Source organism: Hydra vulgaris, chromosome 01 (assembly GCF_038396675.1).
Source record: "Hydra vulgaris chromosome 01, alternate assembly HydraT2T_AEP".
Classification (NCBI taxonomy): domain Eukaryota; kingdom Metazoa; phylum Cnidaria; class Hydrozoa; order Anthoathecata; family Hydridae; genus Hydra; species Hydra vulgaris.
In genome coordinates this window covers 6,619,105-6,691,193 of record NC_088920.1, presented here as the reverse complement: position 1 = coordinate 6,691,193, position 72,089 = coordinate 6,619,105, and the positions used below count along the sequence as shown (strand labels likewise).

At 26.6% G+C, this 72,089-nt stretch overlaps 4 protein-coding genes across 4 annotated transcripts in view; 2 read left to right on the top strand and 2 right to left on the bottom strand.

Annotated features, from left to right (window-relative positions):
• The first annotated feature begins 32,988 nt into the window (after positions 1–32,988).
• On the top strand, positions 32,989–33,492 carry LOC136074023 (histone-lysine N-methyltransferase SETMAR-like). The gene has a single exon (XM_065786320.1). It carries the CDS (start codon positions 32,989–32,991, stop codon positions 33,490–33,492), a length of 504 nt encoding a protein of 167 aa, XP_065642392.1.
• Positions 33,493–35,046: 1,554 nt separating this feature from the next.
• LOC136074022 (uncharacterized) lies at positions 35,047–48,724 on the bottom strand. The gene is made up of 3 exons (XM_065786319.1): positions 47,650–48,724; positions 35,384–35,575; positions 35,047–35,267 (listed from the first exon to the last, which is right to left on the bottom strand). The coding sequence occupies exons 1-3, from the start codon at positions 48,722–48,724 to the stop codon at positions 35,047–35,049; spliced, it is 1,488 nt and encodes a 495-aa protein (XP_065642391.1).
• A 30-nt stretch (positions 48,725–48,754) lies between these two features.
• Positions 48,755–57,078, bottom strand: LOC136074021 (uncharacterized). The gene is made up of 2 exons (XM_065786318.1): positions 56,874–57,078; positions 48,755–53,424 (listed from the first exon to the last, which is right to left on the bottom strand). The coding sequence occupies exons 1-2, from the start codon at positions 57,076–57,078 to the stop codon at positions 48,755–48,757; spliced, it is 4,875 nt and encodes a 1,624-aa protein (XP_065642390.1).
• Positions 57,079–69,117: 12,039 nt separating this feature from the next.
• Positions 69,118–72,089, top strand: part of LOC136074020 (uncharacterized) — a 4,446-nt gene continuing 1,474 nt past the window's right edge. The window contains exons 1-3 of the mRNA XM_065786317.1: positions 69,118–69,439; positions 69,555–69,754; positions 70,071–70,166. Coding sequence (XP_065642389.1) covers positions 69,118–69,439; positions 69,555–69,754; positions 70,071–70,166 — 618 coding nt within the window. The remainder of the gene's footprint in view (positions 69,440–69,554; positions 69,755–70,070; positions 70,167–72,089) is intronic.

Below are 72,089 nucleotides of genomic sequence, written 5' to 3'. Positions count from 1 at the left end.
ATGTATGTTTTATATTTAATACATGCATATTGTATTAAATTGTTAATGTGTTTTAAATTGTCATTGTTTTATTGCAATATTTTTTTTGTTATTATTAATGACCTAAATCTTTACTTAAATTTAATTACTTAAATATTTAATATTTATTTAAAATAGGCGGTTGAAAATCTGATAAAAACTTTTTCAAAAATCCATTTAACTGAGTGTAACTAAGGAAAGTATCTGGTTGTTATGCAATATAGGTCCATAGCAACTAATAATCCATAGCAACAAAAAAAAATATAACTTTCATATAAAGTATGACCTCGTATTGGTATTAATGCCAAATTAAGTAAATATAGTACTCATAAAAAATCTGCAGCTATCAAAATAGGTTGTTGCTATGTAAATAAGGTATCCATAAAACTAGGAAACCATAGCAACAAAATAATAAATATCCCCTCTTAAGAATATCATATTAATGGAAACCTCATATTAATGCACAAAACAATTTTAAAGTACATAACACACATAAAGCATATGCAACTACCAAAAATTGGTTGATGCTAGCAAAATTAGGTATCTATAGCAACCAAATGTAAACATATCACTTTCATAAGAAGCGCAGCCCTCATATTAGTATTATTGCCCAATTTAGTAAATAAAGACCTAATATTTAATAAGTTATCCATTTTATCCATTAAAAGTGAATCCTGGCCAACTGTGCGTAAGACGACCAACACCCTCCTAGTTTTTTACCATCACTTAATAAGCTATTATTAGTTGCTTTTAATTTTCTTAGTCTTGCTCCAACTCTTTTTTGAATATGACCTACACATTCAAGCTTGGTTCTTTCTTTTTCATCATATGGATTTTGTTTTTGAATGTCTGAAAATGCTTTAAAGTCACCATTTCCAAGATAATTCATGTACCTTAGTTTTCTCTCTAAAACAGAGGCATTAAAACACTCAACAAGTCCTGCTGCTTCCATAGATCCAGCAAATCCAATATGATTAAGGTGATAGTCATTTTTATATTTTTGAATAAATTCATTATTTACATCAAAGTTAAACTTATCCTCCTAGAGTTCACAAGCTTTACATTTTTTTATGGGAACACTTTAGTCAAGGCATTTTCCTGTATCAACTGCAATAACAGTTACTAAACCATTTAAGGAGTTATGTTCTCGTTTCTGCCATGTACCGTCATAAAAAACAGTAATATATTAAACTCCGGTATCACCTCTCATTTTAAACTCAAGAGCAGCATTAATCATTGATTGCGTTGCAATATATTTATATGACAGCAATATTTTATTTTGAACATCAATAAATGTGGCTTTATGAACTGGAGGTGGTAAGATTAAAAAACCACATAGTTTTTATTATTTTATAAAAGAAAGAACGTTTAATTTATTTAAAGCATACAGAAATAAAATTAGTAATTTATTAACAATAAGTAAAAAAACTTTTATTCAAATTTCTTTCAAAACAATATGAAAAATACATTATTAAATTAGTATTAGGAGTTAGTAAATAATTAGTATTAACAACAGTTTTACACAAAAGCAGTCTATTTAAACTATTTAAAATATCAAACTAATGTAATTAAACCTGTAACAAAAGAAGAAATTGAAACAATTATTTCCGCAATGAATGATGGGAAAAGCATCGGCCCTAATAGTCTTCCGACTTCAAATCTGAAGCTATATTCAAAAACTACATCTGAATCAATCTCTAAAATGGTTTATAACTAAAATGGTTAAAATAACATTTTTATGAATTGGAATGGTTGCTAACATCAATCCAATTCATAAAAATGGGTCAAAGCTTAAACCATCTAATTACCGATCTATTTCTTTGTTATCCAATATCGGAAAAATATTTGAAAAAACTATGCACAAAGACTGTACAACTTTTTTGATACCTTTAATTGCTTTCATAAATTACAATACGGATTTAGATGAAACCATTCTATTACACATGCACTAATTGATTTTACAGAAACTTTAAGAACAGCCCTTGACAAAAATAAGTCTGTTAGTGGTGTTTCATTGACCTGCAAAAAGCATTCGACACAGTAAATCACAATGTTCTTTTTGCCAAATTACAATACTATGGTATACGTGAAACTCCACTTAAATGGTTAAATCCTACTTAAATAACAGACTTCAATACGTGACAGTTAACGAAACATCTTCATTAATCAAAACAATAATTTCTTGAGTCCCTCAAGGATCAATATTAGGGTCTCTGCTTTTCCTTGTATACTCCAACAAACTTAAACACCTGCATTAATAATGTTTTAACATATCATTTCGCCGATGACACTAACCTGTTAATTGTTGAAGATTCGCTTGAAAAAATACAGTTAAAAACTAACGAGACCATATTTTTTGTTATTAATTGGCTTAAAGCAAATAAAATTTCACTAAACGCTACAAAAACTAAAATAGTTGTCTTTAAAACCAAAACCCAAAAAAACAAGGAACAATGCACTTTAACATTAATGAAAAAATATTAACTTCGTCAAAAACTGTAAAGTACCTTTGAGTTTGGCTGGATGAGTCTTTCTTTTAAGAGCTATTGTATCTTAGCAAAGTCTGGAAGTGATATCTTCAAATTGCCCTCATTTTTAGATATTTTGTAAAAGACAATGAAAATTGGCCACTGGTAAATTTTTTTCGAAAATTCCTATTTATGTTGAAGATATTGGGTCCCAAATATTGGCCCATTTTGAGAATATTTTGCGCATGGAGTACAATTGCAACTTTGAGGAGCAGTTTTAGCAACATGAAAATGACAGAAGCATTTCTTTTTAATTAATACTAATCTAGGTAGATTTCTACAGGAAAAATAAAAATTTAACATGGTTACATTTTGGGTTCTCTAGAAATCATGGTCCGAAACCACAAAATTTGAAATTTTACCCTAACTTTGAGCTTTTATATCTCTTAAGGCCAATACTTGCACGTAGTTTTCTTAGGTGTTTTTAAAATACACTAAGACATACACTGATTTTATGAAATAAAAATTATGTGAATACAAGAACTTGGGAAGTAGTAACCTGCTAAAAATTACTTTTTGCGTTTAACGCGCTTTGATAGATTACCCATAACAATCGTGGCCTTAGGTCTGCCATGAATAGTATAAGTTATTTAGTTTCCTTAAACATGCTTCTTCCAATATCTGAAAAAAATCCATGTGCTCGGGTAATAAAAAGCCTACAGAAGTCCAAGAAGTAACCTTATTTTGCCAATTTTTTAATTAAAAAATACCCTAGCAACGGTATATATATGCTTAGCAACGGCTACTTTACAGCTTTAATAATTAGTACTGTAATTAAAAAATTTAATATATATTTTTTAAAAACGGAACTGTACAAGAGTACTTGATGAAAACTAGTTTTTTAACTTTATCAATGAAAAAACCATTAAACTTCAAGATCAACGTTTTCTCTTTCCGTTTAAAATTGATGGGAAATACAGTTTTCTAAGAATTACAAAAAAAAAAAAAAAAGAAGTTTATTAATTGCTAATCTGAATATCCACGTTGTCAATAATGTATTTTGAGAGAGAATAATCTTCTCTATGATTAGTTAGTGTTGGTGCATCAATCTTACAAAAAACATCAAGAGACGAATATTGGAGAACATTTTCTTTGGTTGGCCACATGAAGCAGTTCTCTCCGGGTGCAACAGAATATTCCATACAAGAAACATAAATATCATCATCATTGACCTAATGGTTGATGTAAATATAAAGTAACTTCTAATCAATGCTGGTTTCAAATATTCTTTGAAATTAGTTAATATGGTTAACAAACCAATAATTTTGTAAAAGATCTCAATAAACAAAGTACAATATTATAGTGTTATAACTTCTTACATCTTGAATTATTGCAAGATACCATTGCATAAAGTATGAAACAACAATCCAATCACCGATTTGAAAATCAGTTCTTTTGCAATCAACTAAATATCGTTGTTTAAATCATCTTCTTCGTTTTCAGGTGCATCTTTCAAATCAACAGTTTCATCAATCACATCATCAGTTAAGTTAAACTCTTCACAAAAAGTGGTTACAAACCTTCCTGTTTTTTTTTGTTTACTCCATCTAAAAAATTACACTTGAAGGATAAAGGAAATTGCTTAATATTTATCTCAAGTCCCAAGGAAAAAAAAAGTCACGTTTTTTATCATACATACTTTGGGAATTCGTAAATATACAAGTTAATTTACTTGCCTACAGAATAATGATCAAATTTGTTGAGTTGTCACATATTTACTTAGCTTTAACATTGCCCTCAGCTTCTGGTGAACTTGCTCTGGATTCATTTTCTTCCTTTTCATGGAACTTAATAATATTTTTATACTTTCACTTTTTAGAATTAGCAATCAAAGTTTGGAACCCATCCATGCCAACTGCTATGACATCATCAAGACCGGCCAAAGCTTTCCTTTGAGAAGGTTTTATTCTACGAAGAATTCTCCATAAATAGGTCTCTGACATAAGGAGATAATTAGTTTCTTGGCAAATTTCTTTATAAAATGTAATTGTATGGCTAAACTTCATCATTAAAATGGAATTAGCCACTTTTTGTTCCTCTCCATTGTCAAACTTTATTTTATTTACACAATAAGCTACATCTTGCAGCAAACCTAGACAAAACATATATTCTAAAAAATGTTCTATTATTTCCTGTGGCATTCGGCATACGTTTACCTTTTCCTTTTTTGGTATAGTAATTTTTAATTCATAATATACTGATTAATTGATTGATTGAGGTTGTAGAATAGGTTCATTATTGGAAAAAACATTGCTTGTTGATGTTGTAAAGTTAGGTAAAATGCTTACGTTATTTCTGTCAATTAACGACAATTCTTTGCTCGCAGAAGTATTTTCATTTTGAGGAAAAATTGCCAAACTAAATATTTTTAAAGTGCTTTTTATTTTTTAAAAACTCTTGAGACACCAATTTTTCTTCTTCTTAAAGCTTCAGTTTTCATATTAATTGATTAGAAATAATAAATTTATTATCTACACTGATTAATTTAAAAACAATAATAAACAATTATACTCTAGCTATATTAAAAATCAGTAACTGAAATAGATAACATGTGCTTTAATTATGCAAGTCACCTAACAATCAAAACAAGAAATTAGGTAATAACGGCTTAAATAAGTGCTGGTTTTATTGTTTTCACGGCTAAAAAAAGGCAAATATCACTAAGTAATTTCTCAAAACTTAGTATAGAAAATACTTGCTTCAGGAAGTTCAATAAGATGATATACATGATGTTTACCTTTGTTGCTATGCCGTTGCTAAGGAGAATTATTTTTTAGTAATATTTTTTATATGAAAAATAGAGGGTTTTATATGGAAAATATTAAAAAATAAATATCCTTAATGTTTTCAGCATGAATGAAAATGCCAAGAATATGCCAAGTTATATTCAAAAAACTAAAAAATTTGAAGTTTTTTGATCATAGTACCACCTTAATTTATTTTACAAATTATAAAAAATGTAAGCTTATGTAATTCAAATTTTATTATATATAACTTATTTTTAATAAAGATATTGTTATTACTTTTAAAATAAAAAACTCCTACGTAAAAAATATTATTTTATTTGTAAATTTAATTTATATTTGGTACACACTAAAAAAAAAAGGTAGAAATTTCTACCTTACGGTAGGATATGTGATATACCTTTAGTAAGGTATAATTTTCTACCTTTTAGAGTAGAAAATTATATTTAAAACAATTATTTGTCATACAATTTTCTAACTTAAAGGTATAATTTTCAACCTTATAAGGTAGAAAATTATACCTTACTAAGGGTATATCACATATCCTACCTTAACTAAAAATTTCTACCTTTAATTTTTAGTGTGTAGCATATTACTTGTATGTAATTTACTTTTTAATATAACTTTTTTTTAATTAGTTACTTTTAAAGGTAAATGTAAATTACAGTTTGAGGAACTTTTATATTATGTAATGTAATTTTCAAAAGTCCTTAACTTTTAAATGTAAAAATAAACAGATTTTTCATGTAAAAGTAAATAACTTTTTGATGTAATCTTCTTTTACATAACTTGCTTTTGAGAGTAAAAAAACTTAAATTATTAAGTAAAAGTCGTTTCAAAAAAATTATTTTCTTATACGGAAATATAAATTTACATAAAACGTTTAAAATTACTTATGTAATTTACTTTTTGATAAAAATAAACTCGTGTAAGTAACAAAAAAAAGTAAGTAAAAGAACCATCCCTATTAGAACCATTGAAAAACGAGAAAGCGAGGAAGCCGTCGCCGTAGCTAGTTCCTTGAATCCACTCTTTTTCTTCTTTTTTAATGGTTCTTTACAAGAACTCTTTATTTGAAGTAGCTTTTGAATCTTCATTCAAGCTCATCACACTCTCCACAATATCTTAAATATATTTTATTGTACGCACAGCAAAATTGAATTTTTTATTACAAAATATTTTTCTTAAAACAAGAAATATATTTCTTGTTTTAAGAAATAAATTTCTTAAATTATGGTCAATAGATTTACAATTTTGCTGTGATGACGAGTTCTGATGATGAAATTGTATCCAAAAAGTCTGAGGGAGTCTCATCCAATTTGATATTTTGATATTTTAAGTAAAAAATACAATTTTTTACTTAAAATATCACAAATTAACAAGTAGCCTGGTGAAATATACAACTGAAGACCTAGTGGTTGGTCTTTATCAACAAAAATTGCTTACAGAAGGATTTCAGCTTTAACTCAATCCGTTTTTACATCTTTTCGGAACTCCGTTAGTTATTAATAGAGAACTTATATCATTTTTATATTGTGATCTCTGTCAAAAGAAGTTAACGCTCGCACAAAACACCTCCTATGGTTACTATGATTTGAAATTCACATCTGCCCCAAGCTTAATATACATATGCCAATAGTCTCATTGATCTTGAAAGTTTAAATTAAAAATAATCCAATATAGATAAAATAAGGTTTAAAATGACACTACTAAAAACTTGTTACATATAATTTTGACAAGATAAAATTAAAGTGCTGCTTCTACTATTTACATTTTAATATATTTCTACTGATTTTAAGAAAATTATGTCAGAGGGAAAAAAAATTAGTTTAGAGTTATTTTCTTTGTAATTTACATCTGACTTTAAATCGTTTTGCAAAATAATGTTTCTAAACAATTTGTTATTTTTATTCTTAAATAATAAGACTAAAATATCAAAACTTATGAAATTCAGTTTGCTTTAAAAAATGCAGGTCAACCACGATGCCCAAGAGAGAGAAATATAGTCAGCTATTTTATTGATCTCTTTGAGTATTTAATACTCAGAATAACAACCATCCTGGTTTTAGAGAAATGCAACTTGAATTTAACGAAATTTAAGACTATATTTGTTAATTTTTACCTAATGGTATAATTTTTTCTCATAAACTTCTCAAAAGTCTAAATGAAAATAATTTTTTAAATTAGAAACTTATACATTTTGCTTTTGCAAAAAGATATTTTAAAGTGAAGTAGTTTTATCTTTACCTTACTATTTAATCTCTTATGGTTTTGTGATATAAATAGTTTATTCGCCGGCTTAACAGTTTTATTCAATGCTTCGGATTTTTAAAACTCTCCGACTTGGCAATGAGGATACGATGCCAAGAGGTTATTAAGAATAATTTTTGGCCCGGAAACTTAGCTAATCTTGTACAAACCCTTTTTAGATAGCCAGGTATTGAGGTGGGTGAACTGTATGTGATCAAAAGCATCTAACAAATTTCTTATTGCTGTGTATTTGGCCTAAACGCTATTGTGTTTATAAACCAAACTTGTGCGTTTTTAAAATACCACCAGTTAACAAAAATAATGTAATAAAATTGTGCACGATCGGTATAGAAAAATAATCTTCGATAGTTTGTAATGTCGTTATAATATAGTTAATGATTTTTTAATTTCAATTATTAATTTCTATTTCGTAATTCCCACTGACACACTTGTCTAACTTACTTAAAGAAGTGCACCAACAAGAAGGTAAACCATAGGACTTCGCGCTCCACCAGTAGGCAGTTATGATGTCTAAGGATAGCCCTCCATTTCTGGATTATTTTCTTTACTTGATAGGCAGTTCATGTAAAAGTAAATGTAGTTTTGCCTAAGGTTAGCCCTCCATTTCTGGATTAATTCCTTTAGTTGAAAGGCAGTTTATGTAAAAGTAAATGTAAGTTTGTTTGCACTAACCGTAAACAATTTGATTATAACAAGGAATTTCCGTCGCAATTATTAATAAATGCGATTGTTGCAGATGATCCAAAAGAAATTTCAAAGTTGTATTTTATGTCTCTACATATAAGATACTAGTTCAACAATTATGTGTATGCAGAGAGAGTGCACAACCAACATACTGTTTGATTGTATTAAAGACGCTCTATTGAGTTGCTAGCTGGATGCAAGCAGTAGAATACACGTTTGATAGTGCATCATTAATGACGCGCAAAAAAAATCGTTATATCCTTTTGCCAAGAGTTGACATTCGAGGTAGTATCAAAAAATTCTAAGTGCTTGAAAATGGTAATTTCAGGTCATTGTTGGGATAAATCTAAAACACGATTCCTTGTTTTCTCAGAAAAAAAAGGACTTAAAAACACGTTATATAAGCATCATGAGTTTTTGCAAAAAAAGGTAGGCAAGTAGATAGTTACCTAAAAATATTGTAACCTCCAAACATAAATAACTAAATGACATTTTTAAGAAAATTTCTGAAAGACAAATGATTTGGAGAGCAATAGTCTTCGGAGAGCTAGACAAGCTGGTTAGTGCCAATACTTTTTTATATATTTGAAATGAATTCAAAGGGCTAAAAGTATAGTGTAAAAGAATTATAAGATACGATGGTAGGGAGTTTGAAATAGAAAATTGCTTATATAAAATGTTGTAAAAATTAAACTATTTGGTTTCTAAATTGTTATTTTATAGTTAATCAAGAAAATTTAAATCACTTGCTGAACGCATAAATACTTATAAACATTAAAAACAAAAAAAAACATTTATTTTATTTGACATTTCTATGTATTCTTAATTAAAACTTATTATAGTGCCAATATTTTTTTATATATTAGAAATGAATTCAAAGCGCTAAGTATAATGTAGAAGAATTATAAGATGTGCAGGGTTAGGGTTAGGTTTAGGGTTAGAAATATTATTATACGATTCTACGGAGTTTGATATAGTAAATTACTTAGATAAAGTTTTGTAAAAAACTATTTGGTTTCTAATTTGTTATTTTATAGCCAATCAAGAAAATTTAATAACTGGGGATGCATACGAATCTCACAAAAAAATCTAAAAAGACTATGCACTGACTTGCGGACTTTGTTGCGCATAATCACAATGTGGCATCCAACACAAATTGTGATGATGATTTAATACAGAACTACATTATGAATACAAGGAGTTTTTTAACAACATTTTCAGTTCAATAAACGTTTCAATTAAAATAAAATGAAACTAGCTAAGGAATCAATAGTATAGGGCATGCTCAAACAACGATACAGGTGTTACCATTAAAAATGTAAACATATATCTAGGAATCATAGAAAAGTTTGTTAAAAAATATTTTAATCTGAGAAACTAAAAACTATATATATATATATATATATATATATATATATATATGTATATATATATATATATATATATATATATATATATATATATATATATATATATATATATATATATATAAAGCCGACTGTTTCGACTATAAATAAGAAGACTGTATCAAAAAGTGCCTAAAATATTCTTTTTTTTACGTTTTTGTATCAAAAAGCGCCTACAATATTGTTTTTATTACATTATTATTTTTACATTGATTACAATATTGTCTACTTATGTCTACATATTTTTTTTTTTTTAGTTTGTGTTTAAAGGTTGTTTTTTATGTTACTGCATAATTTTGTGCACCAACTAAAAAAAGTTCTGCACTTGGATCATTTAAAATCAAAGCGCAGAAAGTGCACTACACAGACTGAAGTTGATTTTACAATAACCATGTAGATACATTAACCGAGGGTTTTGGTATGGTCAGATACCAAAACCCTCGGTTTTTGTATCTGACCATACAACACTCTTTTAATTAAAAGAAAGGCTTCTCTAGATTTAAAACGAAAAAAAAAACCTCTCGCTCGTAACAAATCGTCACAAAATAGCCTTCCCTACCCTCCCTCCCAAAAGCATGGCGTAATTTATGGACAACCCCCTACCAATCAAATTACGTTGCAAAAAATAAAAAATGTTATTTGGAATGATTATCGCTCTTTTCCTCTCCTCATCAGGGCCGACGACACTTGTTTCGAAGTGGGGGGATAATCTTCAATTTTCTATAATAGTCTTCTATATCTAGAATTACCTTTAAAAAAAAAGATACTTTAGAAAAAAAGTGTGGGGAAACGAGCTTCCCAACCACCGATGTCGTTGGCTTTGCTCATTAATTATAAAGAAAAAAAAAAATGTTCCTAAAATCAGAAAAAAAAAAACACAACACTGATTTGTTACACAGGTGAAATTCAAACTTAGGACCATTAATTCCCGGTATCTTATTAAAAATTTTTAAGATCTGATAATTGAGTAAAATACTTAAAGTTAATTAAAACTTGAAAAAAAATATTCGGCTTTACACAAACTGATTATTTCGACTGACGCATAGGAATTAATATAATGTACACAAATTAAATGAATCAAAATGATAAGTAAAATACTATTATCGCTTTTTCACTCGGTTTATTTATATCCAGAAAAACTAAAACATTATATTTGAATGATGCTATATTTATAAATATAGCATCACCCAAATGGATGTTTAAATTTTAGCAAATTTTAAAGTGAATACAAAGTTGTATAGAAATAATTAAACGAAAAACACAACTTAAATACTATTCACACCACGAAAAGCAATAAAATCACTATGGTAGTTTGATAAATTAAGTAGAACAAAATTCCATAGCTGGTTTTTGTAAAATAGAATAATTTAATGTGCATTAAATAAATCCAGATTTACAAATAGTGTTATATATATATATATATATATATATATATATATATATATATATATATATAGGGTAAAGGAAGGTATGTTCGTGATAAGTTAACTAGATGTGTAATTACAAAGTCAATTTCAGTAATTTTACTTAATTACTTTAATTGTTTGATGTACATAGAGTAAAGTTACTAGAATCTATGCAGTTTTGGGATTTTAAGTCCTTTGATAAGTTTTTATAAAAGCTCAAAAGTCATTGAGAAAAGTTAGGTAATTTTGTGATATGATATATAATTTCGTAATAGTGGTTAGGTAATTTCGTGAATACACAATAATATTTAAATTTTTCTTTATTAATTAAGTATAACATCTGGTATAATATAACAAAAAATATCAACACTTGTTTTGAATTCATAACTATTCAATCAGACTTTAAGTTCATAAAATATAAATATAGTCAGGCTTACAAGTTAACAAAATTATAATAATACTTTCATTACTTTATATTTATATATAAAAAAATATACTTTTAACATAGGTAGCTTAGAAAATAAAATAACAGACCTACAAAAAACTCTTAATATAATAACTATAATATTAACTATACTTATATCTGATTAACTTATTTTTCTAAATCACATTCTTGTTGACAACATGTATCACACATAAATACTTCACCAATGTCCTCATATGTTTGACAACTCTCATGATAAGGTACTAAACAATAGGAACACTGCACCCATTTTTTTCCATTTTTTTTTTTTACATCACTGTTGTAACTTTTTTTACAAACACCGCACTCCCAATCATCATCTTTTGAAGCATTTTTATTTTTTTTACTTTTTTTAGAACATACAGGAATAGAATCCTTTGAAGTTAATGGAATAGGTTGATCAGGAGGAGTGAGACACTTTGCACTTGAATCCCTTTTTGGCCTATTAGGGTTAGGTGTGGTTGGCTCTACAGATGGAATAGTTAACAATGTTTGTATAGCAGTATTACTGTGTGGTTGAATTTCTGTACTTTGAATCTCTCTGTTTGTCAATTGAGATGGAGCTATTGCTTCTGGAGGAATGGCATTTTTATTTAAAGGGCAAATGCCACTTTTTTTAAATGCATTTTCTATATATTTTTTAGAAAAGATTTTAATAAATGCTGGATTCAATATTGTATGAAAAGTTGTCCGATTTGGTTTTTCTCCAGGATTTTCCCTCATAAAGTCATTTAAGCTAGTGGCCCAGTTTGACTTAAGTGGCTTGTATATTCCTACATCTAGTGGACATCTACATCTAGTCTACATCTACATCTATTTGCAGATTCGTATAGAGAAAGATATTATTATCATTTAACTATATAGTTATATCGTGCTTAAAACAATTTTTAATGTCATTATATTTAATAAAAGAAACATGATTAAAAATGTAAATTCATTTGAGGTGAAAACGTTAAGAAAATGTGTAACTGCGATAAGGAATCATAAGTTATAGGAAGTTAATAAAAAAACAAAAGTTTTACTATTAAATCAAGCATCTTTTCTAGTTTAATATTTAATAAAAATAATTTACTTACCTTAAAACACGTCTGGAAATAAAAATGTTGGACAAGTACTCCAAACAAATGTGCTGAACGCACGTTAAATAATGCTAAAGAATGTACAAACTGATAGTAAATAATTGACGTATCACACGCATCCAACGACTATTTGTGAATCGACAGTAGTACCCCGGGGTACCATTTGACGCAATTTCGATGTTTTTGACTAATAGGTATGTTCGCTACAAATGCCGAGCGAAATATCACGGAATTACATATATCACGAACATACCTTCCTTTACCCTATATATATATATATATATATTTGTGTGTATGTGTGTGTGTACTTGTGTCTGTCTTCGTGTGCGTTTGTGTGTGTGTGTGCGTGCGTGTGTGTGTGTGTGTGTGTGTGTGTGTGTGTGTATGTGTGAACTTTTATATACTTTCCTATGTAAACTTATATATTTAAATAATAAATTTAGTATGACTAATAACGGGAATAAATAAATTGTCATTAGAAAACCTACATTCCAACGAGTATCTAGGTCGATTTTTTGGAACTCAGCAAATCTTACAAGAAGATATGTTTTAGAATGAGTTTACACAATTCTCTTCGTTATCACTCCTTACAAGTTACTTTAAAATTGTTTACTTGTAAAAATTTTCTCATTCTCTATGTATAAATATAAAGGGGAGAGTGGTGTACCTTGGAGGTGAGTGTACCTTGGAGGAAAGTCGATTGTGCTGCCATCTTGAGTGATGAATTCAAACTGAAATTTGCTGTTGCAATAAAAATAAAAGTATGTTTCCGGTACCGAAAAGTAATTTGTTTAAAGCGCATTCTTTTTTTTCTACAACTGTAAATATAAACTTTGTTTTAAAACTGATTATCAAAAATTTTAAAACATATTTTCAACTGCATTTATGCACGCTTGAAACTGCTTAACTCCTAACCTATAAACATATGGTAGCGGTTTTGTAAAACTGTGGTAGTGGTGTACCTTGGAGGTAGCTAATATTGTGTACCCTGGTGGTACCATCAAGGTACAAACTTGCATGATTTTGTAAATACTATTATAAGTAATATTTGTTATAAAAGTATTTTTTTAAAGAAAAATTGTTATCAAAAATTTTAAAACATATTTTCAACTGCATTTATGCACGCTTGAAACTGCTTAACTCCTAACCTATAAACATATGGTAGCGGTTTTGTAAAACTGTGGTAGTGGTGTACCTTGGAGGTAGCTAATATTGTGTACCCTGGTGGTACCATCAAGGTACAAACTTGCATGATTTTGTAAATACTATTATAAGTAATATTTGTTATAAAAGTATTTTTTTAAAGAAAAATTGTTATCAAAAATTTTAAAACATATTTTCAACTGCATTTATGCACGCTTGAAACTGCTTAACTCCTAACCTATAAACATATGGTAGCGGTTTTGTAAAACTGTGGTAGTGGTGTACCTTGGAGGTAGCTAATATTGTGTACCCTGGTGGTACCATCAAGGTACAAACTTGCATGATTTTGTAAATACTATTATAAGTAATATTTGTTATAAAAGTATTTTTTTAAAGAAATATTGTTATATTTAATTATATTATATATTTTTTGTTTATTAGGAATTTCTTTAGTTTAATATGATGTGTGTATTTCTTTGTTAAATTGTAATTATTTTTTTCAAATTGTTAATTTCTCTTCAATAATTTTCTTGAATTATCAATATGCAATAAATATGCCATGTAGTAAATCCTTTTTATATACATTGTTTATTAAATGTTATAGTTATAACACTATTCTTTCGAGTACCCGCAATTAAGGGTACTCATGGGAGAAGCAATAAAGAAATAAATTTTATATTATTCTTTATATTAGTTAGAGAATAAAATTTATAAATTAAAATTAGTGGCCAATCGATGTTGGCATTAAAGCTGTCAATGTAAGATTAATGTTTATTTTGGTTATTTATTTATATTTTTGTTTTAAAAAACTAATAATTTAATGCACATTAGGCATTTGCTAGAGTTGTCAAATAAGTTGACAACTCTTATTTTTAGTAATTCAAAAGTAAAAAAAATACTACTTTTTTTCCTTTTTCTTTTTCTGGAAATGTAAATTACGCTTATTCTATGCATTAATACAATCGATAATTAGATAAATTAATACTACAAACCTAAAATACATTAAGGTTTGTAGTATTAATTTATTCACAAATGAAAAGTAAATTGACAACAAAGAAAAATTATTAAAAATTATAGAAAAAAATTATTATAGATTATCGAAAATTGTTTTATATTTATTTCAAAATGATCAATAACAGGTTTGAATGCCTTTTGAAATAGTTGCTGTCCTCTAGCAATATGTTATGCATACTATGAATTCTTTTTTTAATCATTTCTTGAGGCATTTTCTTGCAGATTTCTGATTGGCATTCCTTTTGCAAAGGAGTGCAATATTTTCTTTTATTTTATAGCCTGCAGCAGCAGGCTATTAGATGTATGTACTGAAGACCCCCTTCCCCCCCCCCCCCAGCAGGCTATTTCAGTATGATGTCAGAGTGAAGAGCTAAACACACATTCATAGTTATATATGTAAACATATATTTATATACATATATATATATATATATATATATATATATATATATATATATATATATATATATATATATATATATATATATATATATATATGAATATATAGTTGTTTTGATTTTGATTATTATGTAATAATAATCAATTTTTCCGATTTGAGAGTGATCAATATAAAGTGAAATAATCACAAAATAGATTAATAAATAAATAAAAAACTAAGATGAAAAAAACAACTTTTTTACGGTACTTAAAGTTTTATGTTGTTAGGGGTACTCATCAGCCATATATTTAAATCAACAAAAATCCGTTGAAAAATACAATTAAAAAACCATTACAAAATTCAAAAAAAAACAATGGAATAAGTTCTGACGTCAAACAATAATAATACTAATAATAATAATAATAATAATAATAAAAATAATAATAATAATAACAATAATAATAATAACAATTATAATAATAATAGTAATAAAGGTAATAACAATAATAATAATAAAATGTATGTTGAAGGAACAATTTCTCAAAACGTAGAAACGATTTCCCCAAAGAAATCGTTTCTATTTTTTTTTAGGAACGATTTCTGAAAAAATCAAAACGATTTCTTCAGAAAAAAAAATTGTAGGAACGATTTTTTAGAGAAAAACATGAACGATTTCCTAAAAACAGGAACGATTTCTTTTAAAACAGGAACGATTTCTTACGGGCACAACTCTTAACTAAAAAAAATGGTAAAACCGCTATTTTTTTTTCAAGACTTAAATTCAAGTACAGATTAATGCATACTATAATATTTATTTGAATTAAAAAAGTGTTTTCAAATTTACATCTTAAAAGCATATTATTATTTACTAAAGCATACATATTTTCAAAGAAATTCTTTAAAGAATATGTAATAGGTAAGTTGCTAATTTTGACATTTTACGGTAATTTAAAAAATCATATATATATATATATATATATATATATATATATATATATATATATATATATATATATATATAAATATATATATATATTCATATATATATATATATATATATATATATATATATATATATATATATATATATATATATATATATATATATATATATTGATAAATGTTGTATATTGCTGGAAATACAACTCTTGTCTGTTTAAGAGTGATCAATATCTTTTTGAAAAAATAAGATCAAATAATATTATTAAAGTATTTTAAATGGAAAATAAAACTTTATAATGAAACTTGAAGTTTCGTGCCATTCGGCAATCATCAGCCATATTATTCAAATATAAAATAAAAACCGTTATAAAAAATACAAATTTGGCGTTGCAACGGCATGTGACGTCAAGTGTACGTGATCCGATATTTGCTAATTGCCGGAATCAAAGTTAGAAAGTAAAAATTTTTTCTTATGCCTACAAGCAGAAACCAATTCACTTTTTTTATTAAGTAGTAAACCACTATCAAAATTCATGATAAAATATTTTTCACTGATGCAAAGGTTACACTTTTTTGTAGCTGGATTATAAGATTGGTATCTTTTAATTATGTTCCACTAACTTATAGGCATGTTACCGACGTCTTTGTGTTTCCAGATTTCTTTGGAAATTTCTGTATCATGATACAGAACTTTCCAAAGTGGATTACTACTTTTACGTTTTTTGTGGTTTACTACTTAATAAAAAAAGTGAATTGGTTTCTGCTTGTAGGCATAAGAAAAAATTTTTACTTTCTAACTTTGATTCCGGCGATTAGCAAATATCGGATCACGTACACTTGACATCAGATGCTGTTGCAACGCTAAATTTGTATTTTTTATAGCGGTTTTTATTTTATATTTGAATAATATGGCTGATATTGCCGAATGGCATGAAACTTCAAGTTCCATTATAAAGTTGTATTTTCTCATTTAAAATATTATAATAATATTATTTGATCTATTTTTTTCAAAAGGATATTGATCACTCTTAAACAGACAAGAGTTGTATTTTCAGCAATATAAAACATTTATCAATAAGTTTATTGCTCCTCCTGTTGAACACTCTTCTCAAGTCGTTAAAAATGGAGAAAGTTAACTTCAGTTATTCAATAAAAAATATACCTACACCATCAAATAAAGAATACAAATTGTGATTGCTTGAAAAAACTGAGATATTGATTAAAAGGATGCGATGGAAGGCGTTTTTCTTTATAAATCACCAGTCTAACGGTATGAATGAAATTAATATTAATAGTAATAATTATACCAAATTTAATTCTTATGGTATTAACACACCACATTGCCCACAACAAATTAAAGATATGCGTGCGTTTGAATACGATTTATTCAAACTAATTAAGAACATACAGTTTAGGAAGGTTCAATGCGCCTTCCAAAATAATAATAAAAAAAACATTTCTTCTATTAGAAAATCAACGTATACTTACACTTACGCAGATAAAACACCAAGTTTGTTTAAATTATCAAAAGACGAATACAATAAGTTGTTAATGAACGCTACTACATCTAACTATAAAAAAACCAACCCTATTATAAAAGATCACATTAATAAAGAAGGATAAACTATTATAAAAAATCATGACGTTTTTAAAAAAATTAATATAAACAGTTCTTCCAATTGTTTCATTACATTAAAAGACCATAAACCTAATTTTTTAAATAATCCTACTGTTCGTCTAATTAACCCAGCTAAGAATGTAGTTGGTAGAATAAGTAAGCATATTTTATCAGATATTATCACCAACCTAAGAAATATTTTGCAATTAAATCAGTGGAATAGTATACAAAATGTAATAAATTGGTTCAAAAACATCAATGACAAACATTTTTATAAATTCCTTATTTTCGACATTGTTGACTTTTACCCTTCTATTAACGAAAAGCTACTTATCGACTCCATAAACTTTGCAGAACAATACGTTTCCATTGATGCTGATTATAAATCTTAAATTCTCCACGCGCGTAAGTCTTTATTATTTACCAATGATCAAGTTTGGATTAAGTAATCGAGTGGTTTGTTTGATGTTACCATGGGTGCATTTAATGGAGCGGAAGTGTGTGAGTTAGTTGGTATTTTTCTTCTTTTCCGGATTTCGCAATTTTATAAAAAATCTGATTTTGGATTATATAGAGACGATGGCCTAGCCGTGTTTAAAAATGCAAGCGGTCCAAAAATGGAAAAAATTAAGAAGCATTTTACTCAAATATTTAAACAATACAACCTCTGTATTTCCATTCAATCTAATATGAAAGTTGTTAACTACCTTGATGTTACATTTGATCTTAATAACTGCACTTTTCAACCTTACCATAAACCTGATAGTACGCTAAATTATATCCATGCTAGTTCCAACCATCCACCAAGCATTTTAAAACAATTACCAACCTCAATTGAACATAGATTATCTTCCAATTCTTCAAAAGAAAAAATTTTCCAAAAGTCTGCTCCTATTTATAAAGAAGCATTAGAAAAGTCTGGATTTCACACCAATCTCCAATATCATTCAAATCTAAATCCTTCTAATACTAATAAACGAAAAAGAAATATAATATGGTTCAATCCTCCGTTCAGTAAAAATGTGGTAACAAATATTGGACACATTTTCTTAAACTTAGTTGACTTACATTTTCCATTACATCATAAGCTCCACAAAATTTTCAACAGAAACACAATAAAAGTTAGTTACAGCTGCATGCCAAATATTCGATCAATTATTAATTCACACAACCAGCAAATTTTGCACAACAAACTCACCACTAATGGTATAAATTGCAACTGCATTAAGAAAACTGCATGCCCGTTAAATAACGAATGTCTATCAATAAACGTTGTATATAAAGCCACTTTATTATCACCTAATCACAGTCTTACGAAAAAACCTTATATCGGTATCAGTGAAAACTCATTCAAGCTCAGATTTGCAAACCACCTTAAATCATTTAATGCAACCAGGTATAGAAGTAATACAAAACTTTCCAAAGATCTCTGGAAACACAAAGACGCAGGTAACATGCCTATAATTAAGTGAAACATAATTAAAAAATGCCAATCTTATAATCCAGCTACAAAAAAGTGTAAGCTTTGCATCAGTGAAAAATTTTTTATTATGAATTTTGATAGTGGTTTACTACTTAATAAAAAAAGTGAATTGGTTTCTGCTTGTAGGCATAGGAAAAAATTTTAACTTTCTGACTTTGATTCCGGCGATTAGCAAATATCGGATCATGTACACTTGATGTCAGATGCCGTTGCAACGCTAAATTTGTATTTTTTATAATGGTTTTTATTTTATATTTGAATAATATGGCTGATGATTGCCGAATGGCATGAAACTTCAAACTCCATTATAAAGTTGTATTTTCTCATTTAAAATATTTTAATAATATATATATATATATATATATATATATATATATATATATATATATATATTTATATATATATATATATATATACATACATATTTATATATATATATATATATATATATATATATATATATATATATATATATATATATATATATATATATATATATATATGTATTTTATATATATATATAAAATTGACATTATATATATGTATGTAATGTCAATAAAGTTTATTAGACTTTCTAAATGCAGTAGAGGTGTAGTGGTAGTAGTGGTGTAGTGGGTAGTGGTGTAATGGTAGTGGTGTAGTTTCTTCATGCGGTAGTTGTGTAGTGGTAAGAGCGCTCGCTTTGTAAGCGAGTTGTTCGAAGTTCGACTCCTACCACGTCCCTTGAAGTACCGCGTTCAACTTAGTTTCTCCCCGCAGCGGCCTTGCTCGGTAAGATTCGTGTTTCGGAGTTAAAGAGTTGAGAGTGGGTTGCACCACGAATTACAAATAAAAAATAAAAAACACAAAAAAATGAGTAACCTACTCGACTGTAGTGGCCCCCTCAAGCCTTGGGGAGGTGAATAATCTAAAAAAAATAAAAAAAAGATAAAATAAAATAAAGTAATATTAAAATAAAATAAAGGCATTAGAGTTTCTGCTCTAAACCAACTAACCAGTCAATATTGACTGATATATCAGTCAATTTTGACACCCCTAACTATTGATAGGTTGGGGAGGACAATTATTTCTATATAAATGTGTAAATCTACCCATGCTCTACAGCTTGTATAGATTTACACGCTGCATCATGTAGTGTGTAACACTGCATCATTTATTGAACCACTTTTATGGAGAAATGCACTGCATGTTCTCCCTAAAAGTTATTTTAATATATTTAAATATATAATAGTTATTTATATTTAGTAATATATAGTATATATTTTGTATAATAAAAAGTTAATTTTTAAATAATAATATGGGCTTATGGACTTGTGTTTTTTAATTTATGTAATTATTACTATATAAATGATTGCTCAAAAGATAATTATTCTTGTCTATAATAGAATAACAGAATAGATTATATATAGTATAATATAATGTCTATATATATATATATATATATATATATATATATATATATATATATATATATATATATATATATATATATATATATATATATATACATACATATACATATATATATATATATTTATATATATATATACATACATATACATATATATATATGGACCCTGAGAATCGACATTTTTTTCTTCAAATTGAATTTCAAAATCAAAGAATTTCGTTATTCGCGATTCGAATCAAAATTTTGAGGATAATTAAAAAAAAAAATTTTTACAATAGTTTTTTACAATAATTCAGAAAAAAGCAACAACAAAAAAAGATGTATAAACACTTTATCTGTGCTTTTAGCTCTAGTTAACCTTTTAAACAATTGATTAGAAAGGTTTTTAAAGATAAGTAACATTGTTTTAATAGTGCCAATGCGCTAAATATCTAAAAAAAAACATTTCAAAAAAAATAAATAAGGATTCGATTTTCTATTATTTTCAAATCAAATCTTGAATTACTTTTTTGATTCAATTTGAAATTTGAAAGTTTTGCAGGGCAGTAATTCATGAACTGCAATTAAATGATTGCTTTGACTATAATACATAGTGCAATCCTGCAACTTTTTGGAAATATTTACTAATATCTAAAACATTATTTAAAAAAATCTATTTAATATCTAACAAATTTTTAAACTTTTTTAAACATTTATATTTTTCTGACAAATAAAATAGTTCATGTAGTTTAAAATTTTTTGTCAATATCTAAATAAGCTACTTTACTGTGTTAAACTTAGCCTTACCCTGGTTTTTTCTTTCAGGTCTAGTCAGATTTCAAATCAGGCTTTGAATAAGACACAAGTTAAAATGTTTTTAGAAAAACATTTTGCCTCAGACAATTTTGGATCATAGATTAATTCACATATTGATTGTATTTTAAAAAGTATCAATATTGTTTAAAATAGGGTCAAATATATGTCACATATATTTAAATCATATTAAAATTATCTTTTATTAAAACTAATATGTGTTACAAACACATATTAGTTTCAAATTTTTGAAACAATGGAAAATTAAAAAAATTATTTTTTATTTTCAGAAACTTATCAATTTGAAAATAAATAATCATTGTTGTTTTTGTTGTTGAATATTTTAACTTTAGTTATTTTTTTATTATGAATACTATATTTTATGTCTAAAAAGATAAGTATTCTAATACTAGTCTATTCAGTTTAATGTGCTTATGAGGTAATGTATAGGGATTGCAAATTTACTGAACTTTCTTATTACCGGTAATTCTGTAAGAGAAAAATTCATTACTGGTGTAATTTGACACATTCTAAAATTACTTTGGAATGTCTAATAGTTTTTAAAATTGAATAACTTTTGGATTTAAATTTCAAATTACACGACTATTTTGTTTTGTAGTACTTTTTTATTATTTAGAACAAGCTTATTATTTTTAGTTTATTCAACTGCTTAAAAAATACAACAAAATAAGAAATAACAAGAAAATAAAATCAATTCTTTTAAATTCAAATTTTAGTATGATTTCTTTTAAATATGCTTTCAAGAAGCATAAATCATCTATGATCCGGTCATTTAATAGGGATATACTTGTTGTGATGAGCTTGATAGAAGAAAAAATACTTTCTGATTTTATACTGATGAAATGATACTGTTGAGTATTATATCAGTTAGTTTTGGTAAAAAGCCTAATATTGTAACAATTTTTATATATTTCATTGGGCATACTTTTGCACGTCTAATAATGGGATTAATGTTCTTTTAGAATAATAGCTCTAAACTATGATGGGCTCATAACAAACTTCATGTTTTAAGATTGACAAAAATTCTCTTGCGTATTTTTTGTGGGTATTCATTCAAAAAAAAAAATTAAATCTTTAGAATATTGGTATAACCCTTACTATAGCTTTGCTGGTAATAGCAACTTTGGCTGGTAATAGCTGTTACACTATTACCAGCCAAAGTTGGTTTGTTACTTGTTAAATACTTGTTTGTACACCTCATAATTTAAGAGCACTATACAGTGCTCTTAAATTATGAGTTTTTGAAGTATTTTAAAATTGTTAATTAAGTATACAAATTAGACTGAAAATGAATATTTATCAGCAATTAGATGCATTTTTCTCCCATGAAACAAACAAAATATTTGTTACTTTATTACTTCTTTGACTTTTTTTGATAGGATTATGTTTATGATATGAGTAAAATAATTATGTGCACATTTAGTAAATATCAAATCAACAAAATACTAGAGACAGAATAATAACAGGAAGAAAATAACTGTTTAAGTTAAAAATAAAAATGTAGAAAAACATATCCCCAGTTTTCTATTTGTTAAATAGATAAGTAGTGCAGATTTTTATTGAATAAATGTATGTAGTTCCTTAGATTTTTTTAATATTTTTTTAAACCAAATTTACGGGTAATCATCAATAAAATTGCCAATAATAAAATTATACATTTTTAAATTGATTTACATGTAAACCAGTTGAGTGATTGTCCATAAATTACGCAACGCAAAATATTTTTAAAAAACAGAAGTAGGAGATGTTAAGCTTTTTTATGCGGCACATTTCATTAAACTTAATAGGCTAGTTTTCTTTTTTATTTAAATTAAGACTTTGCAAGGGAAAAATTTTAATCTTTTTGTTTATTCTATTTTCTTTAATCTGTTTTGTTTATTGTAACAGTTTGTGTTACGTAATTTATTGACGATCCCAAGCTGGTGTTACAACTCCTAGTAATAGGATAAAACACATATAAAAAAAAAATTCGGAAAAAATTTGATTTTCCTTTATTTTAGTTTTTTTTAATGAATTTACACGTTTTCAGCTTTTTAATAGAACATGCTGGGTGTTTGGTTAAAAAAATTCACCCACCTAATTATATTGTTTATTTTTTTATGTTATTAATTTATGTTTTCCATAGTTTTGGCATTGGTCATCAAGCACATAGATTGTATTAGTATTCTTAGGAATACTAATACAAAATATTTTTATTAGATTATATACAAAGTTTTTGAAAAAAATTAGCATTTATTTATGATTTTAAAAAATTAATTATAATGATGATCCTCATCATTATTCCAGCGCCTTTGTTTTGTCTCTTCTACAGATTGAACATTTCTCATAATGCTGTTCCTCCAATTTATATAACCTTGAGCATCTTCTGTCCTTACCTGTCACTTTTTAAGTGTTGCATTGTACAACCTGCAATGCACCATTTAAGTTTTTATTCTTCTACTCTTTACCTACTAATAACTAATCATTTTATGCTCTATATTCCTAAACACTTCAATCTTCCCTGATACACTGTATTAGATAGACTGTCATTTTCAAATCTCTAAAAATTCTTGCTTATTTTTTTGTTTTTTAAAGTCAGACCCACCACATTTAAATGACCCACACACACCTTACTCATGCCCTTGATGTTTTTTCTGCTCCTGCTGCTGTACCAATTGTATCATTGAGATGACAAATTTTATCAGTACACCTTTTTTCTATCTATTATTTACTTTACTATCTTTTTTGCCTTATTTTCTACACTCAAAACCGACTATCTTATAAGATCATTGAAACACTCTTTTTAGCTTTAACTCTTTTCGACACTCTCCACTTGGACGCTTCCTTGTATTTTCTTTCTAGCTCATTCTTTACTTGACATCTTTTTAGCTCCATTCCTTCCAACACTGATCTCTTAGTATAAGTTTTTCTTCTTATTTTGCAATCAAGAACAATTAAACTAGATAGGTCTTATGGTAAACCTATTCTAAACTCTTTAGAGCTTAACAATAAAAAGCAAAGGACTTAGTTCTGAACTCTGACGGCACACCAACCTTTATTCCAAAAATTTTACTCTCATTAATTTGTTTTGATTGATATTGTCATATTTTTATACAAAGCTATAATATTATAAATATCACGTCTGTTGTCCCCTTCTCTGACCTAAAAACAAACAGTATTTTACTGATAAATACGCTGCTTCTTATGTTGTTATATGTTCTTGCAATAGTTCTTTCTAAAACCTTCATTACTTGGTCAAGCAGCTTTATTCTTTAATATAAACCACCCTTTAGAGAGTCATATTGCATTTACAAATTTTTACCATCCAATTTTTTTTTTCATTTCGACGATCTGTCTTAAAATCATTTTTTAATATTTCTAAGCATAGTAAAAATTACCTCCATTCTTTTTTCAAAGTAAACTCTGTATCGAACATTCTTATTCATAACAAATTAAATTTATTTATCAGGCTACTTAATGACCCCATATGTTACTCCATTATAATGACTCAGTTGCCGTGTATAAATAACCAAAGTTTATTTGTTGGTGAGATATGGCTAATATGCAAGCAATTTGGTATTAATATGTTGCAATGTATGATCGAGGGCAATAAAATTAAAACTGCACGCCCTAAGGAAGTGTTAGATGCCAATGTCGCCGCAATTTTAAAACAATCTGTCCAATTATGGAATTTAAAGGAACAAAGACTTATATTTAGAACTTTGATGGAAGAAAACATTCCAAGAACAGTACAAGAACACACATAGCATTTTCTTTACTTGTTTTTTTTTTACCTATAATTTATGTAATTATTGGGTGCTTAATAGAATATATATATATATTTAACATCCTTTTTGCAGTTGTTCTTTACAACAGTAAAATAGTTTCGCAAGCATGATATGATTGCGTACCTTAAAAGTATAATAATTAGAACTTTGATATTATGCTTACAATCATTTGGGATCATATATTTGTACAATTTCATTGCAAAGATCTAACACCTAATGAACATCCACCGTCCAACTTGTTTTTACTTAAACTTCATTTGTAAGTATTTTTTCAATTAGCCCTTTAATACAACCTTAAACAAAATCTATATTTTTCGTAATTATTTGCTTCACTAATCTAGATTCTCCATTCACTTTATCCTTCTAGCATCTCACCTCATACCTTCTGCTTGTTTGACTGAACTTTGCATACATCTTGTTTTACCTTACACTTAGACTCACCATGCAAGAACATGCCTTATGCATTCACATATTCTTCCACTTTTATAAAATTTGCTAATCTTTTCTACAATTTTAACCAAGTATTCATTCAACTGCTTCGATTCTTTGTGTTGCTAATGACCCTATGTTCGTTGTTTTCTTTTTATTGCATTTGCAAGCATGATATAATTGTCAACTTTTAAATTATTATAATTTAAAGGTTAGCAATAATATCAGACTTGCAAAACTTTTTCACTGTTGTAAAGAACAACTGCAAAAAATAAGTTTATTTCATTACTGGAGTCTCTTGACCATTTACTAAGGATTTTAAATATTTTTTATATTGCTCTTATTTCATGACAAAACTTTATTTGTATTACTAATACTTTTTTTTGTATTGTTATTAATTAGGTTAAATATTTTTAATCATTAATGGACCTGTTTTGGTACCCTTGGCCTGATACGGGCGCCCAAAATAATTTTCTTTTCTTTTTTTTGTGTTTTATTAAAAGAAAATCATTTCTGTTTCAAATGCAGTATTACATAACTAATTTATATTTATTTTTGCTATTTCGTTTTTTTCTTTAGAACAATTCGATGGATTTGAAAGTTATTCCATGCCATGACTTGTTTATAACTGTTATTTAGTAATTAACCGAATGTTAGTTTGAAAACAGTTTTGATTGCTGTAGAAAACTTCTTGAAACCGTACTTGTTACTTCTCATACAAGGTAATATTAGTGGCAATGTTTTCTCGGTACAAATCGCTGCTGGGAATTTCTTATTGGTCTGATATTATTTTCAAATTATTGCAGTTCATTTACAACCTCGACAATCGCAATCAGCATCAGTTTGTCATCTTCATTCTATGGCTAAAGGTACTTAAGAAACAGGCAATTTTAATCTTTAAGTAGTTATGTTTTTAGTAGCAAGTCATTGTTCTTATTTTTACCTTTTTTTCAAACTTTCTTAGTTTTCGAACGAGTTATTGCAAATCTAAGAATTAACTTAATTAACCCGTTTTATTTTATTATGTATAATTGAGTCTGGTAATATTATTTCTATCAAGTAAAATTTATTATGTAAAAATAAACCTGACTTTTTATTCATTGTTGTTATTTTTGTATTTAGATATTTTTAAAAATTAGCCTTTTAATCTTAAAAAAAATGTTAGAAGCTTAATAAAACTTTTTTTTTTCATATTATACCGAACTGGTCTGCAAACGTTCTTAAGATAATTTAATCCGCATGAATAATTTATATAATAAAATATAATCCGTAAAAATAATTTACCGGACTTACCCTGTTATGTAATTCCTCTTTAATTTTACGAACGACTCACCCAGTTTAAAAATAAGGGGCAACTCCCTTGAAAATTATTACATTGCCACCACCTATTAATTTGTGACTTCAAACTAAGTTTTACTTTCTGTAAACATAAGTTTTTAACTCGAAATAAAGAGCTTTCCAAAAAACTTTATTTTGTTCCATTATGTAATTATTTAAATAAAATCATTATACTTAAATAAAAACTAGAAAAAATATTGAGCTAATTGAGTTTATTATTTTCAAAACAAATTGAATTGCCAAAGGAGGTTCTAACTTATGGAATACATTATTTGGTGCTGTGGCTAGTGGTCCGACCCCCAAAATCTGTCATTAAGAACCTAAAATTAAAAAACAACTTATTATTAAGCATTTAAAAAAATAATAATAATTTCGAGAAGTTTACACTAAATTGTGGCAAAGAGCCGTTTAGTTTGCTGTGCTTTCCCAATTGTGGGCATGAAGGAGCCTGGTTACTCTGACTTTATTAAACAGTCACCTAAAAAAAATGTTCTTCTCTTTTTCTATTAAAAAATTCAAGGAGACCTTTTTTCCGACGTAATTTAAGCAGAAGCGTTATCGCAATTCAGTAAATTTCGGCAATGGGGTAATTTGCGATGATTGGTTAAGAAATCGGGGGTGCTCAGTTACAAATACGATATTTAGTTAGCTAATCGTAATGCTGTCATTTTTATGGAGCGAATCGTTTGGCAGTTTATTTTGAGTTAACTTTTATGGAAAAGTTGAGTGCGATTTTTTATCTCATAATCGAAAAAAGTCGCTTTTCTTTTAACTGCTAATACGGTAATGCCAGTGCTTAATGTAAAAAAAATAGATTCTTTTTAAGCTTTTCATTTCTTTTAAATTTTCTTTAGCTTATCTTATAAACGTAAAAAATAGTTATCTTAACTATTCAGGCATATAACTTTTAAATGTAATTTTAGTTTTTAACATTTTAATATTAGTAAGACACGCTTTACAATAAAAAAGCACGTGAATGGTGATTGTGGAAAAACTGAATATCTTTTTTTAGTGAAATGATTAATGCAAATCCAATCGGTCAAACCCGGAGTATAATACATTAATATACATATGTGCAAACAGATTTTCAATTTTTCGCTTTTGTTTTATTAAGATATGTCTCAAAAATAACATTTTAACAGTCAAAACTCACTCGTTTTCCGCTATTGGATTTTCTGTTAGAAAAGTAAAAAGGTTTTTTTGATAAAAACCCTCTCATTTTCAACCCGTCCATAGCACTTATAAAAGCAGCCGTGGTGCGGTAGTTAGATCGCTACCTTCAAGGTTAGAAGTAAAACTAATCATTGCCTCTTTTAATGAAAAGAGGTTCAGGGGGAAATTTCAAGTTACTTAGAATTAATCATGCTTTACTCACTATATTGAAAAATTATATAAACATACTTCCCTAGTTTAATTCACTTTTTAGTATATAAATCTACGTTTTACACACCCGTTACTCAAGAAATACTTTTAATGTATGACAGTGTAAAAATAAAATAAATAATATCTCTAAAGTGGAGGGCATAAGGCCACAATTATAATACATAAGAAACTGAAATGTTTTCTTGTTTTAAAACGTATTTTATCCGTAAAATTTTCTAATTGGCTAAGTTAATAAATAGTTTGTTTAAAAATGCTGCATAAAATGTAAGAACCAACATTCCAAAATTGAGAAACATCTGAACATGAGCGGCCTGCGTAACACTATTAAATAATAAAAATAACATAAACAGTAAAGTTGAAAATAAATTTATAATAGTAATTAATACCTAATATTTGGAGTTTTGATTGATTTTTAAGGCTTTTAAAATCATAAACTATTACATTTAAATAAGATAAAAAACTCCTTCTATTTGTAGTAAAAAACATTAACTTGCTTTGGTTTGGATCTAATTTATCAAGCAGAAAGCAGTGCCTTTAATATCAAGCAACAGAAATAGCAATATCACCATAAACTTTCGGGGTTTCCCAAGGCTTGAACGTAGGATAGTTTTTTACTTTTTTAAATTTCTTGGAAATGAAACGTTGTAACTTTTTTTGCTGATGACTAACTTTTAATTCCATAAAAATATGGCTGAAGCCTTGGGTACAGTAAAATTTCATTTTCAAAAATTGGCATTGACTTTTTATCTACCATAATAAAAAAATATCTATAATATTTCAATCTTATAAAATAATAACCTATCACTAGGTTAGAATTATCACGTTCTATCTCCTTATTTTTGAGTTATAAGATAAAGCGATTTAAAAAAGAAAGACTTTAGAAGCGGGATATAAAATTTTTTTTTACGACTGTTTTCTCCGCAACTTTTTTACTTATAACTTAGGTTTCAATACAGTAGAAAAACATTATTCTGAAGTACACTACACTATCAATAACTCAATTTTTTCAAAAAATGGAGGTAGAACAAGATAATTCTTTTGTCGCAATATGTTTAACATAACTTTAATTTTTATAAAAAGCTGCCTTCTGTAATAATTAGACAGAGCTCAATAGTAACTCTTCAAAACTGTTATTTTTTTATTATAATTTTGCCATTTATACTATTCAGTCAATTCAGAAATAACTACCAAAAATATATATACATTCTCTAAATATTGAACTTCAAAGATTGAAATAGTGACTTAAGAATAATTACCCAGTAGTGACACATTTTCAAATCTGAAATTTGAACTGCGGAAGCATTTTTGCATAGTTATTTAATTTTATTTTTTATATAAACAAAAGATAAAATTTATATGGTAGACATATTTTATTTTCATCAAAAAAAGACTTTGGTAGTCTATAATTATTATTTTTTAAGTTATTATTTTTCAATTTTAAAGTTCAATTACCTCAAAGTATAAAAATATCCATAGAGAACAAACAGCTATTCATAAAATAGGTTGCGCTGCAGAAGTGAGGGAAAGCTGTAACGATTTTGCGTATTTAATGTAAATAATTTATAATTTCAAAATATTATACTAAAATTAAGATCTACAATTACATAAAAAAATTATAGACAATCAAAGTCTTTGGATGAAAATGAATATTAAAAGAAATAAAAAATCAGTTTTTGTATACTTTTGAAGCATGTTATTTTGACAAGTCTACCTTACATGTTTTTTTATTTATCAAGTCTTAAATAGCTAATATAAAATAATAAAAGGAAATAAACATGCAAAAACTGAAATACTTCACATGTATTCTTTATAAATATAGTAGATAAAAGATCAATACAAATTTATTTGAAAATAAAATATTACTGTAAACCCAGGGCTTACAGTATTACGAGGTGACACAGATTGCACTAATTGTCTTGAACTCCGTTTTTGAGTTAGATTTTGAGATTTATTTTTTTATTGTTACTATATTTTTCACACGAAAACGTTGATTTTTTTTCCTAACTTGAGTTTATACTAGTTTAAAGAATATTAAAGTATAATTTTAGTCAGTATATAGTTATATTGAACATAATTTATAATAATCACTTGGTAAGGGCTTAGTAATAAGATCAGTTCGATTTTGCTGAAGTCCTTCCTGTACTATTTTAATTTTAATTTCCGTTATACTTAGGTTCACGAAACTTATAAATTACATACTTACGGCAAAATATGGAAAAATAAAAGGATTTACCACTTAATTTCTTATAAATATATTTTTTTTATTTATATATTTTTTTTTTATACTGTTATTTCGGTGCCCCAAGAAGACCTAACGGTCTTGTCACAGAGCACCGCGGATGTGCATTTAACCAGAAAATTCACGCCTCCTTCCTCACCGTGACGCAAAAAATATGTCCAAGGCTCGTTTCGAACCTGGAACTCTTGCTTATAAAGCAAGCGCTCTAACCACTGTGCCACGGCCGCATAAATATATATCTATTCTAGATAGTTAAGTAAATAAAGATTTAAAATTTAAAAAAAAAACATTGATAATCATGGCTTTGATTGTAAACGAAGATCAAAAATAACATTAAAATCACTTTTTTGCTTTTTTCAGGCATGGTATTTATACAAAAGAAATTTTATCATTTTTTTGTTGTTTTCCAAATGTATCAAAGTTATGATATCAAGCTATTGGTTTGAATTTCCAAATATTCTTTTAAACTTTATTTTGTCATAAAAAAAAAATTTGTTTGAACATATTAATGTTCAAACAAATTTTATTTTATCAAATGCGGGCTGGGCACTCAAGACATACAAGAAATTCCCGGCCTTTGCCTTGTCCGGCACGATTATTGACAACGATTACCCCTTCCGACGAGTCTTTTCTTATGAATTATGCCATTCTTGTTCGAATTTTTTCCTGCCCTCATCAAAGCTCTAGTCTACCTCTTTATTTTATTGATGTGCTAACTACTGTTTTTTCATTAGATGCATCATATGAAACTTTTATGATCATAAAAACATTATTTTTAAGAATCAACAACAATTGTTGACAGTTTTGCATGTTGGAAATTCTCTATTAAATAAACCCGTATTTTCACTTCGCATAATTTAGTAACTATATTAAACTTAACTATTTCAAATAAACATTGATCAATATAAAACAAAATTATTATTAAACATTCGTTTTAAAATGGTACATTAAAACTACACTAATGGTGTTTTGAAATCAAATAATCACATTTTTGAGCTTTTACCCAGCATTGTTATTTATTTATATAAATTATAATCTAAGTCTACTTAGCTATTTGGCAATATTTGGTACCAAAATAAATATTGGTACCAAAATAAAATCATTCCTAATACACTCAACTAACTATCAATTTTAAAAATTAGAACGAGTTCTTGGAAAAAAGCCGTAGAAACGATTTCTTTAGGAACTATTTCCTAGAAACAGGAACGATTTCTCGTAAAATTGGGACGATTTCTTACGGGCACAAACCTTAATTACAAAATCATAGCAAACCGCAATCATCTAAGTTAAAAGATTAGTTTATAGCATATATATATATATATATATATATATATATATATATATATATATATATATATATATATATATATATATATATATATATATATATATATATATATATATATATATATATATATACATATATATATATATATATACATATATATATATATTTATATATATATATATATATATATATATATACATGTATATATATATATATATATATATATATATATACATGTATATTTATATATATATATATATATATATATACATATATATATATATATATATATATATACATATATATATATATATATATATATATATATATATATATATATATATATATATATATATTTATTGATTTTTTGACGAGATTAAAAAAATAACTACATGATTTTTACTACTAAAAGTTTCATCTATAAAAAGGAGTTGATTGACTACTAAAAGTTTCATCTATAAAAGTGGAGTTGATTGAACAATAATAAACTATATCTATAAAATAATTTATGAAGACAGTCATAATAGATTCAGGCAACCAAAAAAGTTTGTGCGGTTTATCCTAATTGCTTATTTTTAAGAAATGTATTAAGAAAACTGGTTGTGGTGGGGGGATGATTTTGCATATAAATTAAAACTTGTTTTAAGGAGAATCAATCAGTGTGTTTCATAAGTTTTATTAGAGCGTATTAAATTTAAAAGTCTTAAGTGGAGTATGGCTGTGTCAGATGCCAAAAGCTGGAGAAGCTTGTCAAATGATATGAGGTGCTTTTGGGGAAGGTACCATAGCAGAACGGATGGGTCAAAAGTAGTTTCAAAAATTTTCTTCTGGAAATGAAAACCTTGAAGATGAACCAAGATCTGGAAGACCATCCATCGGAAACAACGAGGATATTAAGCTGGTAATCGATCAGGACTCCAGTCAAACATGTCAAGACCTTGCCTTAAGATTTAATGTGAGTGATGAAACTATTCGTTTACATTTGCACCAACTTGGAAATCGTTGGAAGTTGAGCAAATGGATACCTTATGAGTTGAGTGAAACAAACAAGCTACAGGGCTTAACCATTTGTTCTTTATTGCTTTCCCGCCACAATTTAGTGCCATATTTGACCGATGTTGACATGCGACAAAAAATGGATTATGTACTGCAACAAAAAACGAACATATCATTGGCTAGCCAGTAACAATCCAGTACCGATGACTCCTAAACCAACCATTCACCAACAAAAAGTTATACTGTGTGTATGGTGGACTACAGCAGGTATCGTTCACTATGAGTTGCTACCAAGTGGACGAACCATTACTGCTAAGATATACTCAGCCCAACTGGACAGAGTTTCGGTTGCTCTTCACCAAAAACAAGCAGCTTTGGCAAGCAGAAAAGTTCTTGTATTCCACCAGGACAACGCCAGACCGCGCCCCGCAAAAATTACGCGGGAAACTTTAGCACGTTTACAATGGGTGATTCTACCTCTCCCTCCGTATTCACCAGACTTTGCGCCAAGCAACTATCACCTGTTTTTGGCCCTGGATAACCATATGAGGAATCGACAATTTCGAAATAGAGAAGATCTTGAAAATGAATTAAAATTAGCTATAGACCTTAAAATAACCTCCTATGAACCTCATGATAATCTTTTATAAAAAAATCACTTAAGTAAATAATATTTTTTTTTGTATTCTAGCTTATCATAAGCAGTTAATTAAATATAAAAAAAATCTATATTACTCTTTAACAATTTAAAAAAATCCATGTTTTATAAACAAGTATGAGACGCAATTAGTTACTCTTTCAAAAAGTGCTTTGTGTATTAAAAATCCCTCATAAGATATTCACTCTAAATGTAAATATAAAAATTTTTCAAAGTAAAATTTTATTTTGTGGATTCATCACAAACCTTTAAAGTCTAGAAAAAAACAACAACAAATAACTATCTGTTGAAGGGATTTTAAAAGCGTACTTATGTCATAAATTTATATTGTAAACAAATTTAATAAAAGTTATATGAAATATTTTATAAACAAAAACTCTTAAAAAAGACTCTGCAATCCTTTTTATAATAACAGTTATGCTACCAAGACTGTCTCAATTAAAGTATATTATTGAAAAGTTGATATTTTGATGATTTGTGAAAAAATTTTATATTAAAATTCAGTTGTTTCTCAATTTTAGCATGAAAGTTAATGCAAGAACTAAATCAATTGTTTCTTTACTTTTGCATAAAAGTCAATGAAAGAATTAAATCAATTGTTTCTTAACTTTTGCATGCAAGTCAATAAAATCAAAAGTCAATGAATGAAAAAATATAGCTGCTTCCTAATATTTATGTTAGAGAATGAATTGAATTGATAGAAATAATAAGTTAAAACCTTTCCTAATACAAATGCACACATATATACATAAATTTATTGCACTAAAAAAATAAGATCTTAAAAACAAATTAAAAATTTCTATATTATTTATATCTTAATGAACAACAGTGTGTCTATCATTCTAGTTTAAATAACTTATTAAAACTTTCGTTTAAATGACTTACTAAAACTAGAAAACCAAGAAGGATTCAGGTTTACAAAACACTTAAATAAACTGTTTTGGTTTTTATTGGCTAATCCACAAATCATCGATAACCAACTCTTCAGCCTCTCATTATCAATAATCTCTTTACTACTTTTACAATTATATGCATATACAGATGCACAGAAAACTCTATTATTTTCAAATGTGCGAATTGATAATAACAACCTAGATCTGTTTCAATCTTTTGTATAAATCCATAGAAACTACCTTCATTTTAATCTAAGTCATTAATGAAAGCTTGACTTTCTTCTTTGGAAAAAATTATTTTATTTTCAACAAACAATTTTTATGCAATTTTGTAAATATTCAAATTACGTTTTTTATAGGAACTGTCTTCCATTATCTCAAAAACCACTTTGTTTTAAAAAAAATGTTCTCCTAAAAAATAAAAAAAATATTTGCATGCAAATCTGTCATTGTTAAGAAAGAATTTGAATCTATTTTTGTTGAATAACTTAAAGTTTTACGCATTGAAGACAAATAAAACGAAACAGATGCCATGGATTTTGCAATTGAAGACTCCTTTAAAGTTGTTTTTACAACTTCTTTTTTTTCTTTAACAACATGATTTTCTATATAACTATTTATTCCATTTTTATTAAATCCTATTATTTCAATACTTAACTTATTGATATGTTTGTAGTTAGGTTTTGGTATTGATCTATTGCAACTCTACCAGCAATAACATGTTTGTAAATTTGAATTTCTTCTAAAGCTTTAACAATAATATAGTTACAAGTCAAACTTGGATTTAATAACTCATTGAAATATTTAAACTCATCTAATCCATCAATTATAAACAGCACAGTATCATTACTATTGTTAATGCCATTTACAATCTCTTTGTAGAAAACATTTAGTAATTCATTAATATTAGAAATATTTGAATTTTGATTGAGTCTCCTGCATTCCAAATAAAAAACAAGTTCAACTTTTTTCCAAATCAAACCATTTGACCAATCAAGCAAACATTTTCTAAGCAACCATGTTTTCCAAATACCAGCCCTATTCCATATATTAATAATGAAGATTTTTCTTTCATAAATATTTCACTATATGGAATTGGTGTGTAACGCATTTGCTTTTCCAAAAAATTTTTTCGTTCAACACTATTAGCAGCATCCATTGAGCGTTCCACTTGAGCATTCACTGCATCAACAATATATAGATTAACAAATTTTTGTATTAGACTTACATTTGCAGATGCTTTTAATAGTGGTTGAAATTCACCAATTTCCCTATGATATTTGCATAGTACTTTTTTAGTTCAGCCAACATCCTCAACAAATCTAAATAAAACAAAACAAATTCAAGTAATGTCATCATCACGATTTTGCTAATGTTCATGATCATGACAATGATGATCATTATTACTATAATTTTATATAAACTTAAAATATTTATTATAATCAACTTGACATATAACTTCTGAATTAATCTAATGAATAGTTTCTTGTAAAATGACTTTAATTAATTTAAAATTAATATTATTTTTAACAATCTTTTTATTTAGAGTTAATGTTAATAAATTTGAAAAACTTTTTATTTGTTAATATATCTATATATAACTTTTTTATTTGTTGCTATGTTATTATTTATTGTTCGATCTGACAAAATTTTACTAAAACTGATTGAAGTTATGATTTTTTAATATGAAATCTATTTAAAGTATCACTACTAACAAACTTCTTAACAATGGCTCTTACACAACTTTTTCCTTTGTACAGTGGTCTTGATTACAAGTACAGTGTCTTTGTACAGTGGTCTTGTTTGCAAATTTCATGTTTTGAAGTTAAGGTGATGTGAGAGAGACATAACACTAATAAAACAAAAAAAAGTAAATAAAAAAAAATGTATCCTAAATTGTAGTCTCGTTACCATTGGAGAGGAACATAACAACTTAATTGACGTATGCAATATTAAAAAACAAGCATAAAAAACATATAAACAAATAAAAAAAGGCAAGCTTAAGTTAAACAAATTTATCTGATATTTTCATTTACTAATGAAAGTATTTTGATTACTTAATATAATTAAAGTACTATTATTAGTAATTTCATTACAAATAAAGTACTAAAATTTCTTAACAAAAAAATTATTGGTAGTTGTGAATATTGAAGGTACTTTAAACCAAAATTATATTTTGAGTTAATTTTATTACATTTGACAAACATTTTTATTTCTTATTATTTCTTACTTTAGCATAAAGTTGTTGGTTTAAAAACATTTTAATTATAACTAATTATTAATTAAAAAAACACTTTTTTTACTGAATTTTCTTGGCAACATCTTATTAAATTTCTTAAAAAAATGTTAGAATTCTTAATAAAAATTTAATTCCTTAAGCTAATTTAAGCAAACTTAACTTAATCAAAATTTAAAAACAATGATAAACAACAAATTAAAAAATATGAAACTATCAAAAATTATCATTAGGTTCAGGAGAAAATTATCTTAGTTCTTGGGAGGTTATCATACGATTCATAGGAGGTTATCATTATATTTATAGGAGGTTATCATAAGGTTTATCATAAGATTAATAGGAGGTTACCATAAGATTCATAGGAATTTATCATAAGATTCGTAGGAGATAATCATAAGGTTCATGGAAGGTTATTATAAGGTTTATAGCTAATCTTTAGCAAAATTAAAAAAATTTAAAAACTTTAATAAGGTTCATAGGAGGTTTTACAAAGTTTATAAGGAGGTTGTCATATGGTTCATAGGTGATTATCAAAAACTTTATAGGAGGTCATCAAAAGGTTCATAGGAGGTTTTCATAACGTTCATAGCTAATTTTTAGCAAAGTTAAAATAAAATGATAAATAACAACTTTAAAAACTTTAATGAGGTTCATAGGAGTTTGTACAAAGTTCATAAGGAGGTTATCATAAGGTTCATAGGAGGATATCATAAGGTTCATAGGACATTATTATAAGGTATCAAAGGTATCATAAGATTTAACCTGGCATTAAAAACATTAAAACACATTCAAAGACCTCAATACTTCCTCAAAAATGTGTAGAGAAACAAATTGAAAAATAAAACAAAAAAACAAAAAACAAAAAACAAAACAAATTAAGACAAAAATTAGATTGCCCCAATGAGAGTCAGTTACAAAAAAAATAAAGAAACTAGCAAAGGAAAATAACTTTCAACGCGAAGTATATTGAACACATACAGATAACAATACCTAAATAGGTTACTTTTACGTATGTCAGGTTAGGTTATCCTGTTACTGGTAGCATGTAACCCAGTACAATCTGCTTCATTTCCAGCTGTCTTGTAGATATAAGGGGAAAACAGATTCTATCTGTTGAAAAGCCTCGCACCCCTTCTTTATCTATTAGGCGGATGCAGATAAATTTTTAACACATTATTTCCAGTTTAGGATGTTGAATGCTCGATCTTCTTGACTCAATGCACGGGTTTTGCTTATGTTTCTGTTTTTATGACTGGGCAACTTATTTTATTATCTCCTTGTAAGGGAACCGCTCTAAAACTCAGTTTAATGGTACTAAGGCCAGCTGGTAGTCAGTTTTCCTGAAGTTTGAGCCTCATGTTGATGGAATCAGCCTCAGAGAGGCTGATTCCATCAACAGCTAAAAATTATCAAAGTATTAACAGCGCCATGTTGCACATTGATGGTGTCCCTGTTTGCACTTTTGGTGTACATTGGCGAGGCCACAAATGCAGCCCTTTGTTACGGCTTAGGGTTTATTAATAGTAATGAGGCAATTGCTTGGGCTATTAAACAGTGTACTGAGTACTATCTATGCTTTGAGTCAAGTTTTTTAACAAATTTAAAATTGAATAAAGTACCAAAAACTATAAAACACAAAAAACCATCATTATCTCTAAATATGAATACGCTAATAAATATTACTATTATTATTATTAGTGCGCATAGTTACGCATAGTTTCGCCTACTATTTGTATTATTACTTACGGTTCTGTATTCTGTAAAATACAATATTTCTTAGTTTTTAAGTAGTTTCTAGACTTTTTTTATGCGCGGTTATATTTTCCATGCGGTCTTTCAAGTAAGGTCAGCTAGCAAATTAGAGCTGATATATTTTTATTCTCAAGAAGAATTGATGTTGTTCATTGTTTAAAATAAAAATTTATATAATTGTTTGTTTGTTGGTGGTTGTTTTTATTTTTCTAATTTTTAAAGCCTGTTTTTTTTTTTTAGAAGAAGTTAGAACTAAAATGACTGGTAAAATAGTTTTTTTTAGTACAATATTTTTTTTGTGTTTCAGTTTTGTCTTCAGTCTTTTTAGATCATTTTAAGCAAGTATTGTTTTATTTTTTTAGAGCAGTAAGAACCCAGTGGGCACAGCACGTTTTTAAAACGTTTTTTAAACGTTTTGTTAGGCTTAAACCTTATAAAAACGTCTAAAAAACGTTTTAAAAACGTACCGTGCCCACTGGGAAGGAGTAATGTCTTTTATTTTATTTTAAAAAGAATTAATAAATATTGTTTATTTAAACATAGTCATCAGGATAAAATAAATAAGATAGATGAAATAGTTTTGTTTGCAAAATAGCAACAAATTTGTTCAACTATTTTCACTTAGCTCTGTTAAGTGAAAATAGTTTCACTTAACTCTGTTGAGTGAAAATAGTTTCGTTTAACTCTGTTAAGTGAAAATAGTTTAACAAGCTGAAATTAATTTCTTTAATTAAGCTTAAATGCACAATAACTTTGTTAGATTGATTTTTTCTTCAAGAATATCAAACAGCAAATGATTCAGACATAAAAATGTGTCAAAATATGTCGGTAGAAAATATGTCTGACATATTTTATGTCAGCAGAAAATATGTCTGAAAATATGTAGACAGATTAGCCAGACATATTATGTCGTAACAACCCTGACTGCTATTATTCCTGCTATTATTTGCTTACCTATATAATAAATATTGATCCAAATAATTCAATACACACCGCACTCCAATAAGCAAATCTCAACACTGTTAAAAATTGTAAAATATAAGAACACGAGGTTATACCAAATATTAAAATTATCACATGTGGATATGAAATGAAGACATGAAGCACTTAGTAGCGACAACGCAGTAACGCAATAAGGAAATCTCAACAAATTATTACGTGCTTATATGAAATGAAGACATGAAACCGTTAACTGCAGTTTAGGAATGTTTTCTCGATGACTTCTTGTATTATGCAGGATAACAGTAATTTACAATTGTTTTCTATATTCTTCTTATAGAATTAGAATATAGAATACTTATATGTACAGATCCAAAAACACAACTTAAAAGTTGGAGAGAACGAAAAAATAAAAATTTAAATTGACTTCGGAATTCGAAACTATATTATCAAAACGAATTCTGGAATTCTCGAATTTCGAATTTCAAGATGCAATCCCTACACATGCACATTGGCAGTTATCATGAGAAAAAAAGGTAATTTATATCTTGTTTTCTTAATTCTAAATTGTTGTGTTTATTAGACTAGAAGCTAAAATATATTTGATAACTACATTATACTGCATATTATTAAAAATGTAAAAAAAATTAGTACACAATAAAATGTTTTTTAATGTATTAAAAAGCATTTTGTGTGCACATCGAATTTTTTACACAGTATACTAATAAATGTATTTTATAGATAAGTAGTTTCTTTTTTATAAATAGAAAAGAAACTACTTATCTATAAAATTTGTTTGTGAAAATAGACCTCCTTTATGTATAGGCGAATATTTCAGACTGTATCATTCAAAAAATAGGTTTACACTTTAATTTTCATGAAATAAAATTAAAACAACACCAATATTTTACTTTTATCTGTTTTAAGCTATTTCTGTTTTTCTCCGCATTTAAATTAGGTTCCCTGGATTTTTAAAATAAAAACGTGAATGTAATATTTTTCTGAAATCAAATGTGAAGCTAAGAAAAAAATAAATAAATAAACAGACAAAGCCAGTCATACACAAATAATATTTGAAATATGTTAGTATAACTACGAGTTTACTCGTAGTTGGCAAACTCATGACGCCAGTTTACTTCGAGTATTCTTGTAGCTGACAAATATCAAAGTCCTGCTTACTACGAGTATACATGTAGTTGGCAAATAAATGACGCCGACTTACTACGAGTATACTCGTAGTTGGCAGCGAACAGGTTAAGTTGTTACTATCGCCCACTTTCGGGTCAAGTTGGAAATTTAAATATATTTATTAATGATTTTTTAAGAAAAAGCAGTCAAGAAAAAAAAATTGTTTTATTTAATAGGTGACATTAATTTGGATAGTTTACAATACTACACCAATTATGGAATTAGTATATTTTATAGAAATGTATTTGAACATGGGGCAATACCTTTAAATAATAAGAACAAGATTCAAGAACTTCAACTTCAGCTACTTTAATTGACAATATCATAACAAATTATATTTTTAATAAATCTTAAAATAAAGGTATAATTTTAAGTAACATCTCAGATCACATTCCTATTTTATCTCGATTAACATCACCGCAGAAAAAAAATCGCAATAGAAAAAAAGTTTTTCAAAACGCTTTTTTACCGCAGCAAATTTAAAATCTTTTAAAGAGCAGTTATCTCTGCTACATTGAAATGAAATTAAAGTAAAATGAATAAAATCTACAGACGCTAATTAAGTTTACGACGCTTTCTTTTAAACTTTTTATGAAATATATGACATAAACTTTCCGAAATGTACATTAAATAAAAAAACCAAGAGTTTAATGTCACCATGAATCACAAAAGATATTAGTAGATCCCCTAAAATAAGCAAAAATTATATATCAAGTAGTTAAAAATCAAAACAAACGAAAGTAAGATTCTTTATAGAAGTTATGCCAAAAAGTTTAAAAGACAAAAGAAAATTAAAAAAAAATTGTATTACTCAAATTTACTTGAGATGAACAAACATTTTATGAATTATCTTGCGAAGATTTTGAGCAATCTTTTAAGATGCTTAAGCGTAATAAATCAGCTGGCCATGATAATATAGATGGTAATGTTGTCATCGAGTCTTACAAACCTTTAAAAGATGTACTATTTAAAGGTTTACATTGTTCAATAAAACAGGGCATTTATCCTGATTTACTAAAAATAGCTAAAGTGACTTTAATTTTTAAAGCTGGAGAAGCAACCAATGTTTCTAATTATCCCACAATTTCTGTTTTGTCTGTTTTTCTAAAGTTTTAGAGAGATTTTTATATAACGTAATTTATAATGACCTTTCTTTAAATAATATACAATACGTTAATCAATACGGATTCAAAAAAAATATCTCAATAGAACATGCAAAAATCCAAGTTATTCGCAATCTTTCTGAACCTTTTGAAAATTCTCATTTCACGTTAGGAGTTTTCATAGGTTTATCAAAAGCATTTGATACAATTGATCATAATATTCACCTAAAAAAACTTGAATATTATGGAATTAATGGAAATCTTTTACTGTTGCTTAAAAGCTATTTAAGCAACCGTAAACATTTTGATTTAGTAATTTAACTGACCCATCCAATTTATTAAATAAAATCTGTGTTGTTCCCCAGGGCTCTATACTTTGGCCACGTCTCTTTCTCATTTACGTCAATTATTTAGATAAAGCTTCGAACATGATTGCTGTCAAGTTTGCAGATGACACTAATCTCTTTTTATCTGATAACAATATTACATCATTATTTCAAAAAATTAATATCGAGTTAACAAAAATTTCTGAATGGTTTAAAATAAACTAGCTTTCACTCTATGTTGAAAAAACTTTTTCATCCAACTTCTAAAAAAACTTTTTATTGTCAAAATTCTAATAAAAAAAGTAGTTAATACAAACTTTTTGGGTATTTATATCAATGAAAACCTTAATTTGAAGTATCACATAGAAGTCTTTTGTAATAATGTAGGTAAAAGTAAGTGAATGTTGTATAAAGCTAGAAATGTTTTAATAAAAGGTAATTTAACTTTAATTTATTATATTACTCTTTTGCCCATTGTCATTTAAACTATGCAAATATTGCTTGGTGTAGTGCTAATAAATCCATGCTTAGGCCTCTTTATCGTCAACAAATGCATGTTGCTCGTCTTATTAGTTTTAAAGATAGATTTACTCATGCCAAGCCTCTCTTATTTAAAATGAAAATTTTTAATGTATATCAGCTAAATGTTTTTAATATTCTTTGTTTTATGTACAAACTCCAACCCAGTTTCTTTCCATAATTTATATACCTTAAAAGATAAAAATAAATACAACTTAAGAAAATATTAACTTAATTCGTAAACCATTTTTCAAACTAATTTCGGAGAATCAAGCATTTCATTTCGTGGAGTATCTCTTTGGAATAAAATAGCTTTAAAACATTTTGATTGTTTCTTTGGAATGGAGTTACCTCTTAAAAAAAAAAGCCAAAAGAAATTTTGTCTATTGATGATATATATATATATATATATATATATATATATATATATATATATATATATATATATATATATATATATATATATATATATATATATATATATATGTATATATATATATATATATTTATAGATAAATGTTGTATATTGCTGAAAATACAACTCTTGTCTGTTTAAGATTGATCAATATCTTTTTGAAAAAAATAGATCAAATAATATTATTAAAATATTTTAAAAGAGAAAATACAACTTTATAATGGAACTTGAAGTTTCATGCCATTCGGCAATCATCAGCCATATTATTCAAATATAAAATAAAAACCGTTATAGAAAATACAAATTTAGCGTCGCAACGGCATCTGACGTCAATTGTACGTGACCCAATATTTGCTAATCGCCGGAATCAAAGTTAGAAAGTAAAATTTTTTTCCTATGCCTGCAAGCAGAAACCAATTCACTTTTTTTATTAAGTAGTAAACCACTATCAAAATTCATAATAAAATCTTTTTCACTGATGCAAAGGTTACACTTTTTTGTAGCTGGATTATAAGATTGGCATCGTTTAATTATGTTCCACTTAATTATAGGCATGTTACCTGCGTCTTTGCATTTCCAGATTTCTTTGGAAAGTTCTGTATTATTTCTATACCTTGTTGCATTAAATGATTTAAGGTGGTTTGCAAATCTGAGCATGAATGAGTTTTCACTGATACCGATGTAAATATCGATTAGCAAATATCGGATCACGTACACTTGACGTCAGATGCCGTTGCAACGCTAAATTTGTATTTTTTATAACGGTTTTTAATTTATATTTGAATAATATGGCTTAATATATATTTGAATAATATGGCTATAATAATATGATTGCCGAATGGCATGAAACTTCAAGTTCCATTATAAAGTTGTATTTTCTCTTTTAAACTATTTTAATTATATATATATATATATATATATATATATATATATATATATATATATATATATATATATATATATATATATATATATATATATATATATATATATATATATATATTAAACATTAAAAAATTTACTTTCTTATTTTTTATGCAGTGATGTAACTGAATATGACTATGAATGTACTTAAATTTTTCTTTTGCTTTATACACTTGATCATATATGTATGCATTTGATTTTTAAATTTACGATCGGTTCTCGATAAAGAATTGATGGTTTTCTGCGAGTGTCCGCTTTCTTTTTATTCATTGAATTAAATACTTGTATATTTTTTGTTAATTTATATTTTCTAGTTGTAAACGGATTATTTAATCTTAATGATTAAATCAGCGATTTTTCGTGACATGACCTAATGGTCTTCTTTGAGTATCCGCGTTCTTTATTTATTTATTTTTTATTTATTTATCTTCACTTGTATTTTTCTCTTGTGTAAATGTATTTGGATCTTAAACATTAACGAGATAAAGAACAAAAGCAAAATTCTGGCTTCCAAATACAATTAGCTTAGGTAAATATTTATTCCTAAATCAATTTTACATATATACTCAAAGAAAATCTTTCAAAATAGAAACAACATAGGTTTTGGAAAAAATATTTTTAACAAGTTTCTAACTACTTTAAAAATGATTATTTTGAAAATTTTAAACAAACTTTCTGAACAAAAACTATTTGTAATTTAAAGATACAATATGTTTGTTTTATTTTCAGGATAAAGATGTGCCCAACCACTATCAAGCGCTCCATAATTGAAGCTCTCAATAGCTCTTGTAAATGTACAAATAAATACATGACTATTAACCAACAAATGAAAGAAAGTGGTCAGAAATGTAAACTAAATATCAAGCTGCAAGATGATAGAACCAAATTGTTATAAGAACTTCTTAAGAGCATGTAATTAATTGAGTGTTTTCTTCACATGCATTGACTTGCAATTACCGACGGAAAAGGAGTTTTAATACAGTTCAAGTTGATAATTACTGTAATGACTTATCAAGTCTCATAAACTAGTGACAGATCCAGGTGGAAAATGGCGGTATGCATCCCCTTCCCATAAGAACATTAAAGTTTTAAAATATCTAAAAAATTGAGGAATTTTTTTATTTTTTAGGTGACGCCAATATGATACAATGTTCAAAAATATTTCAACATCCCTCCTTCCCCACCTAGTATTTGTGGATCCGTCACTGTTGTGAATTGTGAGTATTGTGAATCATGTTATTCAGTCTCTCAAAATTTCTTGGAGATATTTTGTTAAGCTCGTTCACTGATGGTAGTAGAGGTTTTCTCAATTTTTTCTAAGCTTTGTTAATACTGCGTTAAAGATTGATACCAGCTATGGTACCAATCCTTAACGCAGTAGAATGAGAAACTGAGTTCTTTAAAGATGCTTACTCTTCTGATCTGAATTAATGCTATAGTTCAATTAATGAGATTAGGCAGCAGAAACTCATTGCTTACGGTTTATAATAAACATTGAAATCCTTAACTGCTGGTAGGATTTATGAATTTTAATATTGCATGTAAAAATAATAAAGAGCTTTTGACTGAAAAAATATATTAGGCTATTTTGAATAAATTACTTTTGGCGAAAATTAAAAAACATGCATTACATTTTAAACAAATGATACTTGATGTTAATATAATGTAAAAAAATATAGTTTAAATAGTTATTTTTCTTTTCGTTTTGAAAGTCAATGTTTTTAAAAAGGTTTTTGGGGCCAATTTAGTTTAACAGAAATTTTCTTTTGCTTTACATACTGATTGTCCATTTGCAAGGATTTGCACTTTTTTTTTGCATTTTGTCAATAGTTTATAAATTAGGATATTTATGCTATGCTTAAGCCAAATCAAATTATGGATTGAATAAGAAATCAAAATTTTTTACAATCTAAGTACTACATGTAGCAATAAAAGCATTATAATAAAAATTGTTAATATTACATAGTAGAATACTTATGTAACATTTATTTTGAAAGTTGTGATCGAATATCACAGTAATAGGTAACGTTTAAAGTCTATCAAATATACAACAAAATATAAATTCAAACTGCCATTAATTCTTAACTAGAAATAATTCCGAATAAAGTTTTATCCAGAATTTAGGTAGCCATATGCTACGTATGCACTAATTCTTATCAAATTATATACAGGGTTTTTGTTTTTTTGTAATTTTGTTTAGGTGCCCCAAGAAGTTCTCATGGTTTAAATCCAGAGCACCGCGTATGAGCATTTAATTGGAAGTTCGCACCTCTTTCCCGACCAACGTCACAAAAACTTCCCAGAGGTTTGGTTTTATCCAGAATTTGGTGTGGCCATATGCTACGTATGCACTATTTCTTATCAAATTATATACAGCGTTTTTGTTTTTTTGTAATTTTGTTTAGGTGCCCCAAGAAGTTCACATGGTTTAAATCCAGAGCACCGCGTATGAGCATTTAATTGGAAGTTCGCACCTCTTTCCCGACCAACGTCACAAAAACTTCTCAGAGGTTTGGTTTGAACCACGGATCCTTTGTTTGTACGCTACCACTGCGCCACGGTTGCTCAGTTTCTTATTCTACAGGTTTTTTGTCACAATATAAAGTCAAAGTATCACTTGAACAAAAACTTGAACAAAAAATTAAAAGATTTCAAATTTGCATCATAGGTTATTTTGTTGTGTACGCCATCACCCTATATAAGTCGTGTTCTTAGGTCAGCTAGGTTGGCATTATCAGGATCCGTGCCAACCGGGTACGATAAAATTTGAATCTAGGCGTTCTTTTGAAAACTTTTAAAAAACAAAATTCTCGTTCATACGTAAATTTTTTATTGCAACACTAAATTAGAATTAATAAATTTAGAAAAAAAATATTATTAAAATATTATTATTATTATTAAAACAAAACAGCCGTTTTAAGAATTCTCTTTACGCTTTATCGCGAATTTTTTACCTGTGTAATCAATCAATTTAGATAACTAATTTTTTTTTTTTTTTTTTATAGCTAAATTAAATTAATACAATTTGGTAATTATTTTATCTAATTTAAATTAATAAGAAGAAAATAATACAATTGTCATCATTAACAAAAAGTAAATTATTATCGTGAGAGTTGAAAATTACACAAAATAACGTACTCCTAATATTCCATACTACAATTCCTGGGGCATCGTATCATCTGGTTCATCATTTAAATAAACTTTAAACAAATAAATATATATATTTATATATAAGTATACATTACTCATATGTTATATATATATATATATATATATAATATATATATATATATATATATATATATATATATATATATATATATATATATATATATATACATATTGCAATAACAAAATCTTTGCTTTTAAACAACTTTAGACTGAAAAAAAAAGGCAAAACCTTAAATTATTTTTACAACTTTTACTTTTTTTAACTTTAAATAATAAAAAATTTAATTAACACTATAATATAAAACAAACGCAATAAAAACTCAAATAAACAAACTTTTTTTCTTCTTTAAAAATTTATTAAAAATTAGGATTTCAAAAAGTTCTCAAACTTTTAAAGAAAAACATTCGTCAATTATATTTTAACAACAGATAAACTTTATATATATTAAAACTTATATATTAATCAAATAATTAAACAACTCACTTGCTTATTTCTAAATTGTTCAAAAAGTTTGCGATATTACAATTTATTCTGATTGTATCTGGATGGTTGATACCTAAAACTTCAGTTTCTATTTTCTCAACAGAATAATAAACTTCTAAAGCTTCTTTTTATTTTCCCATATTCTTCAAACAGGTTGCGATAATATATTTTGTTCTTATTGTATCTGGATGGCTAATACCTAAAATTTCAGTTTCTATTTTCTCAACAGCATAATAAATTTCTAAAGCTTCGTTACATTTTCCCATTTTCTTCAAACAGAGTGCGATATTATGTTTTGTTATGATTGTATCTGGATGCTTGATACCTAAGACTTCAGTTTCTATTTTCTCAAAGGAATAATAAATTTCTAAAGCTTCGTTATATTTTCCCATATTCTGCAAACAGTGTGCAATATTATATTTTGATCTTATTGTATCTGGATGCTTAATTCCTAAAATTTCAGTTTGTATTTTCTCAACAAAATAATAAAATTCTAAAGCTTCGCTATATTTTCCCATATTCTGCAAACAGATTGCAATATTACATTTTGTTGTTAATGTATCTGGATGCTTGATACCTAAAATATCAGTTTCTATTTTCTCAACAAAATAATAAATTTCTAAAGCTTCGTTATATTTTCCTATTTTCGTCAAACAGAATGCATTATTACTTTTTGTTATTATTGTATCTCGATGCTTGATACCTAAAATTTCAGTTTCTATTTTGTCAACAAAATAATAAATTTCTAAAGCTTCGTTATACTTTCCAGTTTTCTGCAAACTGAGTGCAATATTATATTTTGATCTTATTGTATCTGGATGCTTAATTCCTAAAATTTCAGTTTGTATTTTCTCAACAAAATAATAAATTTCTAAAGCTTCGCTATATTTTCCCATATTCTGCAAACAGATTGCAATATTACATTTTGTTGTTAATGTATCTGGATGCTTGATACCTAAAATATCAGTTTCTATTTTCTCAGCAAAATAATAAATTTCTAAAGCTTCGTTATATTTTCCTATTTTCGTCAAACACAATGCATTATTACTTTTTGTTATTATTGTATCTCGATGCTTGATACCTAAAATTTCAGTTTCTATTTTGTCAACAAAATAATAAATTTCTAAAGCTTCGTTATACTTTCCAGTTTTCTGCAAACTGAGTGCAATATTATATTTTGTTCTTATTGTATCTGGATGCTTGATACCTAAGACTTCAGTTTCTATTTTCTCAAAGGAATAATAAATTTCTAAAGCTTCGTTATATTTTCCCATATTCTGCAAACAGTGTGCAATATTATATTTTTATCTTATTGTATCTGGATGCTTAATTCCTAAAATTTCAGTTTGTATTTTCTCAACAAAATAATAAATTTCTAAAGCTTCGCTATATTTTCCCATATTCTGCAAACAGATTGCAATATTACATTTTGTTGTTAATGTATCTGGATGCTTGATACCTAAAATATCAGTTTCTATTTTCTCAACAAAATAATAAATTTCTAAAGCTTCGTTATATTTTCCTATTTTCGTCAAACAGAATGCATTATTACTTTTTGTTATTATTGTATCTCGATGCTTGATACCTAAAATTTCAGTTTCTATTTTGTCAACAAAATAATAAATTTCTAAAGCTTCGTTATACTTTCCAGTTTTCTGCAAACTGAGTGCAATATTATATTTTGTTCTTATTGTATCTGGATGCTTGATACCTAAAGTTTCAGTTCGTATTTTCTCAACAGAATAATAAATTTCTAAAGCTTCGTTATATTTTCCCATCTCCTGCAAACAGCGTGCAATATTGCATTTTGTTCCTATTGTATCTGGATGCTTGATACCTAATATTTCAGTTTCAATTTTATCAACAAAATAATAAATTTCGAAAGCTTCGTTATATTTTCCAATATTCTGCAAACAGCGTGCAATATTATATTTTGTTCTTATTGTATCTGGATGCTTGATACCTAAAATTTCAGTTCGTATTTTCTCAACAAAATAATAAATTTCTAAAGCTTCGCTATATTTTCCCATATTCTTCAAACAGAATGCAATATTACATTTTGTAATCATTGTATCTGGATGATTGATACCTAAAACTTCAGTTTCTATTTTCTCAAAAGAATAATAAATTTCTAAGGCTTCGTTATATTTTCCCATATTCTGCAAACAGATTGCAATATTATATTTTGTTCTTATTGTATCTGGATGCTTGACACCTAATATATCAGTTCGTGTTTTCTCAACAGAATAATAAACTTCTAAAGCTTCGTTATATTTTCCCATCTCCTTCAAACAGAGTGCGATATTGTGTTTTGTTATCATTGTATCTGGATGCTGGATACCTAAAACTTTAGTTTCTATTTTCTCAAAAGAATAATAAATTTCTAAAGCTTCGTTATATTTTCCCATATTCTGCAAACAGAGTGCAATATTATATTTTGTCCTTATTGTATCTGGATGGTTAATACCTAAAATTTCAGTTCGTATTTTCTCAACAGCATAATAAATTTTTAAAGCTTTGTTATATTTTCCCATCTCCTGCAAACAGCGTGCAATATTGCATTTTGTTCCTATTGTATCTGGATGCTTGATACCTAATATTTCAGCTTTAATTTTCTCAACAAAATAATAAATTTCAAAAGCTTCGTTAAATTTTCCAATATTCTGCAAACAGCGTGCAATATTATATTTTGTTCTTATTGTATCTGGATGCTTGATACCTAAAATTTCAGTTCGTATTTTCTCAACAAAATAATAATATTCTAAAGCTTCGCTATATTTTCCCATATTCTTCAAACAGAATGCAATATTACATTTTGTAATCATTGTATCTGGATGCTTGATACCTAAAACTTCAATTTCTATTTTCTCAAAAGAATAATAAATTTCTAAGGCTTCGTTATATTTTCCCATATTTTGCAAACAGATTGCAATATTATATTTTGTTCTTATTGTATCTGGATGCTTGACACCTAATATATCAGTTCGTGTTTTCTCAACAGAATAATAAACTTCTAAAGCTTCGTTATATTTTCCCATCTCCTTTAAACAGAGTGCGATATTGTGTTTTGTTATCATTGTATCTGGATGCTGGATACCTAAAACTTTAGTTTCTATTTTCTCAAAAGAATAATAAATTTCTAAAGCTTCGTTATATTTTCCCATATTCTGCAAACAGAGTGCAATATTATATTTTGTCCTTATTGTATCTGGATGGTTAATACCTAAAATTTCAGTTCGTATTTTCTCAACAGCATAATAAATTTTTAAAGCTTCGTTATATTTTCCCATATTTTTCAAGCAGAGTGCAAAATTATATTTTGTTCTTATTGTATCGGGATGCTTGATACCTAAAATTTCAGTTCGTATTTTCTCAACAGAATAATAAATTTCTAAAGCTTCATTATATTTTCCCATATCCTGCAAACCGACTGCGATATTATGTTTTGTAGTTATTGTATCTGGATGGTTGATACCTAAAATTTCAGTTTCAATTTTCTCAACAGCATAATAAATTTCTAAAGCTTCGTTATATTTTTCCATTTTTTTTAAACAGAGTGCAATATTATATTTTGTTCTTATTGTATCTGGATGCTTGATACCTAAAATTTCAGTTTCTATTTGCTCAACAGAATAATAAATTTTTAAAGCTTCGTTATATTTTCCTATATTCTGCAAACAGCGTGCAATATTATAGTTTGTTCTTGTTGTATCTGGATGCTTGATACCAAAAATTTCAGTTCGTATTTTCTCAAGAGAATAATAAATTTCTAAAGCTTCGTTATATTTTCCTATATCCTGCAAACAGAGTGCGATATTATGTTTTGTTGTTATTGTATCTGGATGGTTGATACCTAAACTTTTAGTTCGTATTTTCTCAATAGAATATAAAATTTCTAAACCTTCGTTATATTTTCTCATCTGCTTCATACAGAGTGCGATATTATGTTTTGTTATCATTGTACTTGGATGGTTGATACCTAAAATTTCATTTTGTATTTTCTCAACAGAATAATAAATTTCTAATGCTTCGTTACATTTTACTATATCCTGCAAACAGATTGCGATATCAAGTTTTGTTATCATTGTATCTGGATGGTTGATACCTAAAATTTCTGTTTCTATTTTCTCAACAGTATAATAAATTTTTAAAGCTTCGTTATATTTTCCCATATTTTTCAAACAGGTTGCGATATTATATTTTGTTCTTATTGTACCTGGATGCTTGATACCTAAAATTTCTGTTCGTATTATTTCAACAGAATAATAAATTTCTAAAGCTTCGTTATATTTTCCCATATTCTTCAAACAGTTTGCGATATTATGTTTTGTTATCACTGTACCTGGATGCTTGATACCTAAAATTTCAGTTTCTTTTTTCTCAACAGAATAATAAATTTCTAAAGCTTCGTTATATTTACCCATATCCTGCAAACAGGTTGCGATTTTATGCTTTGTTATCATTGTATCTGGATGGTAAATATTTAAAATATCAGTCTGTATTTTCTCAACAGAATAGTAAATTTCTAAAGCTTCATTATATTTTCCCATATCCTGCAAACAGGTTGCTATGTTATGTTTTGTTATCATTGTATCTGGATGGTTGATACCTAAAATTTCAGTTTGTATTTCCTCAACAGAATAATAAATTTTTAAAGCTTCGTTATATTTTCCTATATTCTTTAAACAGAGTGCAATATTATGTTTGGTATCAAGCGTGATTTTGCTATTTTCACCATAAGTTTCTGTATTAAAACTTTGAAAAGATTTTAATATTTCGATTGCTTCTTCAAATAAACCTTTAGATACTAATAACTTTTTAATAGAAGTCGTCATGCGATGGAAAGTTTCAGAAAACTTTTTTTCGTTAGCTCGAAACATATAGATAAAATGAAAAACAAAATGATTTCCGTAATCTATGTGATCGTTTACTTCATTTAATTCAACTGTAAAATAATTTGTGATTAGATTAAGATACGTATTTGTACTTGAATTTCTCTTTTGAAAACGTTTACATGTTAACTGTGTCAGTTCATGTATTGTATACTTGTTATCATCAAAACAGTTTATTAAAGAATAACTCATTTGTAATCCAATAGCTTCATCTATTAAAGACTCATCCTTTATTTTCATTTGATTTGAGATTTTAATTATAAACTGTTTACTGATGTTTTGACCGTTGCAATGAGATAAACAGTTTAATATTTTAAATAGAAAAGGTTTAGTTTTTTCTAATTTTACTAAAACTAAGTTAATTGCTTCTATTGCAGACTTTGATTCTTCCTCATTTGGAAAGCTATTGTAGTCTAATATTACTGAGGGTTTCGATTTATATAGATTAATGTATTTTTCTATCGATATTTTATATATATTTATATATTTTATTGCCTGTGTAATTGCAAACGGATGATAACCAAGTTCTTTAATTAAGTTTGTTATATTTTCGTCGCTTTTTTTTTTAGTATTATTTTTAACATAAGCGAATGCTTCTTCTGAAGTAAAAACATTAACTAGAATTTTGTTTACATTATTCGACCATATTCTCCATTGGGAGGTAATCAACGTGAATGAATTCGCTTTATTTGAAATGTACATTGATAAATTTTTAACACTTTCATCGTCGACATTGTCAAAAATATACAAAGTCTTTTCATTTTTATAATAATTGTGAATTTTTTCCACAATCACTTTTATATCAAAATAATCTCCTTTTGAATCATGAACCTGGAATCCTAATATTTGACAATGGTTTCTTATTGAAGTTTGTAACATTCCAAATTCTGCGTCAATCCAAACAAAGTTTTGATAGAAATTATAAGATATTTCACAATATTTTCTTGCAATATGTGTCTTTCCGACCCCCGACATTCCATATAATACTAAAGTTGACTTTTTTGCATCTTGTAAAAAATAAGCTTGAATTTCATGAAGTAGTTTCTGGCGTGAAAATACATTTTCTGAAAAAGATTGAATACCTAAAAATAGACGAAAGGTTAGATATTTTATAAAAAGTTATTATTTCAATTAAAATAAATTTAATATCATAAGGTAAAAAGTTTTAACTTTCTACTAAACTTTTCTTTTTTTTTCAAATGCAGTGTGTTATTATTAAATTTAAAAAAGTTTTTATATATATAAAATTATATTAGTTTCGAAAAAACGTTAGAATAAAGTTTTTTAAAATTTGTTATACTATAACAATTTTATATTTCAAAAAGGTTTTGTAAATAAAACTTAATGTGGTGTACTTTGTGAACTTAACAACTTGAAAAACATCAATTACTCAAAATAGTATAATTTAATTTGCATTAATTTTAATTTTAAACTGAATTTTTGAATTCAAATTTTGGCCTATGAAAAAAAATTTTTTATATAGCGTGAGTTTTATCAACCTGTAATTGTAAATGTTTCGATTTCACGAAACATTTATATATATATATATATATATATATATATATATATAAATGTTTATATATATACATATATATATATATATATATATATAGATATATATATATATATATATATATATATATATATATATATATATATATATATATATATATATATATTTATATATATATATATATATATATATATAAATATATATATATATATATATATATATATACATATATATATGTATATATATAATTTTTTTATATAATATAAAAATATTATTTACAAATGCATTGTTTCTCCGCAAAACAACACTGATGAACATTATATTGGCTTAACCGAGGGCATATGGAAAAAACGTTATGCCAATCACAAACAATCTTTTAAACATAAAAAATACTCAAAAAAGGCTATGCTGTGTAAATATTATTGGCAACTAAAAGAAAAAAGTATTAATTTTAAATTAAACTGGTCTATCCTAAAAACTAGGCCTGCCTATAACAACATTTCAAAAAAATGTATACTATATTTACAAGAAAAATTTGAAATTATTACTCATTTAGATCAAGAAAATTTACTGAATAAAAAAATAAATAATACTGAATATAAAAACAAATGACCAGTCCAAATTTATCCTAATTCTGAAGATTACTTTTCATGATTTTTTAATTATCTAATGTAGTTGATGCAACTTCCTGGTTGCAAAATACTACAGTTATTACATAATTAAATATAACAATTCCCAACTTCCTGTGAAATAATTTCTCTACAATAAGAAATTTTTTTTATGTTTAGACATTCTTCCTGATGAACCTACTGATAGTGAAACACAGTGTTGAAGTAATCAAAAATTAGATAAGTGTTTTTACAAATTTATATATATATATATATATATATATATATAAATATATATATATATATATACATATATATATATATATATATATATATATATATATATATATATATATATATATATATATATAATATATATATATACATATATATATATATATATATATATATATATATATATATATATATATATATATATATATATATATATATATATACTCTTTCTGATGATCCAGCAATGGTGAAACTTCTAGTTGAAGAAAAAAGTTAGACAAAAGTTTTTTACTAATTTATAATTGCTCTGTTTTTCAAGAACATTGAGCACTCTATTTGTAAAATACACTAACATAATTTATATATATATATATATATATATATATATATATATATATATATATATATATATATATATATATATATATATATTCATTACTAATCCTAAAAACTGTGTAAATTTTTTAATTAATAAACATAATATGATGGGTATGAGTTAAACTTGAAATATTTTGGCTCCTTTAAACATTTTCGACTCCTGTGAAAAAATCAAGATAACCTCATCGAGCTGACTCGGAAAAAGTCATAAGGGATTTGAAATGGGATATGTGGTTTGAAAGCCTATGATATCAGGATCATAAAAAAGTAAAAACTAGTATAAAAATATCATATCAAAAAATATTCTATCCAAAAAATATTTTGTAATTTGGCTTAACACACAGCGATAACCATCGTATGGCTCCTAGGTCCTCTATGCGCAACCTTTTGAACAATCTGGAAATGTATTATATTCAGTTTGGAAATGAGTTTATATTGATTATATTCAGTCATATATAGTGAATACTATAAAGGGATTAATAAGATTCAGTGACTTTTTTTCACAAATTAGTTTTGGTGTGCGCATAAGATTTATCTTGAAAATTAAGGATATTATTGTTCACATAAGTCAGCTGTTCGAAAAACACAGTAATTTGATTGGTGCAATCCGTAAACACCATAACAAAAGGAAAAAACCATAAATAAAAAAAAACAATTCTAATTATTTTAAAAGTGGTTTCTCTGTGACAAGACTTAATGGTCTTCTTTGAGTGTCCGCGTTCTTTATATTTTATTTTATCCTTTATTTCTTAACAATATCTTGGTTTGTTAACTTTCCTTTTTTTTATATTATTTGTATTTGTATCATAAATATGGTAATAAAGAACAAAAAAAAAAAAAATAAGGACTTCAGTAGTGCACTTATACGATCATCTGTTCTTATTGATGCCAAGCTTTTTAACTCACAGTTTTATTAAAATGCAACAGCACTAAAGTTCAATATCTGACAAAAACAGCACAAAAGAGGTAAATGAAATAGCAGGGACACAAATGAATTACGTAGAAAAATACAGTTTTTCTTAAGATGAGGCTCAAAATACACACTGGAATCAACAGCAGGTAACTATCTTTACTTCTGTGACTTGGTTTCAAAATACGAAAAACTGTCATGCAATTGTTAATGATTTTCCTACTGATGATAAAGAAATATCATTAGTATATGTTAATAAAATAATTCAAAACCTACCAAAGGATGTTTTTGAGTTAAGAGTTTAGAAATAAGGTCCATCAAACCAATTTAAGAACAGATTTATTATATAAGCTACAAAAACTATATATGAGTGTCATCGAATGGAACTATAGTGCAACTAGTGATGGAAAGAGACCAATAGGTGGCTTAGGAGCAGTTGTTGAATTAATTGCTTCTAATCAGGTTTTAACCAGAAAGACTATTATTAACAATGCAGAAGATTTTTATCACATATTTTTAAATACCTACCACATATCAAGTAATTGTTTACCTAAATTGGGAAATTTTTAAACTTGTTCATTTTTTTAAAGTTCTTGTAAAACCTTAGCTGTATTGGGTATTTTGCTAATAATTAAAAATATACTTAGAGGTGTCAAAACGTCAATTTTTTAATGAGGCGATTGAATCGTGTTTAAAGTGGCAGTGCACGGTAAAGCGTTTAACATGGTCAATACACGAAGGAGGTGTGTATCTAGAGTATTATTTTGAGTAGGGAATTTTTTTAAATTTCTCATCATTCTTAATGATTCATTTATATTTCTTTGATCCACTTGATTGTTAAATTCTTTGTTTATTTAAATTTAAAATGGTTTTAAAAGCAAGAGTCACCTTCAACGTTGAGGTAAGTTTTCCATTTTTCTTGATCACTTATTAAACTAGTAGCCAAATCGCTGTTAAGCAAAGTATCTAGAGGTGGTAAACTATTTAAAGTTTGTTGAAAGCTGACTTCGCCTGCAATTTGATTTTCAATATTGGTGAGGTCTGCATAAATAAGAGACATTGGTAAATGATATCTTTCGATGAGTTGAGACATATCTATTTACTTTGTTTTATTAGATTGAGGGACTGTTTTTGTGTTTTCTTGTTCATCCAATTGCAATAAATTAATATAAATACCCATATCATAAGCATTTTGGGATAACACTTTTCGCAATGTTAATAAAGGAGAATCATTTAAATCGTAAGGTCAATATCTTTTCATGTTTCATAAAAATACAAATTATTTTGATAGTACAATTCTTTTTGACAATATGTATGTTTGTTTGATTGCATATTTCGTAATCATTTTGTAAAATGCGTAAAAATTCTTCGCTTTCCCAATCATTCAGAATCTGAACTGGATTCTCTTCCGCTACCTGAAGATTCCCACAATCCATAACGTTTTCTTCTTTTATTTCTTCAAGAAAAAGTGTAGCTCTTTCTCGCTTTCATTCCATTTTCTTTTCTTTATCAGAATTTCTTTTTCGTTATTTTATATTGTTTTTATCTTCTTCGTTGGGTATATTCTCCTTCTCTTGATTATAATTGTTATGATGAGATTTCAGATAATAATAATTTTTCAAATTTTGCGCTTTGATATAAGGAAAGGTTTGAAAACTAACAATTTTTTTGTTTACGCTCATGTCTTTATAATCTTGGGGCTAATTTTCCTTGAGCGTCTACTGGGATAAATACCTTTTTGTTCTTTACTTGTAATCTGAGTTCTTAAGCGTGCTATCGAGCAGTTTTCTTTTAAATAAAGCCAAATGATCCTGATGATAAGATGTTTCTTTATTTAACAAATCGCCTTTGACGTGATGCATATTACCTGCAGAAGGAAAATCAATTTTAAATATTTTTTCAATTTCGCTATTGTCGTCAAAAGAAATAATGCATTTGTAATGAGATACTAAATTGTTCCAACATTGACTCGATTTAGGAAGAAGGAACCAAATGAAAGACTGTAATGGTACCCACTCCGTGATGTGATCCGCTAGAACATGCGCTAGTATATTGTTGACTTTTTTAAACAAATAGCGCTTCTCATGATTAAACAAGAGTATAGTTTTTAATAATATATGATCACTGTTTTGAATACCATATTTATTTTTTGAGAAACTAAAAGCTCGCTGTATAATTAAATCTAAATTTTCTGTACTATTTACTGTTAATATGTCATAAGCTTCTAAACTATTTTTAGTTAAATTAATATTATCACGCCATGTTTTGTATTGAGATTCGCTAGGTTCTCTTATTTGTTTAACAAATAACATTTCAGCATCAGGAAATTTACCGTATTGTAATTATTCCCTCGCCAGATGGTAGGTTTTTCACTGTTCGTAGGACCTGTTATAGTTGTATTTTCAGGATACACATCTTTGGTTGGTTTAAAAATATTATGTTTGACTTAAAAATGGTTTGTTCATCTTAATTGTCGGTTCACTTGTTATTCCATTTAAATAAAAAATATGAAAACTTTTTTCAAATATGAAATATTAATCAAAAATTTGAAATGAGCTGCTCAAGATTTGGCAGACAAAGAAATGATCGAAATGAAAAAAATAAAGGTTGAAGAAGACGAAGTATAATTTTTTTTGTAAAAACTTTTTAATGAATTAAAAAAACCTGTTTCAATTTAAAAAAAACTTGTTTTTAACTTTCTATATAATTAATTTCTATATGAAGAGTTGTAAAAAAAATCTAGTTCATTTTTGAAAGTGAAAAAATCTTTAGATAGGCTACACAGCTTTCTCTCGAAAAGCAACAAAGGGTTGTAATTAATAATGAAGTATCTAAATGGCTTTCAGTTTTAAGTTGTGTACCAGGCGAAGTTTTATCGCCACTTCTATTTAACTTATTTATTAATGGCATGCTTGAACTAGTTCACAATACCTGCATGCTATTTGCAGATGACAGTAAGTTAATTGCTGTAATTAAAAACCAGAAAGATAATGAAATATTACAAGATGATCTCACTAAAATAGTTGTATGGACAAAAAATTGGAGCACGAAATTAAATTACGAAAAGTGGAAAATTATGAAGGTGGACAGTACCAAATCAAAAAAGATAATTGACCAAATAAATCAAGCTACCCGCTTATGTATAACAACCCACGATGGAATAATCATCAAATTAAATGAAATTAAAACAGGAACGGGACCTAGGTATTAATATAAGTAATAATCTATTCAAGTATTCAAGTCAGATTTTCAAAGTATTCAAGTCAACTTTTCAAAGTTAAATTAGGAAATTTTTTTTTTTTTTTGTATAAATTTTCTTGCTTACGTACAATAAATTAAGTCAGAGTTTAAATAAAATTAATAAAGAAACATCTTTCGCCGTTTTAGTTTACATTATTTTTCTAAATTTGTTTTTTTGCACAATGATGGACTCGAGAAAACTGTTGTTTTAGGAAAAAAGGTTATTTTCAACGTTGAGTAAAAATTAGCGTTGAAATAACTTGATGTTATTTGTAGATAATGCTTATAATACTTAGTTAAAGTCTTGGCAAAATTTATTACAAGCAGTTTATTTATTGAGTGTCACTTACTTTAGTAGCAATAATGCATTTAGGGTTGGATTTAAATTTTTTTTTTCCTTTTGCACCTTTTTAGGATTACCAGTTTTACCTTTAGTGTATGCTAGCATCAGTCAATTAACTCTAATAATAAAACCAATGAAACTAGTTTTGTTATTAAAAAGAATATACAATCTAAAAAGAAAAATCACAGGCCATGTCCATTTTGTGAAGATGGTAAATTTCAAAGTGCCCTTACACGACATTTAAAGTTGTGCCACAAAGATTAGCCTGCTGTGATAAAAGCTTCACCTTTTCCTAAAAAGTAATAATAGTTATGAAAAAATTTTAATCTGTCGACCTAAAGTATAAAAATATAGCAGCGTCGGTTTTAGGCTCATCCAGGCTCATATATAAATGTATATAATATATATATATATATATATATATATATATATATATATATATATATTATATATATATATATATATATATATATATATATTATATATATATATATATATATATATATATATATAATATTAATATATATATATATATATATATCTATATATATATCTATATATCTATATATCTATATATATAGTATATATATATATATATATATATATATATATATATATATATATATATATATATATATAATATATATATAAATATATATATATATATATATATATATATATACTATATATATATAATATAATATCTATATATATATATATATATATATATATTATTTTTATAAATATATAATTTTATGTCAAATAAATGTTTCCTGTAACATAAATCGTCTGACTATTACCTAAAATCATGAAAAAAGGCCCCCAAATAGCTTTCTGCAACAAAAAAAGGTCACCCCCAAAATAAAAATTTGATTTACCATTTTTATACATTCATTTTTGACCGATGTTTTAATCTTAAGCTTAATTCTCAGCTTAATTCTATTTATTTCATTATTTTGTTATGAATTTATAAATATAACGCCACACGTTACCATGGCAACGAAACGGCCGTGTGCCGGCAAATACTTGGAATTGTTATGTGATGACGTCATTGTGTTACCACGGTGATATAGACGACTGTAACAGACTGTAGAAGATTATAGAACTTAGTAGAACATTCTGGAAGCTCTAAATAATTATATAAGCGAGCTGCTGTCAGAGCTCAGTGTTGATAATGTGAATAGTTCTATGAAGTACTCTGCGTGTAACTGAGCTAATAAGGAACTACTGTAGCGAACTAAAGACGCTGTAAGTGTACGAAGTATAAGTAGTTGTAGCATTATCGTTAGGATACGGACTGGATTATCGAACTGTTATCAACATTGACTGGATTATCGAACTATAATTGGATTACTATACAGTTAAAGTATTTTATTAATTAAACGACTTTATTAAACGGATATTTACGCTCAGCTATCCGTAAAGTCGTAACAATATTATATGATGTCTCACAAGAAAAGTCATACCACAGTAACAAAGAACAAGAAGACTTGGACTAAAAATTTGGTGAGATTTCAAGAGTCACACAGAAGAAGAGGAAGCGTGGCTGTAGAAGAACATTCACTCGATGAAAAATCCAGAATACCACTTCAATTGCAGATCGTAGGAAGATACCAGTTTCTCGGAGCATATGTTAAAGGAAGAAAAGAACGAATAGACCAAATTTCTAAGGAAATTACAAAATTGTGGGACAATAAACTGAATTTTCCACGTGTGTCTGATCAAGTGATAAGAGCAAAGCTTATGAAGGTGCTGAAGGTCTATGATGAATGTGTCAAGCGTGTAAAATATGATGTTCTCAATGAATTATTTGACATCACGAAAGTGAATGGCCAGTGGTTATCCTCGGAAGATAAACGTCTATACCACCTACAAAAAGAAAGTAAAGGACAGGTGGGGTACTCAACAGGACAAGTGGCAAGTAAAGAAACCATTCACCCTTCCAAGAGAAGGAAAGTCCAGTCTGGAACAGCAATACCTTCCACATCACAAGTCATGTCTACCACAGACAGTGGTACTGAATCTGAAAACTGCAAAAGTAAGAGTGAAGATGATGAAGACGACGAAGGTGATAAAGACGATGAAGAGGAACATCAGAAAAAAAAAAGAAAGCACTCAAAAGTAAATTTGCTGTAAGTATGGTTACATCAAGTGGAGTTTCCACAAAGAATTCTGCTAAAAGATGAAATGTATTATCACAACAAGGTATTGATATTCCAACTCCAAGTCAATCATCAGCACTTTACAAGTCCATATTCAAAGAGGCAGGTAAATTAAAAAAAGAAATGATACAACAACTTAAAATGGAACAGTGGTCCTTACACTTTGACGGCAAACGAATAGATGATAAGGAATATCAGGTAGTTGTACTTCAGAATGAAAGAACTGACGTGAAACTTGATGCACTGCGTTTAAAAGATGGCAAAGCTGAAACTGTTGCTGAAAAAATTGCCAAACTTATTGATGAATACAATTTGTGGAATTCAATTAAGATGATCATTACTGATACAACAAACGTCAATACTGGGAAGAGAAATGGAGTTGTTGTGAAGTTGCAACGTATGTTTAAATTAAAGGGTGTCACAATACCACAATTTATCGGTTGTCAGCATCACGTACTAGACAGGATTTTCCGTCTGGTGATGGACGAAGAACTTGGGGGTGATACCAAATCTCCAAACATTGAATACCCATTTGTGTCTGAACTGTTGAATAAGTATGATGAACTGAAGGATAAGTTTGTGAATGGAACTGTAGAAATTCTTGATAAATCAGGGTGGAGAGACGATATGAAGTTTTTGTACCATTTAACAAGAGTGTTTAGGTTCTATGAAGAACAAAGAAACTTCCCTCTGATTCACTTTCAGAACATTCCTAATATGAGCAATGCCAGATGGAACTCAAGAGCCATTCTCGCCATTCTGGCGTTCATTCTTATGCCTGAAGCGAGAAAGAATTTGGAGAAGGTTTGCAGGTTCATTTCATATGAGTGGGCAGAACATTTGTTTAGTAGTCAAAAGTACAATGACAATGACTTCAAGAATTTATTTGATATATTGAAGCCTTACAAAAAGGCATTGCAGTCATTCAAAAATCACTGGAAGAAAGAGCCATCCGTCATCGACATACCACGAAGTAATCAGATAGCTGAACGTGCAATCAAGGTGATGCAAGACCTGTATGCTTCCTGCAGAAAGAAAGACAAACTGCAACTTCGATTCATTCTAAGTAATAAGCGCTAGACTCTTTATGAGACGTGAGCATCATGTGACCCATGTACTAAACACAGTAGGCCTATAGACACAGACAGTTATGTATATTGTTGTACTAGACGCTTTGATACTGTTAATTTTGTAATACTTGTATAATTATATATCACATAATGTTTTTTGTTATATCACAGTACATGTTGCATAAATAAATAAAATAACAACAGGAGTATGACTCTTATAACATCTTCAGCCTTTAATATTCATTTACTGTACAAAAGTGTACCTATTGAAAATTCGATTTTTTTGGTTTTGGGGGTGACCTTTTTTCAAAATATGTCAAAATGAAACATCTATTCGTTCTTTTTTACATAAAAGTTCATTGAATTACGATACAGGCCTAGTAGGTTGCAAAAAAGTCATATCCCTAATATATATATATATATATATAACTATATATATATATATATATATATATATATATATATATATATATATATATATATAACTATATATATATATATATATATATATATATATATATATATATATATATATATATATATATATATATATATTAATATCGTAAATCGTGACAATGGTAAATTAGGGATGACACGCCATTCGAGACCACTTTATTTTAAACTAAACAAGTCTTCATCTGCTACATTGCAATTACATAATTTTTGTTTTTAGTTTTTATGAATTTTGTGTAACAGTTTTTTTTATTTTGATAATGGCTTATACTATATAAGGCAAAATATCACTATCAAATAATAAAAATAATATATAACCAAGCATGTCTTTTAACGTACTAATGCCAAATTAAATTTATATAAGTTTAAATAGTATAAACAATATTAAATTTCTTAAAGTTTAAACTTAATTTTTTTCAGCTAATCGTTACAGCAATAATCTAGATCTTAGTATATTAATGAACGGTAATGTGCTCAATGAGTTATTTGCCCTTCATTATTTAGGATTAACTCATACTTTCAATTTTTCTAGGTAACCAGGTATCATGTCAGTAACACAAGAATGAATTTCAGTTGATGGCACAATAGATGCGTCCATTACAGTATTTATAGAAAAAAGTAAGAGTAATATATATATATATATATATATATATATATATATATATATATATATATATATATATATAATATATATATATATATATATATTATATATATGTATATTTGTATATATATATATATATTAATATATATATCTTCTTATTCCGAATTCTGTTCTTTACCTCTATAAATCTCTAATCCGTCTTTGTATGGAATACTGTTGCCATTGCTGGAGCGGATCTTCAATTGATGCCATTTTTCTTTCTAGGCAAGGTGCAAAAACAAATTGTAAACATAGTGGGACCTGCTTCTGCAGTCAACTTTCAACCATCGTCACATTGCCATAATGTTGCTTCTCTTTCTCTTTTCTGTAAACACTTTAGAAACTACTATAGAGGCTTTTGTGTTATCTACTAAAATTAATTCTTGTGTTACTCCTCATTCAATTAAATATCATCCTTTTACTGTGATTGTTCCTAAGTGATTGAAAAAAAATTTTTTAACTAGTTTTTTTCCTCAAACATTAATTCTTTGGAATTTCCTCACTTTTTAAGTATTCTGTTAATCGTTATCTTGCTTTTTAAACTTTTCTTCCAGTAACTTCCAACTCTTATAGTTGCTTGCTGCCTTGATGGAAGTAATTGTGTTAAAAAAAAAAGTTTCTGACACAACATTATCATCTTAATTTTGCTTTCTCACAATTGAGTTTTTTTTATAAATGAGAAGGCTGTTTAGGGAGATTTTCTAAGGGTCATTAAAAAAATTAAAACTATCGATTTTATTATTTGCCTACTTCTCTCGAACTTTTTAGCCATTTCTAGTTTGCGCTCATTCTAGGATCAATATAAAAAGTTAATGTTAAAGAAAAACTTTTGTTAAAAAGAAATTTATTCAAAAGTTTACCAAAAAAATATTTTTTAACTAATTTTGCCAACAGGCGATGGTTTATGGTTTATCTGACATTGTTTATGGTTTCTGACAATGCATTTATATACAGTTATAAACATTTAGTACTTTTGTATATTGGTGCTCTTGTAACAGTTTGAAAAAATGTTATTTATTTAAAACAATAAATAATAAACTATTTAATAAAAAATAAAAACATAAATTCATAAAAAAATAAAATTATCAATAAACAAAATAGTTAAACATAAAACAAACATAAAAAAGTTACTAAAATTAAATTTTTTTTCAACAAATTTTAAAAATTGTAAAACAGTGTTAAAATTTTTTTTTTATTTAAATGAAATTTAATAAAATTCAAATTTACTAATACCTAATAATAAAATAAATTTATGTACAATAAAATAAGTTTAAACAAAACATTTTTTAAAAGTAGAAAAATATATTAAGCTTATAGGCTTTTTTTTTTTTTTTACAATTAACAATCACAATAAAAATGTTTTTTACAACAATTACTACTTTATGTTTTCTGCATAAATTATTTAAAAATACTGCTTTAATAATTTTAAAATTTAATTTTAAAATATGAAAAAAGTTTTGCCATAACATAAATGGCTTAGCGCATAGCTGAAGTTGCCATTTTCCTTGTTTTCCTTAATTTTAAATCTATTAGTTTTAAAATGACAGTCTTCCTGAAATCTTTAACAAATGGGCTAATTTATAGTTAGAAATTCTAATCACTGTTTTAAAACCTGATTCTGAGTCACCTGATTTGAAAATAACAATATTCATAATGACTTCATAACATTTAATAAAAATAACAATATTCATTATGACTTCATAATATTTAATAAAAATAACAATATTCTATCTATTCAAAATAATAAATTAGATAAAGTAATAAAGTAAATTTAAATTCACTAAAATTATAAATTCCAAATTTTGTAAAAATTAAAAAAGTAATAGATTAAATAGTGAAAGTAAAATTTTATTTTTATTTAAACTTTCATTTTTAAATCAAAATTTTTTTGATTTAAAAACTCTAAACTTGTAACCTTTTTTAATAAATTTATATTTGTTATTCTTTATTATTAATAAAATATAATGTTTTAAATATTTATTTTATTGATTGAGATTACTCACTATTTTTTACATTTTTTTTTTCACAAGACAATCAACTTTATTTAAAAAAAGTTTTTGCTCAGACCTAACAAACAAAATTATTTGAAACAAAATTATTAAATAGTATTAGAAACAATAAATCAATCTGTAGCAATTTTTCAAATTTTGTATTTCTAGTATTTTATTTGTATTATTTATTTTGATTAGTATTATTATTTAGTATTTTTCTGAACTATGCTTATTTGTTTATTTGTTTGTATATTTATATATTAGATATTTCATAAATTATATTTTGTTCTTAATAGTCTTTTAAAACTGAATTAAATTTTTTTTGTTACTCTTTTATAACTAAAAAGTTGCTTTAAACAACTTTAATTTCATACTTTAAACTGAATAAGTCAAATTTCATATTTCAGTATTAAATAACCAAATTTCATACTTTAGAACTTGATAACTCAAATTTTATAATCCAGAACTTGATGACTTAAATGTTAGACTTCAAAACTTGATAACTAAAATTTTATACTTTTGTAGTTAAGAAGAATCAATGTTATTCAAAAATCAGACATACCATATGTTATATAACACTCTAATTGACAAACCTACAAAGATTGTTAATACAATGATGTTCAATTAATGTCCTTTAATGTATTTAATAAATATTTACATAAATTTCCAAAAACTAATCTTATATATATATATATAAATTTATATATTTGTTACTATAATCCAAGTTTTTATAAGCAACTTATTGAATATAAAATACTAAAACCAAAACTATTTTTAAATTAAAAAATTGGATAACTGCAGTAACTTTTTTTAATATATCCGAAACATAACTATTATATTTTTACACACATAAACATTGCAACAATAGAACTTTGTCATATTTTATACTAAGGACTGCTATGAATTAAGATTAAATAAACATAAAAAAAGAAATACAAATTTTTATTCAAAATCTGTTAAAGTTATTTTAAATTTGTCAAATCTTGAAACTGTGTCAAGCAAATGATAATCTTGACAAGTCTTAAAAATAACAAGTGCGTATTCACATTCATATCATATAACACTGTAAAATAATATGAGTATGTACAAATGTTTATTATTTTTTAGCCGTGTCAAATTTTATTATAATAGTAATTTAAAAAAAGAAAAAATAAGATATACTATATTATATGAATGATCTGACTGTATTCATACTCAGTATGATTATACTTACTGAGTATAAACACATGATTGTTTATACTCAGTAATGTATTTATATTTAGTATTGAAAAAAAGATATGACTGAAGCAGAAAGGTACCTTATGTATCAACTAAGAAATCAAACTAAAGAACTAAATACTTCAATTACTAATGCATTGTCAATATATTATGGTATCAGAGATAACAAAATAGTGAAATTAAAACATACACAAAATTAGCAATCAATGAGTTTAAGTATTAGTTCATTCAAACCGATTTTGTCTAATAATAAATTTAATAAAAAAAATATTGCAACTAACACATTGACAAATTATGTTAAAAAATCTCAGATTCCTGATGTAATTAACTCCGAAAATCATAGTATAGATATAAATAAAAATTGTCTAAATTGTAGATGCACAACTGCCACATCATTAAACAATAAATTTGACTTGTTTCTATTAGATATTGCATGCTTTAAACCTGATATCTATATGATCACAGAAACTTGGTTTAATGAAAACTCAGTTACACATGTAAATGGTTATCAAATAATCCATAATAATAGATCAAATAATCGTTCAGTTAAAACATATGGAGGTGGAGTTGCTATCTATGTAACAGAAAGTTTTTTAGTTTACTCACCCAATGATAGTTTCACTAAAAACAACAACATTGATCATCCTTGGTGTATTTTAAGGATAAAAAATGAACAAATTTTACTTGGTTGTATTTATCGGCCACCTGATGCATCTAAAGAAATAAAAAACTTTATCTGTAAAATAATAGAAGCAGCTAAGAATAAAATTGATCATAATAGGTACTTTGGTTTACTTATTTCAGGAGATTTTAATTATCCAAATATAATATGGAAAAAATATAATGTTCAAAACATAAAAAAGTATGATAAATACTCCACCAAATTTGTTGAATATATAAATGACAACTACTTACATCAAACAGTTATATCATCTACATATAATGCAGATTTAATTAATGGTAATATCTTAGATTTAATTTTAGCAGAAACACCTGGTAGTATAAATAAAATTCATCATAACCCAACTTTAGGCAACACTAGAAATGGACACCAAATACTTAGCTGGAAATATTTTGTAAAAAACACTACTAAAAATGAAATGTCAAATTTTGGGAAATCTGGATTTAACTATAAACTTGGTAATTACACTGTCATAAATAAAGCTATTAATGAAAATGATTAGGAAAGTCTTTTTGGAAACAATAGTATTAATGAGTATTATGAAATATTCCTAAATATCTATAATGAATTATGCAACAAACACATTCTTAAAAAAATATATACTTCAATAACAAATTACAGCCCAAACATTGGATTGATAGATAATCAAAAAAAGCAATAAGAAACAAAACAAGTTTATGGCACAAACTATTACCTAATGATTTTAAATGTGACATACTAAAAGTCCAATATTTTTTAATCAACAAAACAATACAAAAATCTTGTTAAATCAAAAAGAATAAATTATGAAAAAAAAAAAGCTAAGTCATCAAAAGAAAATCCAAAACTATTTTATGCATGCTTTAATTCAAACAGAAAAATAAAATTAGACATTAATATAATAACAGATAAAAATGGTTCTTTATAAACAAATTGTGATAATATTGCTAATATCCTCAATGAAAACTTTCATTCAGTATTTGTTATAGAAGATGCAACAAATTTTCTTAACATAACAGTAAAAACAAGCAAGATTTTAGAATTAGATATAGACTCAGTAATAACTCAAGACATCGTTAGAATTAAACTAAGTGAAATAAATGTCAATAAAGCATTATGAGCCGATGGTGTAAGTTCATATGTGTTAAAAAAGTCAAAATAGTTTTTGCAAACCTCGGAGTTACTATTCAAAAGATCCTTAAAAGAAGAACAAATTCAACTCATATGGAAAATGGCAAATGTAACACCACTATACTAGAATGGAGATAAAAATGATCCTGCAAACTATAGACTAATTTCATTAACGTCAATACCATGCAAAATTCTAGAATCAATCTTAGGTGACAAAGTAATGGATTACATGTTGACAAACAATTTATTAAATAGTAACCAACATGGTTTTCGAAAGAACAAAAGCTGTACTACTAATCTACTAGAAACACAATATATTTTATTTGATGCTATTGAGAATCACTGGTGTGTTGATATGTTATATACAGATTTTTCAAAAGCTTTTGATAAAGTACCTCGATTGATGTTAAAGTTAAAATCATATGGTATTTTTAGAGTAATTCTAAATTGGATAGAAGCCTATTTACATAATAGAAGGCAACGAGTAATTTTAGGGGATTGTGTATCAAAATGGCTAACAGTTGACAGTGGAGTTCCACAAGGTTCTGTCCTTGAGCCTCTTCTATTTCATATTTTTCTAAACGATCTGCCAGACATTAAAAAATAATATTAAATTATATGCAGATGATAGCAAAATTATAAATATTTTTAAATCAGATGAAGATATAAACAAATTACAACTAGATATTGATAATATTATGAAATGGTCGTCATTATGGTTAATGAATTTTAACTATAAAAAGTGTAAAATTATGCACATTGGCTTTAAAAATCCATGTATAATTTATTCAATGTTCGACGCTGAAACTCAACAGAATAATATCTTAGCAACATCAAAAGTAGAACGAGATTTAGAAGTAATGATGCAATCTAATTTAAAATGAACCAGTCATATTTATAAAGCAGCCGGAAAATCAAACTAAATGCTTGCTCTTATTAAGCGAACTTTTAAATATTTTGACTCGAATATGGCAAAAAAATTATATACAACTTTTGTAAAACCCCATCTTGAGTTTGCAATCCAAGTATGGTTTCCTTATCTGAAGCAAGACATCTTAAAGTTAGAAAAGGTACAGAGAAGGGCAACAAAACTCGTACCAGCTTTTAAAAAAATGCCATATGAAAAAAGAGTATTGTTTAAGAGGAGATCTTATCTTTCAATATAAAATACAGAACGGTTATGAAGAAACAAATTGGATAAACGACTCAATATCTAAAGTTCAATTTAAACCTTACAATATTTGTAGTCACAACCAAAAGTTAACAAAGGTATACTGTAAGAGTAATGCTAGATATAATTTCTTTTCGTGTAGAGTAGTAAATGCTTGGAATGGTTTACCACCACAGATTTTCGAATCAATAACAATTGACCAATTCAAAAATAAACTTGATAAATCAGATTTTTGCAAAAACTACTTATTAAGTACTAAATAATATTTATATACATTGAAAAGTAAACAATGCTATTTTTAAAACATTTATAGCTGTTATGGCACAAGATCTTCTGTTATTTTGCTCCACAATTGATTTCATCAATTGTCACAGTGAACATTATTATTATTATTATTATTATTATTATTATTATTATATATATACTTATATATATAAATACATATATATATGCATATATATATATCTATACATATATATATATATATATATATATATATATATATATATATATGTATATATATATATATATATTTATATATATTTATATATATATATATATATATATATATATATACATATATATATATATATATATATATATATATATACATATATATATATATATATATATATATATGTATTATATATATATATATATATATATATATATATATATATATATATATATATATATATATATATATAGTGTATATATATATATATATATATATATATATATATATATATATATATATATATATATATATATATATACACATACTATTAAAAGAATATATTCTAATAATGTATATACAAATGAATACAATAAAAATAACAGTATGATTACAGTATGAATACAAGTAAGAAGTGATGGTATATAGTGCAAATTTTGGAAAAGTGAGTTACGCAAAGCTGTTCCCTTAAATTTATCAAGTTTGAAGATAAATACAAACACATGATTAAGATTTAGACATAAAAATATAAATAATACATAAAGCACTGGGAACTTTAACCACAAATATTTTACTTTTGGTAACAATTACTCGATTTCATTTAGGCTTTGACGTTAGTTATTTTTAATACATTAATTGACATTAAAGTACATTACTAACCGTTGTGCTCAGTTGTTAAAACAAGAAATTAAATGTTCTTAGAGCCTAGAATCTTCATGTCCAAATGTCACTTGGCATTAAAATGTTTACTTTTCATTTTGCAATGTGAGATATAGAGCACGAGCTTATTATTTTGATCGATGACTTTAGGGACAGCATAAAAATAAATACTTTTTAATTTATTTAAAGCTGGTTTTTTAATAGAAGAATGATAAAATACATATAGTAAGAATTAAAAATTTTGTTGATGTTACTTCTGACACTCGCAGAAGATCTTGTCATCGAGAGCTGCCTAAACAGATTTTATTTAAAAAACAATCGTTTAATAATTCATATATTTAAATATTTACCCATAAATACATATATAATTATTTCCACACATGAAAACACACACACATATAAATATATATACTTGCACATACTTATACAGGCCTATAGCAACCGGGGTGGCAGCGGGGGCATTTGTCCCCCCCCCCCAATAATTTTCAAACAAATAATTTTGAATAAAAATAAAAATGGTCCATAAAACTACTTTTAGGCACTTTAATCCAGCACTGCAAAACAACCCCCCCCCATAACCTTACCAATATAGTTTTTGTTTCTATGGGCCTGCTTATATGCATTTAAGTTATGGTAAAAGATTTCATATAAATAAATAACTATAAAAAGTAAAAGTCTTAAGAGAATCAATAATAAAATAAAATAAACTTAAAAATATGTAATAATGTTTTTAATTAAGCAAATTACGTTTTTCAATTTTTTTTTAAATAAGAAAAAGTTCCATTCTTAAAAAAAATCAAAATGCTTTAACACTACTTTGTTCCATAAAAATGCTTCTCTAAATAAAATACAACTTTACTGAAACTAGTTTTGAAAACTGCTTGAGGAATAAAAGTTTCATTACACA

Coding starts and splice junctions, on each gene's coding strand:
- LOC136074021 (XM_065786318.1), bottom strand. CDS start 57,078: ATGTCTCAACTCATCGAAAGATATCATTTACCAATGTCTCTTATTTAT. Junction 53,425..56,873: donor AACTTACCTCAACGTTGAAG/GTGACTCTTGCT, acceptor GTCTATTTTTAG/GTATTCAATCTTTTTCAGAA.
- LOC136074023 (XM_065786320.1), top strand. CDS start 32,989: ATGTACTGCAACAAAAAACGAACATATCATTGGCTAGCCAGTAACAAT.
- LOC136074022 (XM_065786319.1), bottom strand. CDS start 48,724: ATGGGAAAATATAACGAAGCTTTAGAAATTTATTATTCCTTTGAGAAA. Junction 35,576..47,649: donor AATAGAAACTGAAATTTTAG/GTATTAGCCATC, acceptor TTGTTGATGCAG/TGAATGCTCAAGTGGAACGC. Junction 35,268..35,383: donor AGAAAATGTTTGCTTGATTG/GTCAAATGGTTT, acceptor TTTTCTACAAAG/AGATTGTAAATGGCATTAAC.